This window comes from Pelophylax lessonae (assembly GCF_965119305.1).
Source record: "Pelophylax lessonae genome assembly, chromosome: 1".
NCBI classification, from domain to species: Eukaryota; Metazoa; Chordata; class Amphibia; order Anura; family Ranidae; genus Pelophylax; species Pelophylax lessonae.
In genome coordinates this window covers 579,985,865-580,053,518 of record NC_138768.1, presented here as the reverse complement: position 1 = coordinate 580,053,518, position 67,654 = coordinate 579,985,865, and the positions used below count along the sequence as shown (strand labels likewise).

General features: G+C 44.5%; 1 protein-coding gene across 1 annotated transcript; it reads right to left on the bottom strand.

Moving 5' to 3' along the window:
- Positions 1-17,306: 17,306 nt before the first annotated feature.
- Positions 17,307-39,635, bottom strand: COPS4 (COP9 signalosome subunit 4). The gene is made up of 10 exons (XM_082275417.1): positions 39,479-39,635; positions 33,688-33,767; positions 33,384-33,535; positions 31,519-31,622; positions 31,184-31,337; positions 21,461-21,611; positions 21,103-21,273; positions 20,418-20,533; positions 20,213-20,297; positions 17,307-17,785 (listed from the first exon to the last, which is right to left on the bottom strand). Exons 1-10 carry the CDS (start codon positions 39,550-39,552, stop codon positions 17,652-17,654), a joined length of 1,221 nt encoding a protein of 406 aa, XP_082131543.1. The 5' UTR covers positions 39,553-39,635; the 3' UTR covers positions 17,307-17,651.
- Between the last annotated feature and the right edge of the window lie 28,019 nt (positions 39,636-67,654).

Sequence of the window (67,654 nt, the reverse complement as noted above, 5' to 3'; positions counted from 1 at the left end):
TCCACAGTGTGTACCTAGGTGCACACTTCTGGTCTGAGAGGAAGAGTGAAGCCAAACACTGGGATGTAATTATAAACCCACCCACTGACTTTATTACTACAGAAGCATTCCAATGCAGCAGCCATCGTGTAGAAGTCCAACATCCATATGAATATTTTTACTTTCAACGTAAGCGCCTTTATTTAAAATACATCACCATTCCTCCCTCCTAAACTATTGAACCTTATATATTCATAGTAATCAAGGTAAAATTATTATTATAGAGGGCCTCAAATGTGGTCCCAACATATCAAGAGTGCTAGGCTATAGGTATGGTGGATTACATTGGGTTGGCAGCACATTCAAAACAAAATATCTGCCCTGTGAGGAGGGAGTGGGAGGTGGGGCTGAGCTGCACTGTGGGTGTCTATAGATGCACACAGCCTGGCTCAGAAACGCGGCCGCATGAGTGACCCCAAAACACAGCTAGCCAGTCCTATGCCAGATAAACTACTGTACAATGAAAGAAATCATTCGTCAGGCCTGGCAAAGACAACAGGGAGACAGTTGGGTTCTCCCTAACCTAATTACAAGTTATTATAATCCCTCCTATCCCAAACTCTATATTCGCCTTCATCCCACTCCAACACCCATTCTGCACCCAAGAGCTCTCACAGTACATATCTTGCCCAAACTACAGACTAGTCTCACTCTTCAATGTGTAGCTAAAGCTGTTCACTAAAATCCTTGCAAACAGACTGGTCTCCCATCTCCAGCAAATATTTCAGTTAGGTTTTATGCCCACCTGTGAAGCATGGGATGGAACTATCTGGGTGATAAATATCATCCACTCATACCAGTTGAAAGCAGAACAATCTAATCAGAACATAGTCAAAAAAGCAAATTGGATATTGGGACTTTTAAGGTGCTGATAATTATTAAATAATGGAGAAAAAATTATTTTTTGTAAAAAACAATTAGACATATTTTATTAAGGACAATGGTACAAACATGAACATGAATTATTTTAAAACGTATAAAAGAAAGGAGAAAGCACTTGATTATGTCTGCTCAACATGTTTCACCATCTTGTAATGGCTTCCTTAGGAGACTGACGAACATCTTTCACAAGTAAACATTCTATATTTAATGAGAAATATTATGAGACATATCGAAAACATATATATATATATATATATATATATATATATATAAGTGACAACTGTCAACAAATCCGGTAGTCACAATATTTAAAATCCATAGAATTTTTATATAAGGGCTATGAAAAAAACATACCTCAAATAACTGAACTTAGCCCATATATGGAAGAAGTTGTGAATGGAAAATGCCCTTAGATAGGAGAAGATAGAGTTAACCGCTAAACATGCGTCACACCATAGAGGAGGAACGGGCCAAGCCACAGGGAAAGCTGGTGCTAATAAACAAGAGGATTCTTTAAGTCATATAAGACAATGTCTAAAAAGGGCTCAAATAACACATAACATAAAAATATGTATCTAGTTATATTTACCCTTCAAGTCAAAAATTTGGATTAATAGGACAACATTATATGCCCCAAGAGAGTGCAGCTGGTATAATGTGGAGATTATCCCAATTGGATTCGACTAGATTTCAAATAGACGAAAGAAATAGAAAAAGGGAGCATTCAGCAAACAGTTAATAATGCTGTGATCGAGGCAGAAAAGGGGGGGGGGAGATAAAACCTAATTACCTTGTCCATGGCTAGCTTGACAAACCAAGCACGCACAATTTGGTCAAAATAGGGTCAAACTCTCATGATGGAAATCGTCCAAAGGAGCCAGGTCCCAGGCACAAATCCTGCAGGAGGATATATATTTTCAGTGGAAAATATTGGTTCTGCAAACAGAGAGCAGACCGTGGGGATCACACCTGAGGTGACTCGCATCCCACAGTCGGCTCCACAATCTGCAGCAAGATTCAAATAAAAGATAAAAGCATAAGATACTTGTGTGCGGTCTTCCTCCTAATAGCCAGACAGTCCAAGACTGACTGTCGGCATATTGCTGGCGTTTTATGTGCCTCCTCCACTCCGGCGGCATCTGACGTCACCGCCGGAATGAGATCTAAATAAAGCAGATGCCTCAGCTGGCCCTTACGAGGATAGAGCGACGCCATTGGATAGCAGCGTCACATGATCCGCCCAAACCCGGAAGTAAAGCCGCAGTTGCGCGGTAATCACTGCCGATGCTGCGGATTACATAATAACTGTGGGAAAACGACCACTGTTAAAAGAAAAAGTGACCATAGTGAGCAAACTGAGGCAAAACACCCCTGTAACTTTAACTAGACTGGATCAAATGGTCCCCATTTAGTATAAACTAGGAATATCAATTATTAAAGAATAATTTTATTAAAGTCCAGAGTGGTCACAATATTTATTAATGGGTAGAACATATGTTCAAAAGAACCCAATGTATTTTACCAAAATTCCATTTATTAGTGTGTTATTACAAATATATAGATATATTTTTCAAAATTCAAGAAATTTTTTCAGAGAATTCTATGGATTTTGAATATTGTGACTACCGGATTTGTTGACAGTTGTCACTTAATATATATATATAAATATATATATGTTTTCGATATTTCTCATAATATCTCTCATTAAATATAGAATGTTTACTTGTGAAAGATGTTCGTCAGTCTCCTGAAGAAGCCATTACAAGATGGTGAAACATGTTGAGCAGACATAATCAAGTGCTTTCGCCTTTCTTTTTTAAAAGAATTCATGCTCATGTTTGTACCATTGTCCTTAATAAAATATGTCTAGTTGTTTTTACAAAAAATTATTTTTTTCTCCATTATTAATAATTATCAGCACCTTAAAAGTCCCAATATCCAATTCGCTTTTTTGACTACTATTTAGGGATGTGGTGCTTTTGACAAATTTACTCTCCAGCAATATATAAATTAAAAACCTAATCAGAACATAGTTTTTACAGATGCAAAAGAATGGAATTTTTGACTTACCGTAAAATCCATTTGTGTGATGTTCATTGACGGACACAGCTCCTGATCTTCATATCCATTGGGTTATACTGCCCCCTACAGGAGTAGGACACTAGGCAAAAAAAATAATCTGACTACGCCTATGGGCAGTTCCAGAGCGTTTACTCCTTCCCTGCTATATGTACTCAGTTTTGTTACAAGCATTGTCAGAAGAAGTACAACGCCACAGAGGGGTGGGTGCTGTATCCATCAATGAACAAAATAGAAATGGATTTTACAATAAGACAAACATCCCATTTTCTCTTTCATTCATTGATAGATACAGCTCCTGATCTTCATAACCATTTGGACGTTCCAAAGCAGTGTTAAACATGAGGGGTGGGAACAGCAAAAAAAATTCCTCAGGCTAAACAGTAGCCAACCAGGCAACATGAGCTCAACCAAAACAACTGGAGCCCACCTGAAAAGAACAATACACCCTCAAAGAGGATCAAGTCCTCTAAACAGCAGCCTGCAAAACCTTGCGGTCAAAAGAAGCATCCGCAAATGCCAACACATCCACTTTATAGAGCTTTGTGAAAGTGTGCAACGACGACCAGGTGGTCGCCTTGCAAACCTGTGTCACTGACAAATGATGACAGGAAGCCCAGGAGGCATTAAGTGTCTGAGTAGAGTGTGCCCTGACAGGGAAAGGAGGTAACTGACTCCTGATGGAATAGGCCCGAATCACCATCTGTCTGATCCATATGGAAATAGTTGCAGAGGAAGCAAACAACCCTTTCTGAGGCCCAGCCATGAGCACAAATAGTGAGTCTGACTTCCCAAAAGACTCCGTAGCTGCCAGGTACACCCTAATTGACCGGACCACATGCAAGGCAATTTTCTTTCGGATGTTTTGGCCAAGGACACAGGTAAGGCAACACAATGTCTTCATTCAAATAAAAATCTGTGACAACCTTTGGGAGGAACGACGGACAGGGGCGAAGAACCACCTTATCTCTGTGATTTACCAAGTAAAGTAAACGACAGGATAAAGACGCCAGTTCCGATACCCTGCATGCAGAGGTGATAGCCACCAAAAAGGCCACCTTCTGAGACAGCGTAAGCAAGGAAATGTTCAGAAGATTCTCAAAAGGGAGGCTTCCGGAGGATCGAAAGCAGCAAATTGAGGCCCCAAGGCGGCAACGGAGAACGCAATGGTGGAACCAAATGTCAGACACCCCAAAGATCATGCAATGTAACTCTTCCATGTATGAAGGTAGATCTTCCTAGAAATAGATTTCCTAGCTTTTAACAGCGCTCGAATCACTGACTCTGATAAACCTCTATCCATCAGCACCTGGCGTTGGACAGCAAAGCCGGCAAAGCTAGCGACTGTAAAGCAGGATGGAAGATTGGTCCTTGGGACAGCAGATCCTCCTTGAGAGGAAGCTTCCAAGGAACGTCGGCAACCAGATCGGTGTACCAAGCCTGGCGAGGACTGTCCGGAGCCAATAAGATGACCGGAATCCCTTCTGCCCCGATCATGTGTAGAAGTCTTGGCAGAAGCTTGAGAGGAGGGAAGGCATAAATCAGACAATAACGACCCCACAGGCCCACCAGCGCGTCTGTGGTGTCTGCTAGAGGATCCTGTGACCGAGCAACAAACCTCTGCACCTTTCTGTTGAGCCAAGACGCCAACAGATCCACATCGGGGATGCCGCACCAGAGACACAACTGATGAAACACCTCTGGATTAAAGGACCACTCCCCTTGGTCCAACATCTGCCGACTGAGGTAATCCGTCTGCCAGTTTTCCACCCCAGGAATGTATACAGGGGAGAGGGCTGGAGCGAACCATTCTGCCCACCTTAGAATGCCGGCTACCTCCAGAGCTGTCAGGACACTTTTTGTGCCTCCTTAGTGATTGACATAAGCCACGGTTGTGGCATTGTCCGAATGAATGCGCAATGGACATCCCTGAAGACCATCAGTCCAATCGTCCAGGCACAGTCTGATCTCTTGGAGTTCCAAAACATTGATCGGTAGTCTGGACTCTTGCAGTGTCCAGATCCCCTGAGCAGAATTTTTGCAGAGGATGCCTCCCCATCTGGACAGGCTGGCATCCGTGGTGACCACTGTCTAATACAAGGGAAGGAAGGATTTGTCCAGCCGAAGCGCCAAAGAACAAAGCTACCATATCATGGACTCCTTTGTTGCCCAGCTCAGATGGATCTGATTATCCAGAGACTGCAGAGTCTTGTCCCATTTGGCCAGAATCTCCCTTTGCAGGGACCTCGTATGGAACTGTGCAAATGGAAACCGCCTTGAAGGTAGACACCTTTAGGCCCAGATGAATTGCAGCCTGCAAGTTCTGGTGCCCACAGTCAGACCCAGATAGTCCAGCTTTGTGGGCAGAACCATAGCAGACATCTGAAAATTCAGAGTTCATATGGTGTATTCTAGGTTTTCCACCAGAGCAGTAGAGGACTCCGCTCGCAGAAGGTCGTCCAAGTACCGCGATCCCCTGTTAACATAATGTTAGCACTGGGACTAACACTAACCGAGGAGAAGAGGTGAGACCAAAGGGTAACGCCACAAACTGATAATGTTCCTCTCCCACGGCAAAGCAGAGGAAGCGCTGGTGACTGGCACATATTGGAATGTGAAGGTAAGCATCCTTGATGTTGATAGAGGCAAAATTCCCCCTTATGCAAGGATGCCACCACCGTGCAAATAGATTCTGTCCTGAACTTTTCTGCACCCGCACAAAGCAGTTCACTGCCTTGAGGTCCAGGATTGGACGCACCTTGCCTATCTTTCTGAGAACTGTAAACTGGTTTTAGTAAAAACCCTGAAAACATTCCGAAGTCGGAAACCGGGACAATCACACCTTGAAGCAACAGGTCTTGTACCTCCCCAAAGAGACCCCGTAAGCAGGCCAGGGACAGACGCAAGTTGGAGGAAAGAACCTTGCCGGTGGACAAGAGTGAAACTATCTTGTAGCCGGACCGAATGACTTTGTGGACCCACTTGTCTTGTACCAGGGAAGTCCACGGGACCAGAAACCAACAAAGACTTCTCCCACCCCCCTGAGACAGGTGAAGACGCACCTTTATGCTGAAGGAGCCTTGTCCGCGGGTCTGGAGAAGTCCACTCTCTGCTTGCCAAACCAGGTTCCTTTGGATTCTCCAGAAGAGGCCCTGAAAGGCTTCGAGCCCTTGTCAGTTGACCCTGAGGGATGAAAAAACGTATGAGCCAGAAAAGGAGGCCCCACGTCTATAACGAGGTTCCTTGCCCTTAGTAATCTGCGGAAGAAAAGTACGCTTTCCCCCTGTGAGGCCTTTAATGGCATCATCCAGGGTAGCCCTAAACAGGCGATCACCTTGAAAGGGGAGATCAGTCAGGGCCTTTTTAGAAGTCTGATCCGCAGACCAGCATTTAAGCCAAAAGACACATCTAAGGATCAATGCCGAAACAGAGCTGAGCCACTAGGGGAGCCGCATCCATAGAGGCATCACAGATAAACTGAAGCCCCTGTACCAGCTAGTCCGCCAGCTCAGCAAAGGCAGGGGGAGCTGTTCTCCCTCCAGGTTAGCTTAGCCCACTCGGTCAGTTTGCGACACCAGGGCAATGGTGAATACCGGCCTCAGTGCCGAACCAGCCGTGCTGGTCAATCAGTGCCTTCACCAGCGCCTTTTCGTGCACGGTTGCAAATGTGGAGGAATCATCCTCACTATCTGAGGATTCCAGGAGCCTGGTCACCATTCCAGCAGGGTGACCCACGTCCGCGCCGGCCGAATCAGATTCAGGATCTGATGATATAGAAGAGGCAGGGGGCGCTTTTTGCTAAACCGTCGTCCGAAAGCCACCTGCAGCCGGGACACAAAGGACTCCAGGACCGCTGTCAGTGCATTGATGGATGGTTGGGACCTGGAGGGCCCGCAGCCTCAGAGAGGGGGGTTCAGTGTGCTCCAAAGACTCCATGAGCCCCCAGGGGGATCCCGCGAAGAGTAAAACACTGCAAAGGGACAGCCCCTACTGCACTGGCAGCACCACCTGGTCGCCAGGCACAAAGGACCAAGCGTTCCTCAGCAGAGAGGGAGAGAACCCCACCAGACTCACCACCCAGCAGAAACCAGTACCTGCAGCCACCAGGATAATCTGCACTCCACGTGCAGTGATCAGGAAGTGAAAAGAACAAGGAGTCAGCACCAAAGGAGGAGGAGAGGCTCCCACCACCGAAATCGCCACCCACAGGGCTCCACTGCTATGGCCGCCCCAATTCTAAATGGCAAAACACCACAAAATGGCCACTGGACTACACAAACATGGTCGCCATGCATAGAAACACACAGCTGCAGCAAAATGGCGGCCCCGTGTGGCATTACGAGGCACCCAGGAGGAGAGATCCCTAGGCTTCAAGGACAGGCCTAGGCAGGAAGGAGGGCCCTGACAGGAGCCCCCAACAGGTACAACCCCCCCCATAGCCAATCATCTGGCCACCGACTGCACACCCCCCATTGCCAGCATAGCACCCTGTCCCCACCCCAGAAGGTTGACCAGACCACCCACACAGCCCCAGCATAAGTGGAGAGGGAGAGTAGGATGGGCGACAGATAAAGGGGGGGTGCCTGATGGGAATCGGGAGGTCCGACCGTCACACATCCACCCCAAAACCCTCCAGGGGGAGAGGGGAGACAGCTACCTTCCATACCAGGAAGCAGTTGGGCACTGCTACAGACAGAACCCCTCACCATCAAAATGGGGGGCTATTGGCCAGGTGGAACACTGCGACTCGGGCCGAGACCCGGTCGTATGAGAGCTTGCAAGGCGTTTAACTCGCAGGCCAGCCCCCGTCTAGTGGGGCTAAGTCGCAGCCAAAATAGCACGGCGCTAAGATATGTGCGCACTCACTGGCCAGACTGGGGTGACCACTGGATCTAGATTATCCAGCGCATCGCCCAGGCCAGCAGTTGATTGTAGATCTCACGGGAAAAAAAAAAATGGAAAAAAAAAAGAGAAATAGAAAAAAAAATTCTATCTAGAAGGAAAAAAATTGCCAGGACCAGAAATCCCAGCAAGAAGTCCTTATTCCTGACTAGGCAGAAAAAAAAAAAAAACTATAGCTGGGAGAGGTAGTATACCCCCTGGTACTGCCCATAGGCGTAGCGAGATTATTTTTCCACCTAGTGTCCTACTCCTGTAGAGGGTAGTATAATCCAATGGTTATGAAGATCAGGAGCTGTGTCCGTCAATGAACGAAAGAGAAATGGTCTTTTACAAGGCTGACTGGACCTTCCTCTGCCTCACCCTAGAGCTGTTGCGGAACATGTCCCATGAGGCATTGAAAAACTCATTCACAGACATGACTAGGCATGATGGGAATTGTAATCCCTGAACAACTGGAGGACCATAGTTTGAAGACCCCTACCTTAGAGGCTATTGGATTAACTTTATTTGCCCAATTCAGCACAAGTTAGGGTCAAGGGGGCTCCTTACGTCTCCCTTCCCAATCAGGAACGGAACTGCAGGGGTGCCCACTCTCCGATTTTTATTTTGTCTCTGGAGCCTTTCTTGTGCCACATCTGAGAATCCAAATAGATCCCGGATACAAGTCAGGAAATGCACTCATAAAATTTCCACATATACTTCCCGAGTAACCTCGAGTAACCTGGAGAGAACTCTCCTTAAACCAGCTGCCACAATACGAGTTATCCAATTTTCACATCAGAAATAAGAAGCACTATACCAGGGGTCTTCAAACTATGGCCCTCCAGTTATTCAGGAACTACAATTCCCATCAAGCCTAGTCATGTCTGTGAATGTCAGGGTTTTACAATGCCTCATGGGATGTGTGTAGTTCCGCAACAGCTGGAGGGCCGTAGAGGATCACTGCACTAGACCTTGACTCTCTCACTGGCCACACTACTTAAGCTGAAGATCAACTTGGTCTTCAAATGGGCCTCCTCTCCAATTGGATAATACTGCCCAATCGTTTGAGACTTTTTCCCTTAACCAAGTCCCACTCATCTCCTCATTTCAACCTGGACAGTGAAAAGTTTCTCCTGGACGAAGAGATACAATGTTAATAAATAGAAAATCCTGCCCCACATACTTGACTTCCTTTAATTAATTTTTATTCACATCCCTGTATCCTTCTTCAAATACATCCTATCAGTTTTGAACAAGATCAATAAAACCTCTAAGCTGATATGCCTGAATCACACTATGCTTTAAAGACCAGGTATCCCACCGAACTAGACCCCCCCCCCCCACCTCACGCCTCCCATGGTATCCAACACAACCTATGCCTGAGTTGAATAAGCACCTTATTGTTGCTACCTTGCGGAATCACTCAGAATCCAAGTCCTTTGGTCTTGCCCTGTCTCCTTCCCTTTTCCCCACTGTGGGGAAGCCTAATTCCCCAGTCTCCAAGACAAAGCAATCCTCCCACTTCATTAGGGAAACAAACATTGTGCATGACATTTTTTTCATTCATCCTGGTTGTCATCTACTAAGTTATCACAAGACCCCGAGTTCTCCTCTCTCAGACCTTTACAAATCTTGCAGGTTCTCCACTTTAACAAATGTTTACTAATGGCAACTTTGTTTTCACACACTCTGACCCAATTGTCAGAGAAAAAAAGAGGTAATGCCAGGCAAGTAGAGCATGCACTCTTTTACAACCAGCCTTTACAGAGATTTCACGAACCCCATCTTGTTTCCTGGAACAATGGGAGACCTCCATATTACCCTTTCACCTGCAGACCAAATTTTTTTAAGAACTTACCGTAAAATCCGTTTCTCTGAAGTCAATTGACAGACGCAGCTTCCATAATTCTTATCCATTGGGTTATGCTGCCCCCTGCAGGAGTAGTTCTAGGCAGGAAAAAAGTAATTCTCTACCCCTACAGGCATAATCCCACACCCTCTTCTTCAGCAAACCAGTTTCGTTGCAAGCAGTAAAGAAGATACAAAAACCATCCCCATAACAGAGGGGCGAGTGCTGCGTCTGTCAATGGACTTCAGTGAAACTGATTTTACGGTATGTTCTTACAAAAATCAATTTTTCTCTACCGTCCATTGACAGACGCAGCTTCCATACTTCTTATCCATTGGGATGTCCCAAAGCAGTGTAGGCATGAGGGGTGGGAAGAATGCAACCAGATAGTAATGTAAACTTCAAAGGCTAAACGTAGCCCACTGGGTAACATGAAGCTCGACCAAGAAAAACAGGATCTCACCCAGGAGAAAAAAAAAACCCTAAAGAGAAATAAATGATTCCCTTATTAAACAGCAGCCTGCAAAACCTGGCGCCCAAAAGGAAGCATCCGATGATGCCAACAAATCAACCATGTAGATTTTTGTAAAGGTGTGCACAGACAACTAAGTCGCTGCTTTACAAACTTGCACTACTGAGGCCTGATGGCGAAAAGCCCAGGAGGCACTCAGCACTGTAGTAGAATGAGCCTTCACAGGGAAATGAGGAACCTGACCCTTGAGTGAATAAGCCTTAACAACCGTCTGCCTGATCCATCTGGATATGGTTGCAGCAGATGCAGCCAAACCTTTGAGGTCCTTCAGGTAAGCACAAAGAGTCATATCTCTTAAAAGACTCAGTTACCGTCAGATAAACCCTCATCACCCAAACCACATCCAGAGAATGCAAGGCAATTTCCTCCAAATAAGGCGAACGACAGGACAGCGCCACCAACTATGGAAAACAAGTGAGGGTGCAGCTGCGGAGATTCGCACCATGAAATGTACGATTTCCACGTACGATGATAGATCTTCCTGGACGTCAATTTCCTGGTCTTTAAAAGTGTAGGAATCACTGAATCAGAAAGGCCTCTATCCCTCAACACCTTGCTTTCAACAGCCAAGCCGTTAAAGGCAGCGACCGTAAAGCCGGATGGAAGATCGGTCCCTGAGATAGCAGATCCTCCCGCAGAGGAAGTCATAGAGAACCTACGACTATTTTTATCAGGTCAGCGTACCAAGACCGTCAAGGCCAGTCTGGTGCTACCAGAATGACCGGAATTCCTTCCCCCGCCACCCTGCAAAGAAACCTCGGCAGAAGTACGAGCTGAGGGAATGCATAATCCAGCCAATACTGGCTCCAAGGAGCCACCAAAGCGTCTGTGGCAGGAAGGACTTTCCCTGATACAAAGCTGGCAACTGGATCCACCAGGAGTGAGCCGATCTCGTGGGATGGCTCAAACAAATCTTCCCGTCCAACGACCTAGGGTTCCTGTTCCATTTTGCAAGAAACTCTTTTTGCAGAGGCCTAGAGACTGAGCAAACAGCACCGCCTTGAAGGTCGATACCATCAGAACCAGGGCCCTCATGCAAGTCCATAGGGAAGATTGATTGGTTTCCATCAGCAACCTGACCTTCCTTTGCAACTTCTGAAGTTTTTCCAATGAAAGAAAGACCCTTGCTAGAGCAGAGTCGAGAGTCAGCCCCAGATAAGTGACCCGTACGGATGGCGTTAGAACAGATTTTTTTTAATTGATCATCCACCCGAATTCCTGAAGGGTCTGAACCGTAATTGAGATGTTGCCCAACAGATCCGAATGAGAGTCTGCTTGCATTAGGAGATGGTCCAGATATCCCAAAATCCCAATTTCTCTCTGACGTAACAAGGCCAGCACCGGGGCCAGGACCTTGGTGAAAAGTCTGGGAGCAGAGGCGAGACCAAAGGGTAAACGCCACAAATTGAAAGTGCTCCTCTGCCACCGCAAAGCGAAGGAATCCCTGATGCCCCTCGAAGATGGGGATGTGCAAATACGCACCTTTGAGAACGATGGAGGCCAGAAAATCCCCAATTCAAGGAAGCCACCACTGACCAAATGGACTCCATTTGAAACTTCTGCACCCGCACAAAGCAGTTCAGAGCTTTGAGATCCAGGATAGGACGCACCTTGCCCTCCTTTCTGAGCACCGTGAACAGGTTTGAATAGAAACCTTGAAAGCGTTCCTGCGGAGGACAGGCACAATCACTCCTTGAGCAAGGAGATCCTGCACAGCCTCCCGGAGATCTTTCAAAGGATCCGGAGACAGGAGAAAATTTGACTGAAAAAACCTGTCCACCAGCCGGGACCAAAATTCTATCTTGTACCAGGAACAAATCAGTTCGGGAACCCATTTGTCTTGAATGAAGGAAGTCCAGGGTTCCTGAAAGAAGTGCAGACGTCCCCCCCACCCCAGAAGCGAGTGAGGGCGCCCCTTCATGCTGAAAAGGACTTGTCCGCAGAACTGGCCTGATTGGCCTTGGGCTTGCCCCAGTGCTTTTTAAGTCCCTCCAGAAGCTCTGAACGGCTTACCTTATTCCTGTGCCCCGGAGGCAAGAAAAAAATATCTATGAGCGGTAAAGAAAGGCCCCCCGCTTAGTAAGGGGCGCTTTACCTTTGGAGGATCGAGGAAGAAGAGTACTCTTCCCACCAGTCAGACCCTTGATCAACTCATCCAGAAAATAGCCAAATATTCGATCTCCTAGAAAAGGAAGATGATCTGTCAGGGGTTTCTTGGAAGCGCGGTCAGCCGAGCAGCACTTCAGCCAAACCATGCGTCTTAAGGCAATCCCCACAGCCGACACTCTGGCAACCAAGGGAGCCACATCCAAGATTGCATCACACCAGGGCCTGGGCCATCTGGTTCTTAAGTTCCATCAGCTCCGGGGGAACTATGTCAGGATCCAAGTTCCCCTTCAGAACCTACACCCATTCCGTAACCGTCTGGGATACTAAAACAGACACAAAATCCGGTTTGAGAATAGAACCCGCCAGCACATGAAGATGGCCTATCCACCGGATCCGTAAAAACCGGGGAATCTTCCACAGGCAATATATTGTAGATTAGTTCAACCTGGAAACAGGATGATCCACCTTGGGCGGTACCGACCAAGGGTTGGAAACCGCCTCAGCAAAGGGATAACGGCATTTAAAGCGTTTAGGCATGAAACGCACTGCCGCTGGGGAGGGAGGACACTGCTCTCCTCTCCCTGCACTTTACACTGCCGCTGGGGAATGGAGACTGGGCTCCCAATGCCCTGCAGACCGGTGGAGAGACCTCGGTCCCATCTCTACCGGCCACCTGGGGTTCTTCCCAGTAAAACTTTACCATCTCGTCCCCTCTGAATGGGTCTGGCTCTGGGTCTGTCCTGCTGCTCTCCTGCTGAGCCTTCTCATAGTATTGGAACAGCTGCTGGTAGCCCTGTTCTAGCTCCATCTCCCGGGACACCAGGTGGACCAGGTCTTGCTCAATTTCGTGAGCGTCGTCCCAGTCATACCTGCTCTCCCTCCACTCCAAGAGATCACTGAACCGGGCTTGTGTAGGGCTCCCAAATTCCAGCTCTGAAAAAGACTCCCATAACAAGCCAGGACCATCAAACTCCTCTCCCTCTGGCTTGTCATGCTCGGCTGTCCAGGGCAGGTACTGTGCAACACACCACCACAGCGCCTGGTAGCCATCCTCCAGCCACATCTCCTGCCATACCCGGAGCTCCAATTCTTTTACCCATTCCTCCCGGGGCTGCTCCCCCAGGAAGGGCATCCGCAGGGCTACTCGCTTCTGCAACCGCTGGTCTTCCTTGGGGAGTCTCTCACCCCGCTGGTACTCCACAATGCCCAATGCCTGGTACCAGATGCCTTTACGGACTGCATCTCGGTCATCCATGGCACCCTCATCGAACTCCACTGCTGGTTCCATGCTGGTGCTGTCAGGGTCGCTGTACTGGGACATGCGTTGCCCTCAATTGTAAAATCCAGAGCAATGGTGTCTCCTGTAGCTGTCCTTCTGGCCGTAGGAACGATCCCACCGTTGTCACCAAATGTAACGGACCGTTTCAGCAGACAAGGGGTTAAAATCCGTTTAGGCGATATGCCCCTTTCTGAGAGACAGGCACAGCTACTTGCAGGACATCAAACTCCCGAACTGGATACAAAATAGCACTCCAACCTGGAACCTCACGAATAGCTGCTAGAAGACGAACAGGAATAGCATTCATCAGCTTACACTCCTAGCAATCAGTCTCCAGCAGCATACAGTGAATCCCCCCAAGAACGAGACAAAGCTCAGTGTGGAAGGTCAAGCAGTGGTATATTTATTGAGGGCTACCTGCCCCTGTATTTATGCAGGTCTCCCACCTGGTGGACACTCCCCTAGGGGACCAAATGGAAGACTGTAACACAAACAGACATGTATCACATTACAGACTCCCAGAAGCAGAGCATCCCCCACTCTAGACAAAAGCACTCAGTTTAAATCAGTAGACATTCCTCAGGAGGGGGCTGCTGGAAACAACCCCCCCCCCCCCCCTCTCTCTCTGCAGCTAGAACTAGTTTTCACAGCGAGACTCCATTACACACATGGGGACCCAAATACAGTATTCGGCTTTAAAATATATAAAGTTACTTTTTATACACTAAACATAGACATGTTACATATCCCCAGATAGCTCAGGTCTGAGTGCATATTATTAGGTGAATGGCACTCAGACCCCACGAATACAGTTTAATTGCCAGGGAGTCAAAGTCTTTTAAAGTCTGGTCCATAGTCCAAAGGCAGCAGGCGGGCAACCAGGCTCCTCCAATGCAATGGGGCGAGATTGGTCTCGTCACAAGGCACTACTAGCACGTGATGCGCCGCCATTGGTCATTAACATAAAAATTCTCAGAAGAAAAAACCTTGCTCGATTTTTCGGTGTCTTGTGGGAGCGAAAAGACATCCGTGTCCCTGCCGGCGTGGCCTCATCTGCCATTTTTAAAGTTTCCCTTATAGAAACAATCAGGGCTTCCACCAAAGCACATTCCCGCGCTGCAACTAAAGAAGACACCATCTGACTGCGAGGACAACGACCCCTTATGTAGGGGGGGTGTACGTGGCGACCAGATCAGCCTCTGAATCAGAGGACCCCACCAATGATGAAGGCAGCAGCCACTTGCGGCTAGCAACATTTTCATAACAAAATCGACCTTGGTCGCCAGGCTTTCCAGGGCTGCTGAAGTTGCGGCCAGCGACTGCGATCCGGATGGTCCAGGCATCGCACTAAATGGGTCTGAGGGTGAATTTACTGCCTGAGACTCCATATTTAATGCAACCGAAAAAAGAAAAAGGAGTACTGTCACTTTAAAAATGCCAATCGCGGTTCCCACCGCCAATCGCCGCGGTCTGCGGAGTCCCCCTTAAATATATACCACCAGCAGAGTGTGCAGGGATATGCCCACAAAGACCCCAGTATTGTACCACCTTCAGAGGAAACCTCCTGAATCAGACTGTGCAGCAGGAAGAGGGAGTCACAGGAAATTACATGAACCTGGTATGTGAAAGGTCACGCTGCCTGTGCAGCTCCATAGGGCTACACAAAAATGGCTGCCAATGCAATTCAAAAGGAAGCACAGGGAAAATGGCTGCCCCATACAAGTCAATGGGAAAAATAGTTTACATTGCCCACACTAAAGATGGTGGACCCAACGGCCGTTGGGGGTGGGAAAGGGGGACAGGGCACTAGGCCGGGTAACCCGGACAGGCCATAGGGATATTTCAGAAAGTCCAGGTCCTATTATCCCCAGGGGAGGGGCCACATCCCCCCAAGGGGGGCTACATTTACTCACCATACCATGGACCGGATGGGCTCCGCTCCGGGCAGAACCACCTCCCACCGGAAGTGGGGGTGCTGCCAGCCGAGGGGTACGTTGCGACTCAGGGCGTTCCAGGTCATCGTGTCCCAGCGAGACATCCACTTGCAGGCTCGTCCCCACCAGAAAGGGGCTCCGTTGTGGCAAGGCCTAGTGCGGGACTATAACCTGCTCACACTCGTAGGCCAGGCTGGGGAGATCTTAAGGATCTAGATTATCCAGTGTGAAACCCCAGCTGGCATGGCTTGTAGATCACCAGGAGGATCCCCCTGAACACTAACTAGCAAAGTGAGTAAAGATAAATAAAAACTAAATATTCTGAAAAGAAGAAAAAAATTAGACCGAAGTCCCAGCAGGGTACCTAGGTCCTTATCCTTCTCTAGGCAGAAACATACTGGTTTGCTGGAGCAGAGGGTGTGGGGTTATGCCTGTGGGGACAGCCCCGTGGGCGTGGAGAGTTACTTTTTTCCTGCCTAAAACTACTCCTGCAGGGGGCAGCATAACCCAATAGATAAGAAGTATGGAAGCTGCGTCTGTCAACGGACGATAGTGAAATTTACTTTGTCTTTAAAATCTTCCATAAATCACATATACTGGGAATCAGCCTACAAAACGGTTGCCTGCTGGTGCTGCACCCTAAAAACTCTCAGCACTATCTATCCTACCTTTCCGAGAGATGCTGGAGATGCAGGGAAGGGCCAATTGACAGGTTACATATTTTCTCGTCCTGTGCGGCCTTACAAGAGGCATAGTTGTTGGTTCAGAGAGTCGCTCCAGCATTCTCTTTCAATATAACTCAGATACATATAACAGCTTTGTGAAAATCCTCTTCACCTTCGACTTTATAGCAATGGATCTTGAGAGTAGAGGACATCAAGCTCACAGAAAGCCTGACTAGCTCATTGAAAGACACAATTTTGTCTTGCTTGCGTGACACGGAAACCCCCCTGCCCCTATCCCTGTTCCATTCCCGGTCCCTTTCCCTGTTCTCACCTTCTACTCAGATGTAACCACCCTCCTCTCCCATCCCTGGTTGCCGGCATGATCCTACTCCCCCCTTTTTTATTCCTCTACAACTACCCTATCTGGTTTGTCATTGGACACTAAACTCAGGCACACAAATATAAACCATTGACCACTTGCATCTAAATGTAGTGACCCACTCCAGACCTATTACTTTAAGAAGGCCTTGAGACCTCTCCTCTGCTAGATTGGTGACCTCCAAAAATATCCTGCTCTCGAGTTCTCATATCTCCATCACTTTACCCACACAGTGACAGTTTTTTTTGCTTGAATGGACTACCTACTGCTGCTTCTACTGGCAGTAATGACGAATGTGCTCTATACTGTTCTCTTGAATTTGTTCTCCTTGCTTTTAAATATAATAGAAACAATTAAAAAATAAAAATGCATAAAAAAAAAACAGTGGATTTACATAAAAAAAAAAAAAAAAAGGAAAAAACAGCGTTAAGCTCTATGGCTGACCAATAGTATCAACCCCACGACTCATTATGATGCTTCACCCAGACAATGGTGGAAGACAGACATAACCAGCACACAGTACAGTTAAGAGCTGTTTATTTTTTTCCATTAAGCATACTTATATATGCTATACATGGCTTGAGTTGCATTGGGGGCTCTTAATTCTATTTCTGTACACTTTCAGGGATCCATGTCATTGTTATGAAAAAAAAAAAAAACCATGTAGGCATTTCGTAGTCTCCATGAGCTAAAAAGGCCATTAGAATTAAAAAAAAAAACACAACAGAAACAAAAGAGAAGACGGAACTGCAACCACACATGTGCCGATCTCAAGTATTTTGTGAGCAAAGCAGGATGGAGTGGACTGCAGTTTAGTATGGGAATCATTTATAATAGCACAAAGCTATAAATCCCACTGCAAACTAAGCATGGCTGGAACTAGAAATATATCTTAGTTGTGTTTTGTACAAGCACTACATCATATGTACACAGCAAAGTTCACAGACGTGTGGAGAGTGCAATAAACTGTCCAAAGAAAATTGAAGCATGAAGAAAGATCGTGTAACTGTAGCAGGCATGTTACTGAGCCATCTGAGCCTCCATGGCCTGTGCTGTCCATTCTGGTGCAGTCTGACTGATCTTTTCCAGGAGGTTGTTAACTTGGAAGCACAAAGACTGAATCTGTTTATCCCACGTAGGCAATGCTTCCCGAGCTAAAGAAAACAATTTGAAAATGTCTTTGTTAAAGTGAGACTACTTTGTAAACATAGTATGTCATTTACTCTAAAACATACTGATAAACCTTGTTCAATGATCACTCATTTGTTTTATCAAACACACAGGTACACTTGTCACTGTATATGTCATATACCCCCTTCAGTTGCTAAAGCATCAGTAGTTCATACCTGCATTCTCAACAGAGTACAATCCGGAGTCCAAAAAGCATTCCCGGCCCACCCACCTGCTCATCATTACCTAAATGTTCATTTTTTAAGACTGAAACTGCAATATGTGGACAATTTATTGTAAGTGTCAAATAAAAATAACAACCTGTCATTTAATGCATAATATATTGTATTTGTTCACAAAGCTTCCTTTAAAGTGTTACCAATCCCAGGAGCCTGCAGTCACAATATCTGGTCTCCCACAGTAAACAGAACATGGAAATGCAATTATTTTAGTAAATATAAACTGCTAAATACCTTTTCTCATCAGCAGTATATAGCAGTCTTGTAAACTATCAGTGTCTGGCTGGTCAAAGTTTGTAGGATTGTAGGAGGAGCTTTCATTCTCCTCTGACTGTCCTATGAGGCTGCATGACACCTGACCTTCTGTCTGGACAGTGCTGATTTAACCCTTAACAGCAGCCAGGAGAGCCTAAAAATATGAAAGCCATGGTTGTGCTACACACTGCAGATCGCTGTGCATGTTGGAATGAGAGCAATAATTCTAGGGCCATGATTTATAGTTGACTTTAAACTGACGACATGTAGGGGTTTTTAAAGCACCATCTAGTGCAAATTTTGGATACCAAAGTTGGTCATAGTTTTACAGGTGCGCACAGTTTTAATGCTTAAAATGTTGGGTAATCATTTACTTGGCACAACCTAATCTTTTAGATGTTACCAACAAATTGGGTAATATATTGCATTTGTGTTCATTAAAATTACATTTTTTTACTGAAAACCTGATATCTTGATAAACCGTTGTGCTAATACTGTGTGACAAAAAATAGGAACTTCAACTATTTTATTCTCCAGGATCTCTGCTTTCAGAAAATATTTTTAACTGTTAACCAATCTTCAAGCCTAAAATGTTTTAACGCGTGTAAGAAGTGCAAAAATGGCTCTGGCAGGCAAAGGGTAAAAATTAATCTGTGGCTATAGACAGTTTAAATATTCTTGAGTATTAAATACACAATCTCACTCAAAGTTCTCTGCAGAAGTACTGGAGTCCTTTTAGCGGCCCAGCCCCCTTACCAGAGAACCCACTCCATGTTTACATTAGAAAATCAGCTGCTGGCTCACTACTGGAAAAGACTTCAGTGCTTCTACTGATATATGAAGATGCACTGCTCCATGGTGACTGCAGCTATAGAGGTCAGTGATGTCAAAGAAATTTGTAAAATTACCAGATGAATCAATTTTTGCAAAAATGGCAAGCATAACCCCACAACAACTCCTGGAGTGTCAAGAGTGCTAAAAAACTGATGTGGTATCGGGTGTCTGGATAGGATTTTTTTTTTTTTTATCACCCCTACTGAAGCAACCAACAAGTGCCACAAGTGACCCTACTTGGGGATGAATAAAAATTAGACCAGCAATAGCCTGTAAAATATGTGTTATACTTACCTGTCCAGTGGACAATGGGTTGAAATTCTGCTCACTTACAGAGGTCTGTGTGCCATTACTATATCACACGCTGGTCACTGTTATCCTGCTGCTGACCATCACTACTGCATTTTGCAGTGAGGTATAGGACAATGAGGGGAACCCCACAAGCCAGCAGAGGACATACTATTAGATAAACCAGAGGTGTTCGATATTACTGTTGCTGGGTGACCTTCTTTCGCAGGCTAATGCTGGTCTAATTTTTTTTCCATCCCCTAACATACTCTAAGAGCAGGAAGCCCAAATGCTCAAAGTCTTGTAGCATAGGATCAGACTAGGCTGCTGAAGGTGGAATGTGATATCTATTAACCAATGGCAAATCAGAAATCAGCTGATCTTTTTCATTAGCAAACATATATAAGCCCAAGCACACCAAAGCCATGCCAAAATCTGAAAAACACTGGCAGACACACTTCCCCCTTAAAGGAGAAGTACAGCCAAAGCTTGTTTGGCTGTACTTCTGTGGATCACAGCAGTGCAGTTCGTTCTGCACTTCAGTGACCCATTTTGAGCCAACAGCAGGTTGAAGCCCGCTGTCGGCTGACGTCACAGAGCGGCCTTTGATTGCTCAGTTCTCAGTCTGAGTCGGCAGAGGACTGAGGCGTATACACCTAGGTAAGAAGGATTCGAGAGAAAAAAAAAAACACCTCTTTTAAATACACTTACAGAATAAAGAAATATGCAATCTTCTAAATGTTTTTTTTTTCTAAACCTGTAGTAAGGGACAGCCATCATAAATATTTAACTCACTTTCAAAATGGACAATGCCATCAATCTGGTCGATGAAACCATTCATACGGCCTTCTGTAATCATCTGAGAAGCTATCTTCTCAGCCTGTACATGATAAAAGAGAGAATAGAGAAAGATTTACACATCATATCATGGAATGTTAAATCCAGAAGAAAAAAAAAACCTTGACGCAAAGAAAAAAAGAGTCAAAGGATGAATTGGTACCTTGGCAGCGGGGATTTCTAGCAAAGCTCCGAGTTCCTCAAAAGTGATATTGTTGTAAAGTTTGCTTGCCGACAGTAGGTTGTGTTCTATTACAGCTCTGTCCAAAATACTGGAACCTAAAAGGATATATTGCATTTATTTTAGAATAAAAGGAATCGTATTAGTCCTTAGTTGTGGTGACTCCATTAGTTTCCTTCTTTCAGGCCCCCCCTCCTAACTTTCACCTGGTGATCCTGCCAGTAACCCACGTCCTGTCCTAGGGTAACAAAATTCTTTGATCCTCCTTTGCCCACTAGGTGGTCAGCGTCGTCTATGTTCAGTCAGGGGATAATCCAGGTCAAGAGTTCATGAACACAGCCAAGAACTGCAAAGGCACCAGAATTTATATGACTGTCTCAGTCCATAAGATATATTCTGACCCTGGATGTCTAAACAAAGAAGGTGCTATTCTTATAGAAAGAAAAGTAGATGCAGGCATTGACATAGGGAGCACTGTTGTCTTTTTAGGAAATAATAAATTCCTGTAAACGTACATTCAGTAACATGAAAAATAAATCTGGTGCAAGTAGATAAAGAAGATCGCACCGTAATTGGCTATAAGGAGGTTTTATTAAAAAAAAAAAAAAAAAAAAAAAAGAAACGAAAAGATTGTTTCCCCTTTAATACAACTTTGCTATTGGCCTACCATCTCCAGTAGTTGCTTTCTGATGAGGCATGAGCATAGCAGCAAACTCCTGCAGCTGATTTCCTCTGATAATTCTGTCTAGGTACATCTTTTCCAGAATACCATAGGCTGCAAGCTGCTGGCACCGTTCATCCTTAAATAATGTGGCCAACATACGGGAACGTTGTTGTCCTACATATAACAAATCATAAGTATAGTAAGCTCAGTCTTCAAGTATTTACATCTACAAATACTCATATTGTACATATCTAGTGAACAATAAAAATACTTTAAAATAACAGATTTATGTTAGGAAAACAGATAAGCTCATCTTTTAATATATTTGAATGATATGACATAGGGACCGCATGTAGCATACCTGCAGAAGCCAGGATGGTGCAGTGAAGTGCGTGTTTAAGTGCTTCCATTCTCTCGGTTTCATGTACTATGGTTTTGTAAGAAAGCTCATTGTATCTCTGAGCAGCTTCAATGAACTTCCGTCTGTAGTCTAAAACACGTGCATAGCAGACCTGGAAAGGACAGATTCAATATTCAGATTTAGACTTAAAGAGTAACTCCACTTTTGTGGGTGGGAAAAAAAAAAAAAAAAAAGTATTTGCTCAGCAAATGCAAATTATTTGGAAAAATACACTTATTTTATTGCACAAAAACCCAATATAATGCCCAATTTTTTGATAAATTATAAAAGATGATGTTACGTCGAGTAAAGTGATAACAAGCATGTCATGCCTTAATACTGCATCCGCCCGTGTAATGGCACCAAACTAAAGTGAAAAAAAAAACAGGGACAACAAGCAAAGAAAGTTACCCCAAAAGCACCATGTCTGAGTAACCGGGGTGTGAATAAGCTAAATTTCCAAAAATACAGACAAATTGTGAATAAAAAAAAAAAAACTAACATTTATTTAATAATCGAGAAACAGTAAATAATGAAAAAATGAACCTTCCACCTTATCACCAATTAACACCTTATCACCAATTAACAGACTACGTAGTCATTAAAAACAATACATGCACGCCAACCTCATGCTACTGTGGCACACCACCAGCATATAAATATGAATATATTGTCAGATAATAAATACAAAAATGGTGGAAGGTTCATTTTTTCATATATTCACTGTTTCTTGAATATTAAACAGTTTTTTATTCACAATTTGTTGGTATTTTTGGAAATTTAGCTTATTCACACCCCGGTTACTCAGATATGGCGCTTTTGGGGTAACTTACTTTGTTTGTTGTCCCTGTTTTTTTCCATAAGCCTTCTCAGCCATATGAGTACCACTTATCTGCTAGTACTGCAAACATTTCAGTGAGTGGGTTTTTTTCAATGGATATTCCTTTGATTTAAGCAATTTTGTAGCTTTCTATTTTCCTGTTTTTTGCAGCAAACTAAAGTACCTTTAAAAGACTTTACAGGTTAACAGTTTAGAGTTACACAGGAGGCTTTCACTCCGACGCTCAAGGCTATACCACACGTGTGGTGCGATCACCGTTAACATATATGTGTGCGGGACCGGCGCACACGCTCGCTTTTGTGTGCGAGGACGGGTAGAGGGGGCATTTTTTTTTTTTTATGGTTTTATCATTTAATTTAAAAAAAATCAAAAAAAAAAAATCACACTGTCTCTTTAATAATTTAGTTTTTTTTTAAAGGAACGAACAACGTCCTAGGTGTTCTAGGGGCATAAAATACACATCTAATTTGCTATCCCATTTTTGGAGGCCCTTGGAGAACCAGGGCAGTGGGACACCGGCTCTGATGACACTGGTACTGATATGGTGGTGATCAGGAGGCTGGCATGTGGTATGGCCGTGATCAAGACATTGATATAGCGGTGAGGACGTGGGTATGTTGTATGGTGGTGTACTGGGAGCACTGGGAGAGGTAATGGGGGCTGTATTGTGTTGTTTTTTTCAAATGTATTGTTTATTATTTCTTCACTTGGGTCAGTGATCAGGGACACTGGGGCAGACTGGCAATGCAGTGACAGGCTGCTATACACTCACAGGCTGCAGCAACAGTTCTCCCTGCTGATCTGTGTGAGCAGAGAGAATCGATGATTACATACGATTTGCTATCTATACCATATGATTGGACACATCAATCACATGGTACAAGACTATGTGATCACCTGGACACAGCGGTAATGTGATCCAGGGGACACACTGATCACCGAGCTCCTAGGTGCGCACTCTATGAGCCACGCATTAGCCTTCAGGTCCCTGAAGAAGGAGGCTACGCCTCCGAAACACGTTGTCCGTGGCAACTAACAGAAGCAGTATACCCAAGTGGATTCCTCCACTCCGTAGCCCCATACCGCTTGTAGCTTCGGCTGTGACTCACTCGTGTAGCAGTGTAAGACAGCAGACTGGTGCGCAGGCGCACTAGTACAGACACGTAGTGGAGCCGGAAGCAGGAAGTAAGGGAGAGCGGGGCCACAGCGGCGGCAGCTGCAAGAGACCGGAGTGAAACTACCTGGAGGGACGGGAGGAGCGAGGAGCTTCTGCTACCATGCCGATATGCTTGTTCAACAAGGATGAAAATGTGAGTGCATTTTAATCGTACTGTTTGTTCCCCAAATAAAGCGATATTGCCCAAGGTCTGCGTGCGCTTCCCTCTATTATAGATTGGAACCTGACTTTTATACGCCCCCCCCCCCCCCCCCAGTGGAGTGTGAGAGGAGCTGCAGAGACCAGGACATACCGGCTTAAAAGCATACTACAAGTAGGAAGTGGACACATGATCAGCGCCATAGGCTGGTGAAGTATATCCCCATGTATATGTTGTCATCCAGCACATGCAGGGGTTGTTCTTATTAAGCGTATACCTCGGCTGTCCAAACATCTTTAGTAAAAAATACTATTAAGCAGAAAAGAGCTAGGTAAACAATGATCAAGACTATTTTACCAAATGTCAGGAAACCTGCTTGAGGTTTGAAGTCTGACTCTACTCCAGCACCATAACGCGCACTGTTATGAGTGTTATGACGTTATGTAGATCAGTGGTTCTCAATTCCGGTCCTCGGGACCCACTAACAGGCCAGATTTTAAGTATTACCTTGGGGGATGCAGACTAGAATACTGCAATCACTGAGCAGCAAATGAGATCACCTGTGATGTAATTTAGTTATCTTGCAAACCTGGCCTGTTGGTGGGTCCCGAGGACCGGAGTTGAGAACCACTGATGTAGATCACCAATTCCAAAGACTAGACCTGTGCCCATAACAGAACATTCCTATCGACATGCTACATCATGTTATGTTATATTTCCATATAAATATAATACCATATCATAAGGGTCCAGCGGCAGCAAGTCCCAATACCACCTCTACCAGCCTGCAGTATGTATCAAGTGAATGGCCTGTCTGCCTCTGCATAAACCTAACCTAAAACCCTAGTCCTATCACCATTCATGCAAGAGGTTAATGCCATGGTATGCAACCCAGCCACTTCAAAAGAGAATAATGACCACTTTATACTGTGTACCTACATAAAAAAACTACATAATAGGGATGAGGATCAGAACTAGACCAGAGTTATATACTTAATAGGGCTGGGCGATATGGCTGAAAACTGTATCACGATATCAGTGTTTCATATCGGTCGATATCGATAATTATTGATATTTTTTATTACCCATTTAAAATAAGGACCAGGAGAAAAATGTTACATTTAAACATTTTTATTTTAGGCTGCATTCACATGTCAGCTTATAATCGCGGGCAGAACCGCCGCGGTTCCGCCCGCGATTCGGAGATTTATTGCAAATCGCGGGACGCCTAGCGTTGCCCGTTGATTTGCAATAGCCCCCCAAACGCCGAGCGATGTTGCCGCGATTTACGCCCGCCGAATCGCGGCAACATCGCGCAAACAAAATCGCGGGACGCAATACGCTCCAAAGAAGCTCTTGTACTTTTTTGGAGCGTATTGCGTCCCGCGATTTTGTTTGCGCGATGTTGCCGCGATTCGGCGGGCGTAAATCGCGGCAACATCGCTTGGCGTTTGGGGGGCTATTGCAAATCAACGGGCAACGCTAGGCGTCCCGCGATTTGCAAAAAATCTCCGAATCGCGGGCGGAACCGCGGCGGTTCTGCCCGCGATTATAAGCTGACATGTGAATGCAGCCTAAAACTTAACCTTCCTCTGATCATAATCCCCTCAGTTCTTAAGACAATAAAATGTCAACACAACCATGTAAAACTCAAATAATTAAAATGTAAACATAAGTCTAAAGTCACAATGAACACTTAACAATTATCTTAACATTTAAGGTGCAAAATGAAAGAAAATGTAAGAAATGCTTAATAAAGTGTAATAAACAAGTTTGTGGTATTACCAGTCTTGGCAGGTACGACGGTCTTGCATAACCTGCAGACGACATTGGTCTGACTACGGTCAGACTTATGCCCCGTACACACGTGCAGATTATCTGAAGACTTTTGTCTGCAGACTTACCAAAACCATATAATATGAGGTCAAACCTAAACACTTTCAATTTGTATGCAATCCGGCAGGCCCTTGCACTACATAGAAAAGGTAAATCTGAAGACAAAAGTCTTCAGATAATCTGCACATGTGTACGGGGCATTATAATATCCAAAAAACTGCCATACTGCGAGCTGACTTTTCCTCTTTTATTTACAATTTCCTCACTCGCTGCGGCACTCATTTTCTGCTTATCAATTGCCGGTTACTGAAGAGACAGAGCACGAGACAACGATATGGCGCAACCAAACATGACACTGTTACATGATTGGCTGTTAGCGTGTCACTCCCTATGTTGCTAGGTACCAAAACTGTGAGTGCCTTTGTTAATGCAACCAAACTTTCTTCGCGTCCTCGGTTTGCTTCCGACGAAGAAAAAAAAATATCGAACGTTTTATCGAACAATTTTTTTATTGATATCGATCATGTGTCTATCGCGATACATATCGTTATCGTTTTATCGCCCAGCCCTAATACTTAACTACAAAAAGAGATTTAGAACATTTCAAATGGTAGATGACTGCAACCATGCACAATAACCCTACCAGTTACAGGCCCAAAGAGGTGCAATTAGTATGGCTGAATGTAAAAGATAGGATTGCCTGATGCCTGAAGCTTCAACAGCCAGAACCTATGAGCCATCCATGTGCAAAAACCATGACAAATCACAGGGTAACAGGTTTTGAGTTTCATATATAAAGCCTGAGACACTATATAAAAGATACTCTAATAAAGCCTCACCAACCAGGAAGCTTTATCCCTACCCGATATACTCTCATGTAACTAATGTGCATTTATGCATAAAAGAAAACCATATCACAAAAGGCACAAAGACAGTGTAAAGGTGTATTCATTTAAGAAAAACCTCCCAATGCATGGGACCACCGATACAAAATAATGGGTATGCCACCAAGCATACTATAGGACAGCCGTTTTCAGCAAGGGTGCCTTGAAGATTTTTAATGGCTGCCTTGGTAAAATACCCAAAAGCCAAAATTTGAAGAAGCAGAATATAAAACTTCTTGATCAAAGGAATTTTCAGTGTATGTGGCTTTCGTTTAGAAATGACATTCATTTTAAAACTGAATGTTAAAAGCAAGTAAAGTTTTCAGACGACATTCTTTCATATGTGTATGGCCAGCATAAGGCACGGTTCACACCTATGCAGTTTGCTTTTGATACAATTCTGCAGTGCTTTTTGCGTTTTTGCACAACAAAATTTTGCTGTGATTTGAGTTTTGCTATTTTTTTATGGGTTTTTTTGGCCAATTTGTTTTTTTTTTTTTGCTTCACCTGTAACATTGAGGTAAAAAAAAAAAAAAAAAAAATTAGCCCTTTATAGTACAAAGAGAGCAGATAATTGCTACTATAAAGGGGTTCACTTATACTGTGAAACAGTGAAAGTAATAATATAATATTACTTATATCATACATAATACACCCAGAAGTAGGATATATGGGCATTTTAACTAGGAGTCAGACATGAAGCTATATTATGGGTGGAAGGGAGTTATAAATCTTTTATATTACAATAGTACTAAAAGCTGAGACTTTTTCATGTATATGATCATTTTAAATATAATGCCCAATACTGGTTAAAGTTTTTTCTAAATGTAATTGTAATGCCTTATATTACCTCCAGTCTATCAGCCTCCACCTTCTCTGGGTTCAGATGCTGATCTCCCCTGCACAGATTCAAGTGATTTTTTTTAAACAAATATGTAATACTTATTTGCTCTGTGTAATGGTTTCGCACAGAGCAGCCCTGATTCTCCTCTTCTGGGTTCCCCCACCAACGCTTCTGGCTCCTCCTGCCTTCAGAGTGCCCCAATAGAAAGCTGCAAAGCATAGTATAGAGTGCCCCTATAGCAAGGTAAAAAAAAAATACTTCTGCCTTTAGAACCACTCACTTCTGCCCAGGACTACATGTCCCATGAGGCATTGCTCCTCACATTTACATGTTCTCCGGGAATTACTGAAATGTATGGACGGTGTACTGAGCTGTGTGTGTGCGCTGCACTGCGTCTTCCGACGTGTATGGACTGTGTACAGAGCTATATGTGTGCTGCACTGAATTTCTTAAAATATGTAAATAATGCATTCTGCATGCAGGCCAACTAATCGGATGACCAACTAAATGATTGATTAGTTGTCGATTAATCGATTAGTTGTTTCAGCCCTAAAATGGGGTGCTTCGAAATTGTGCAGAATTTTAAAGGGTGCCTTGACCAACAAAAAGGTTGAAACACTGTTATAGGAAATATCACATGTGCACAGTCCCAGATAGCGAATTTCATAAATGAGACACACAATCACAAAGAAAAAACAACAGAAGCCCTCCATAAAACACTCCAGTGCTGAATCCATGGGTTCTCACTTTCACAGTGCTTCAATGCCTCTCTAGGGTGCAGCCCTCCTCAGACTGGGAAATCTTCAAAAAACACTGCAAAAAACACACACAGGAGGGCACAAACATCTCATACATTACTACTGAAATTTCAGCACGCAAGATAAATGGATACTCACAGGTAGATAAAGACAATGAGCATGATTAACAAAAGCTTCAGCCTAACATGGTGTACCAGTCATGGGACCAAACCCAATAGGATTTCCAACGTGTTTTGGGGGGCAGACCCCCTGAGGAAGGATGTGTTCACATCCTGCCCCCTGCCAGGAGAAGACAATGGCCTAGGAGAAGGGATTCCCTCATCCACACGGTCTGTGTTGATGGGGGAATCCAGCAAATGTCTTTCCTGCAACCCATGGTTGGAAATTTGCTCAGTGTATGGCGGCCCTAAGAAAACATCCCATATATAGAGACAAGATAGTGAATTTCATATATGCAGCATGCTCAGCAGCAAAGATAGCACAATACAACATAAAAATAGGCAATAACACAAGCATAAGCTTAAATGTTGTACATAATATAGACACATACTGCCAAAGCATGACCATGAGCCATACTTGGGGCCAGATTTAGTGTATTCATCCAAAGAATACCCACAAAGTAGAAACTAAGCACAACCACATATCAACCTAGTCTCTGGATATCAATCTATTACAATCTGTAGAAAGTTGTGTACACACTATACAAAAATCTTACGAAAGTTGTTTGGATGAAAATTCTCGCCCGATTTTCTTATAGTGTGTACGAGCCTTAAGATCTTAACAAGACAAGACCTAGAGGTAAATTGAACCTGCTGATACCCAAAGAAGTGGTGTCCAACATAGCCCAGAGTCCAAAACCTGCAGGCAGTAACAAGCCATTTTCAAATACAGCTATCGCAATAAGGTTTACCCCAGGAGCCCATCAATTGCATGTTGCAAGGTTACTAATTCAGCCCAGTTATAGCTACGATTTCATGTCTATATGATATATCTTTATGAAATCTATATGAAATATATAGAGGATCCAAAAATGCCTTGGTCTTAACAACCCATGAGACTACGACAGTGGGAAGGTGCTAACCTGACACATCTACTTGGAACTAGAAAGCCAAAAGCTTGCCAAAAGAAAAAAATAGTATCATCATTCTTTCTACTTGCTGGTAGTTCAACTTGTGAGCATTGTCATTGGAGAATCCACTGCAACATTAGACCACTGACTAATTGGTGGGGGTGGGGGGGGTAGTCTCCCCACATAACATGAGCTCGATTAGTAAAGTTTATTAGCAAACTTCCAGGTCAGGCCTACCTGAATATAGGACAGCCTCTAGTACAGATATGTATAAAATGGAGTACAGAACCTACACAGGGAGGGGCGGGCGGGCGGGCGGGCGGGCGGACACACACACACACACACACACACACACACACACCTCTTCCCTTCTAGGCAGGGGAGCCTGACTTTGTAGTTTTGACTGTGTCCTCAAAAACCCGTTGAGGGAAACAGCATAGGGTAATGGGAATCACCCTGCCCCCAAAGAAAGGGCTAGTGCTGGCTACGCAATACGAGCCACCAAGACCCCTGCAGCAGCCTAGCCTAAGCACATGGTTATCCTTCTCACCAAGCACAATGCCTGGGCCTCCTTATATAGGGCCCTTCACCAGACCCCTTAACCAGTCACAGTCTTACTATGGAGGGGCTGGTTCCTGGCTTTGGAGAAGTTGCCACATCGGTTGGGTTTTCCCATGCTCAAGAGGTAGGCCTGGTCACAGGAAAATCACTGCCACACAACAGGAATTGGCAGGCAGTCCCAGCGATGACGCCACCTGTGCACCACCGAGGAGCAATGGAAGGGACCCCCCAGCAGACATGTGTGCCTCCTCCCGTACCTGGTGTTTACTAAGGAGCCCCTGTGACAGCACCTCACCTGCCCACTGGAGCTCCTCAGAAAGATCTCCTCACCCCTGCACAAGCTCTCGTCATACAGGACGCCCTCAGCAGGAAAGGTAGGAGGTAAGGAGAACAGAAGGTCACAAATCAGGGAGTGAGGATGTAGCCTAAAGCGACTTGCAAATATCCTCCCTTACCCTCTCCCCCACTCTTGGCACAGGACCACCTCGCCTGCTGAAGCCAGGGAGAGAGTCTGGGGAAAGGCATTCCCAGACATCTCCTAGCAATGTAATGGTAAAAACAACAAACAGGAGTTGCTGTGAACACAAGAACTGAAGGGCAAGAGTGGGTGAGGAGCTTTTAACTTCTCTGTGCTTGTGCTTCTTATAGGAGTAGGAGCCTCTCTCTCATGTGACTGTCCTGGAAGATGACTTGGGAAAAAGTAAATAGCACTTTACATTATCCTCTGCCCACCCAGCAAAATGAACACCAACCTGCAAGCCAAAACTGAGCATCTTCGCGTGCAAGTAGCATGAATAGGCCCTAAAAAGTCATACTGTGAATAAAGCTAATCTACCAGATAGGGTAAAAGGACAATTAATCGGTGTGATTAACGCATAATAATCTCTCCTCTCTGAGATGCCCAATTTTACATTACGCATGGCTATAAGCTACGTGGTAATAAACCCAAAACAAAAATATATTACACTGCAGCTTACCAATTCTTACATGTGATTACATGCATGTGTTTTCTTTTTTTCAGCTTCCCTCCCCCCCCCTTTATTTTTACATGTTGACCCTGCCAGCATATTCATTTTTTTCAAATTCTTTTAACAGACCAAGCTGTTCAGCAAAAGTGGCAATTAGAAGGTTGGGACAAACCATTTAAACACTGAGCTTATAAAGGTCAGCTTTTATTCATTTATCTAAAACCTTTATTCCAAAAGAAAAAAAAAAAAAAAGAGCAAAAGGTTGCTCTACCTGCAAAAAGTGTCTTAGCTTGAGTTTAGCTCTAATTAGTCAAATCAATCTAAATCTGCTGCTGTATCTAACACCACACTCTCCCCAAGCTGGCAATGCTGCTGTTCAGAGGTGTCTCCGTTGCATCTCCATTCAGAGTGAAAACACCCTAAGATAGGAAGTGTATTACTGGCCAGATCAACAGGTGAAAATAAAGGGGACAAAAAGAAAACACTAATGCAGATACCAAACTGAAGAATTGGTAAGCTGCAATACATTATATTTTTGTTTTTGGATTAGATATATTTAAAACATTAATAAAAATAAAAAAAAAAGTTATTTGAAAGAAAAGATCACCTTGTAGTGGATTTGTAGCTGCTCATTTGTGGACTCGTTTTGCAATAGCGAGGCTCTGTTTATGTATGCTTCTGCTTGCACAGGATCATCATCTTCCAGGTAGAGCCGAGCAATTTTAAGATAGGTTTCCAGTTTATAGTCTACATTATACTGTCTGTAGGGCAGCAAGAAAACATATACACATTCAATACCTGTTCATGTAACCTGAAAGAAAACTATGGAATAAATTTAGCTGAAATTTGCCAAATTCAGTCATAATTTTAATAGGACGATAAACATGACACGAACACCGCCCCCCCCCCCCCCCCCCACCCCCTTAAATCTTCAACTCTTACTTCTGTCCCGTTTCCAAAGGTATGCCAACCAGCACCTGAGCTGCATTCCTCCAGTCTTCTTCTTTCTCATAGATGGTTGCCAAGTGCTGCCTAATTGATGCAACCTACAGGCACAGATATGATGACCAATGAAAAACCACAATAACATTTTCTATTACAAAATACATTTAGATCCAAGATACCAAAGCAAGTCAGAGATTAAATTAATGGGGCATTTATAGGGAAGCAGAGCCATCACTTGTATCACAAAGTGGAAAACATCATAAACCCTTGACCTATTTAGCAATATACTTCCCATTTCAGTTTTAAAGCATGAATGCAAAGAAGCCTATTTGGTCAAAATAAATACTGAATAAATGTTTTATTTTTTGAAGTATCTCAATCTGTCTTTGCACCAGCCTTGTGTAATCTCCTGCATATTCGTATTCAGGTGAGAAAAGGCCAACACTGTGCACTACCAAGGCTTAATGCAAACTTTGTACCTAAATACCCTATTTAGCATGTATCGCACCATATTGTCCGACCCATGGTGCCTAGGCAACAGCGACATCATCCTCCTTCCAATGAGATTGCAGGGAATGCTGAAAAGCTCAAATCTCACGATGAGGAGATCCTGCACTATGCTGCAGCATCTTCTCCAGAGATTTGGAGTACAAAGTGTTCCCCATGAACCCGTCAGCTCCTACAGAAGCCATGGGAAAGGTAAGTATAATAAATCCCCTCTCCTACAGATGTTTTCTAGAAGACTTACCACTTTGCTGCATTAAATTACAACGTGCTGCTATTTCTTCACTATCCATTAACCACTTCCCGCCCACGCGCCGCCTATTTACTGCGGCAGGGTGGCTTGGGCAGGCAAAACGACGTAGACCTACGTCGCTCGACTGAGAGAAGCTGGGGGGCCAGCGTGCACCGCCGGTGCGCTCCTGCCCCCAATCCTCGACGGGGAAGCGGGCGCGTGTATCAGGCGGCTCCGTAAACACAGCCGACCGTCCTTCTCCCTGGAATGATCCCAGAGCTCATGTGATCCTGCTATATAGGATCACATGTCTCTGTGGTCATCTCAGAAGCCCCCCCCCAGTTAGAATCACGCCCCTAGGGTCACATTTAGGATCACCTATACTGTTAACCCCTTCCCTGCCAGTGTCATTATTACAGTAACAGTGCATATTTTTAGCACTGATTACTGTAGTTATGTCACTGCTCCCCCCAAAAGTGTCTGTCCGCTGCAATTTTGCAGTCCCGCAAAAAAAAAAAAAAATTAAAAATGACAAAACTTTCCCGTAGTTAATAGACACGATAACTTTTGTGCAAACCAATCAAAAGACGCTTATTGCGATTTTTTTTACCAAAAATATGTAGCAAAAAACAAAATTGGCCTAAAAATGTTAAAAAAAATTTGATTTTTAATTTTTTTTTTTTGGGGAATGTTATATAGCAGAAAGTGAAAAAAAAATTGTTTTTTTTTTTCAAAATTGTCGCTCTTTTTTTGTTTAGAACGCAAAAAAAAAAAAAAAAATGTAATCGCACAGGTGATCAATATCAGGTGATAACACCAAAAGAAAGCTCCATTTGTGGGAAAAAAAGTATGTAAATTTTGTTTGGGTACAGCGTTGCACCACCGCGCAATTATCCGTTAAAGTAACGCAGTGCCGAATCGCAAAATAGGGCCTGGTCATTAAGGGCGCAAATCCTTCCAGTCCAGAACTGGTTAATAGTACTAACCATATTGTATTGCTTCTATTAAAATGGAAAAGTAAATAATCAGGACTTTGTGTAGAGAGTGTCTATTGCATCTAGAAAACAGGCTAAACAATTGTGTATATGAGTTAAAAATAGTCCTGTATAAGCAATTGTTTTTGTACCTGTTCTTCAAATGAGATGACACGTGGCTGGATCTTTTCCAGGGTGAAGTGATAGATCTCCTTGGCAATACCATCGGGTAGACTTGGAAGATGTGTACAAAAGTCAGTGAGCAGCTGTCGGGAAATCACTAGGCTGACATTCTCATTCACCACTGGAGATGAAAAAGTATGAACACATGCAAATAAAATAACATAACTGAGGCAATATTTCACGATCTAACAGTATTTAATGACCCAAACCTGCAATAAATAGATCTATGGATAGGAAATCAGCAGATATATAAATAGGCACTAGAAATCTTACTTGCTTCAACAAACGCTTTAAGTGCCTCAAGCTGTTCTTGTCCTGGAAGCTGAAGGGCCTTCTCCAATATCTGGCGGTACCTTAAAAAAAAAAAAAAGTTGAACCTGTTAAACCATGTAAACGGTGTATTTGTGTCGCCTTCACATGGTGAGGGGTTCAGGATTCATGGTCAATAGGGGCCAAACAGAAGACATTAAAGTGGTTGGTATAAAACCCCAAAATGTACATAAGGGCTGCTTATCAATCATTAGATGTGATGGATGTATTCGTTTTCTTTTTCTTAAGACTTTTTTCGCCTCTGTTTTCACCTGGTGATCTGGCAAGTAACAACTCCTGTATTAGACGCCCCCTCCCCCTCAATGAAGGAGCACAAGAGACTCTGGACTACAGCATTGTCAGTCTGGGGGGAAGGGAGTGTTATATGTACTAGCAGATTTACTTACACTAACAAATTGAAGCCAAACTCCAGCTAATACTTTTATAATCAGTCTCATCTCTGTAACTGATACATTCTGCTACAAAGCTTGTTCTTTTAGAAAACAACAGAATTACTGGCTGGATCACGAGGTGAACACAGAAGAATAAAAGCCTGAAAAAGAAAAATAATACAGCCATCATATCTAAGAACTGGTAAGCTGCATTATAATAAAATGTTTGCTTTTGCGTTTAAAACCCCTTAAATAGATTCCCCCTGCTATTTTTATTATGAAGAAGCCGACCTGTGCTTTAGCACATTAAAACTCTGGAGAGTAAATGGACCCTAACAGTAGACTCCTGCCCACTTTGGGAGATTTATTCTAACTTCCTTTTGTGTCAATGGGGCAGGAAGTGAAACACAGCAAAATACTAATAACCTTGCAGGGATTTTTTTTTAACCACCTGCTGGCAGTCCACAGTACTTTCAGTGCGGGTGGCCAGCATACGCAGGCTGGATCATGTACATGTACGCGATCCAGCCTGCTCTGGGTTAGGGGTGCGTAGTGCACCACTCCCGCAATCGCTGTATCCACTGGACACAACAGATTGCAGATCCCAATAACGCTGTCAGTACATCAGGATTGATCAATTTTTAAATATATATATACCATAGATTGTAGACGCTAGACCACTGCCTTGCTAAAGAAGCTGAGGGTAAAGGTGAAAGACTGACCAAGTATGTCAGCTTAGGATAAAGGTGATGGACTGACCAAGCATGTCAGCTTAGGGTAAAGGTGATGGACTGACCAAGCATGTCTCCAGACCTAAATCCCATTGAGCATCTGTGGGGCATCCTCAAACAGAAGGTGGAGGAACGGAAGCTGCAATATAATAAAATGCAATGCAACTTTCACCAGCTCCGTGATGTCATCATGGAGGAGTAGAAGAGGACTCCAGTGGCAACCTGTGAAGCTCTGGGGAACTCCATGCCCAAAAGGGTTAAGGCAGTGCTGGAAAATAATGGTGGCCACACAACATATTGACACTTTGGGCCCAATTTTGACATTTCCATTTAGGGGTGTATTCACTTTTGTTGCCAGCAGTTTAGATATTAATGGCTGTGTGTTGAGTTATTTTGAGGGGACAGCAAATTTACACTGTTATACAAGCTGTACACTCACTATTTTACATTGTAGCAAAGTGTCATTTCTTCAGTGTTGGCACATGAAAAGATATAATAAAATATTTACTAAAATGTGAGGGGTGTACTCACTTTTGTGAGATACTGTATATTTTTTTTTTAAAAAAACGTCAATTTTGGTTTCAGCCAAATGCATCCTGAATTTTTGGTTTCAGTACCAGAATTTATTTCAGAGCAGCACTACCAATTGATATACACTTATTGGGATTATATTTAACAAAGACATGTACCAGTATACCTTTCGACCTAAATGTATTAAGTAATTTGCTCTTATTGGATATTATTATATAGGATTTATATAGCACCAACAGTTTGCACAGTGCTTTACAAGGTTGGGGCAAACAGTACAGTTACAATACAGGAGGAACCAAAGGGATATCTTTTATAACAGAAATAAAAAATAGTGGGAGGTTTTTTAAAATTTTTTGGTCTTTTATCATTTATGTTGCACAGATAAAACACCCAGTGACGATCAAATACCATGAAAGAAAGCTCTGTTTGTGTGGAAAAAAAACCATATGTCATTTGCGTAGTGTTGCATGACCGTGCAATTGTCAGTTAAAGTAGCGCAGTGCTGAATAGCAAAAAAATTCTCTGGTCATGAAGGGGCTAAAACCTTCCTGAGCTGAGGTGGTTAAATAAAAGGTATGAAGGTTTCCCCATACATACACTTTAAAGGCGTTGTAAAGTCAGGAAGGTTTTATTATCTTAATGCGTTCTATGCATTAAGATAAAAAGTCTTCTGTGTGCAGCAGCCTTCCCAGCACCCCATAATACTTACCTGTGCCCCATCTCTCTCCTGATTGGCTCACTGACTTTGACAGCCGCAGGAGTCAATGGCGCAGCAGCTGTATCTTAGCCAATCAGGAGGAGGAGTCCCAGGACGCCAAGGGACTTGTGGACAGCGATGTCCTGGGACGACTCCTCCTGATTGGCTGAGATACAGCTGCTGTGCCATTGAATCCTGCGGCTGTCAAAGTCAGTGAGCCAATCAGGAGATAGAGGAGGCGAGGCCGAACAGCAGCTCCATGTCTGAATGAATACACGGAGCTGCAGCTCGGCTTGGGTGCCCCCATAGCAAGCTGCTTGCTGTGGGTGCACTCGACAAGAGGGAGGGGCCAGGAGCAGGAACGAGGGACCCGGGAAGAGGAGGATCCTGGCTGCCCTGTGCAAAACCAACTGCATAGACGAGGTAAGTATAACATGTTAGTTAGTTAATTCTTTAAACGAGACTTTACAATCACTTTAACCACTTGCCGCCAAATCATGGACCTGTACGTCATTGGCTTCAAGTGGTTGTACCAGAGTGATGCCTGTAGCTGAGCTGCAGGCATCACCCTGGTACTTTTTAGAGCCGACGGTCGGTTTTCTTGTAATAACAACTGATGTGGCTAATCTGCCGCTTGGCTGTTATTCCAGTTTACTCGGCAGCCAATGGCACCAGCCTTAAAAATCCAAAGTATTGAAAAACGCAGATTTTGGCGTTTTAATGCGGAGTTCCACCCAAAAGAGGAGCTTCCGCTCTTTTGTTTCCTCCCCCCCCCCCCTCCGATGCCACATTTGGCACCTTTAACCACTTAAGCCCCGGAAGATTTTACTGACCAGGGCCTATTTTGCGATTCGGCACTGTGTTAATTTAACGGATAATTGCACGGTCGTGCAGCGCTGTACCTAAACTAATTTCTTTTGGTGGTATTTGATCACCTGTGCGATTTTATGATCATGCGCTATAAACAAAAAAAAAGAGCGTAAATTTTGCAAAAATATCAATATTTTTCACATTTTTTTTATATGAAATTACCCCAAAAAAATGTAAAAATCAAAATGTTTTAACATTTTAGGCCAATTTGTTTTCTGCTACATATGTTTTGTAAAAAAAATTGCAATAAGCGTATTTTGATTGGTTTGCGCAAAAGTTATTGCGTTTACTAACAAAGGGAAACATTTTTGTTGTTTTTTTTTTTTTTAAACGAGTAATGGCGGCGATCTGCGATTTTTTTTGCGGGACTGCGACATTGTGGCGGACAGATCGGACCCTTGACTGACATTTTTGACACTTTTGGGGTTACCAGTGACATTACTACAGTAATCAGTGCTATACATATGCACTGTTACTGTAAAAATAACACTGGGAGGGAAGGGGTTAACTTTGAGAGGGAGGGGTTAAGTGTGTCCCTAGGGGCGTGATTCTTACTGTGATTGGATGTGGCTACTGGTGTAAGAACAGAGATCAATGGTCCTACATAGCAGAACCGTATGATCTCTATTCTTACACAGGGAAGAATGACAGGCGGCTTTGTTTACATTAGCCGCCTGCCTTTCTCCCTCTCTAACAGACAATCGCGAGTACCCGGACATCAGGTCCGCCGGGCACATGCGTGGGGGGGTGCGGGAGCGCTCCTCCGGCGGCGCGCGCTCGCACCTTAGAGCCTCACAGGCTAGCGCCGTAGACCTACGTCGCTTTGCCTGTGAGGGGCTGACTGCCGACGTAAATCGTCGTTAGGCAGTCGGCAAGTGGTTAAGGGGGGGAACGGATACCTGTTTTTGACAGGTACCCTTCACCATTTCCAGGATACGGCATCGCCCCTCAAAAGCTTGGCCCCCTCCTCCGCCGCCAAGCCAGTAGGAATGCGCAGCGCGCTTCGCGCATGTGCAGTAGGGACCCGCCTGGGTTCCCTCACCGGCAATGGCGGCGGCAGCACCCGACAGCCGATGGAAACATTGGCTGCTGTGCCGACATCGCTGGACTCCAGGACAGGTAAGTGTCCTAATATTAAAAGTAGGCAGAACTCCGCTTTAAATACTTTCAAGTGCAGAGGAGAGGTTTGGGGTCTTTTAGATCCCAGATCCCTCCATAAAGAGTACCTGTCACTGCCTATTACTGTCAAAAAGGATGTTTACATGCCTTGCGAGAGCAATAAAAGTGTTTAGAATTTTTTTTATTTTTTAAAGGGATGGTGTAAAAATAAAAAAATAAAATAGGAATTTTATTTTTTTTAAAGCCCCCCTATTCCTCCATGCTTACGCCACACAGCAAACGCATACGTAAGTCATGCCCGCAAATGTAAGCAGTGTTCAAATCACACATTTGCAATTGTGATTGCTGCAATTGTTAGAGCTAGAGAAATAATTCTAGCACAAGACCACCTCTGTAACTCTAAACAGGTAACTGTAAAAATTGTTAAAGCGTCGCCTATGGAGATTTTTAAGTACCGTAGTTTGTTGCCATTGCAGGAGTGTGAGCAATTTACGCGTGACATGTTAGGTATCTACTTACTCTGCGTTGCATCATCTTTCACATTAACAAACAATTGGGCCAACTTTACTGTTTAGTTTTTTTCTTAGTTCATTGAAGTGTATTTTTTTCAAATAAATTTTGCTTGAAAGACCTCTGCGCAAATACCGTGTGACATAAAATATTGCAATGACTGCCATTTTATTCTCTAGGGGTCTCTGCTAAAAATGTAAATGGTTTGTGGGTTCTAAGTAATTTTTCTAGCAAAAAATACTGATTTACTAAGGCGGATCCATTTTGACAGACTCTGCTTGCTCAGCAGGGTTCTCTCCGTTGATCCCCGCTGAGCAGGCAGGTGACAGGTCTGTCTCCCCTCACTGTGCAGAGACGGACCTGTCAGAGTCCCACTCTTCTCTATGGGGAAAACAAACAATCTGTCCGTTTTCATACAACCGGACACACTGGATGGATGGCGATCATAACGCCATAGGTCTGTTTTCAGCAGATCTTGTCGGATCGGATGCCAGGCAGGTGTCAGCAGACATCTGAGTCCACATAGCGGCCAATGGGTGGCCCAATTTGGTCTGCCTGAAAAACTGACAGACAAATCCGATCGTGTGAAATGGGCTGTAAGCAACAAATGTCAGGAAATGGCCTGGTCTTCAAGTGGTTAAAATGCTTCCCCCATCGCTTAGAAGCTGGATCTGCACGACCATGTGTAGCTGAGAGCCAGTACATGTGCCAGTGTATGCCAACCTGACCACCTCCCTGGTACTGATCGCCACTAACATTGTATATCTCCCTCCTGGTTCCTATAAAGAACAGCCTATATGTTCGTCGGCTCCATATACAATCATACACATCTACAGTATACTCATCACAGCATAAGACAGCCCGATCACCCATACTGCCCCCCTGGTCACATAGCCAGCACTCACTTCCCAGCCAGATCCTTGTGAGAGCCACTCGAGCTCATCAGTTGGGTGAGATCCTGCCTGACACACGCCGCCATGTTGCCCTGGAGCCACCCCTCTTCCCTCACACATTGAGCGTCATAGGAAGGAGACGCGGCGCCGTCCTCCCTACGTACACAGCATTCCAAGCAGCAAGGGAGACTCCATCTGCGCATGCTCGGGCTTTTGCCTTCGCTTCAGCGGCCCCTGCTGGACAGCGTGTTTAGTGGCAGGCGATGTGTGTGTTTTTTTTTACCTCTGCCTAGCTGACCAGGAACTGACACCTTGGTCAGGACTGTGGGACACGGTATCAGAGAATTCACAAAGAGTGTCCTCCACATTTTTCAGAATTACACGGTTATTTTGAACGCGGGCAACAGATTCATGTATCTAATGTAAACAGCTCTGTGAATTTGGGGCACGCACCCATACCTTCTAACTTTTTGAGATGGGAATGAGGGACACCCGGGTATCGCAACCTGCAAAAACTCATTTCAGGGAGGTGGCACTCCGCACCGCCAGCGCAGGTACTGCTGGTGCGGTTACTGTTGGCAGTTACTGCTGGTGGGTAATGCTGGCAGTTACTGCTGATAAATACTGCTGGCGGTTACTGCTGGTGGGTAATGCTGGCGGTTACTGCTGGCAGGTAATGCTGGTGGTTACTGCTGGCAGGTAGTGCAGGCGGGTGCTGCTGGTAGGTAATGCTGGCGATTACTGCTGGCGGGTAATGCTTGGGGGTACTGCTGGCGGGTAGTGTTGGGTAATGCTGGCGGTTACTGCTGGCGGGTACTTCTGGCGGTTACTGCTGGCTGGTAATGCTGGTGGTTACTGCTGGTGGGCAATGCTGGCGATTACTGCTGGCGGGTAATACTTGCGGGTACTGCTGGCGGGTAGTGTTGTTGGGTAATGCTGGCGGTTACTGCTGGCGGGTACTTCTGGCGGTTACTGCTGGCTGCTAATGCCGGTGGTTACTGCTGGCGGGTAATGCTGGTGGGTAACACTGGTGGGTTAATGCTGGTCATGCGGGTACTGCTGGTCATGCGGGTACTGCTGGAGGAAGCAGCGGCTGCAGTAGGGAGCAGAGCCTCTGCTTCCTGTATGGCTCCTGTCACAGGCAGAATGCATTTCATATCACTCCACCTGTGACAGAGCCAGAACTATACAGAAAGCAGCGGCTCTGTCACTGACTGCAGACATCCTAAGTCTCACTCGGCAGCCGGGAGATCGCACGGCACTTGTGGGTGTCCATGAGCCGATGGCCAAAGGCGGGAGACTCCCACAAATCGCAGGAGACTTGGGATGTCTGGACACCTAAAAGCAAAAGTTTGTAGGCGTATAGGACACCCCCCTGCCATGTGGCGTTAAATGGCAGGGTATACAAAAAAAAAAAGATTAAACCCACAAGTGCTTTTGTTCTTTTGTTTTTTTTTTTTTACACTTTTCCTTTATACTGGCTTTTGAAATTTACATATGCAGGAATTTAGAAATTGCATGAAAGGTTTAGCACTGGGAAACTTGAAAGACAAAAAGTGCATTTTATATACAACTATGTAGATCAGACCAAAATGAGGGACAAATGAGGAGGAAAGAGGAACTTTGTTTCAAATCAGGGACAGTCCCTCCAAATCAGGGACAGTTGGGAGCTATGCGCACCACAGGCAGAGGCCAGAGTGTCTATTTAGGCACTCCGTCCGCAGGGCCCCTTCACGCCAGAACACAGTGCAGGAAAGGAGTGTTCCATGCACATTTCCTTCACTGCACTCAAAACGCACTTTGCAATCTGCTGTGGGTGCAAATTAACTGCTAGGCTGAGTTCACACTGGCATTAAAAGCAGGCATTTGAGAGGCATTAAAAGCGCTCCTCAAATGCTTATACACAAAATGCAATAGACAGCACATTAGTGGCGGCCGGTGTATTGAGGGCGCAGGGGCGCCGCCCCTCCATCCATGCGTCCGGCCCCTAATCTGCTTGCAGGAAGCCGGACACATAGAGCTTAATGATTTATTTTTTTTAAATCACCTGATTAGAGCCAGAGGCCCTAATAGGGTGATGCAAAGGGTGGAGCCGGGGTGCAGAGCAGTACGCCCGAGCCCACCCATTGTGTGACAATAGCGAATGAAAATTCGCTATTGTCACACCGATCCTCCTCCTGGCCAATCAGGAAGCGCGTCCGATACACGCTTCCTGATTGGCCGCAAGGCAAACCCCATGCCATTGGCCGAGGAGGAGGCGGGAGCGGGAGGACTGGAGGAGACGCGCTGCTGGGGGACACAGCGAGGAGAAGCCGCCCCCGGGACTGAAGAGAAGCCGCCGCTGGGACTGAAGAGAAGCCGCGGGTGCTCCAGGGCTCCAGGTCAGTGCACTGGTCTCGGGGGGGGGGGGGGCCCACACTGCATTGAAGGGGGCACACACAGACGCTGGTCTCTGCATTGATGGGGGCATGGCACGCTGGTCACTGCATTGAAGGGGGCACGCACACTGGTCTCTGCATTGATGGGGGCACGGCATGCTGGTCACTGCATTGAAGGGGGCACGGCAAGCTGGTCACTGCATTGAAGGGGCAACGGCAAGCTGGTCACTGCATTGATGGGGGCACGGCAAGCTGGTCACTGCATTGATGGGGGCACGGCAAGCTGGTCACTGCATTGAAGGGGGCACGGCAAGCTGGTCACTGCATTGAAGGGGGCACGGCAAGCTGGTCACTGCATTGATGGGGGCACGGCAAGCTGGTCACTGCATTGAAGGGGGCACGGCACGCTGGTCACTGCATTGATGGGGGCACGGCACGCTGGTCACTGCATTGAAGGGGGCACGGCACGCTGGTCACTGCATTGAATGGGGGCATGCTGTGGTAACACTGCATTGAATGGGGGCACACTGTAGTAACTCTGCACTGAATGGGGGCATGCTGTAGTAACTCTGCATTGAATGGGGGCACACTGTAGTAACTCTGCATTGATGGGGGCACGTTGTAGTAACTCTGCATTGATAGGGGCACGCTGTAGTAACTCTGCATTGATGGTGGCATGACTGCGCAATTGTCCATTAATGTCACGCAGTGCTGAATCGCAAAATAGGCCCTGGTCAGGAAGGGGGTAAAATCTTCCGGGGCTTAAGTGGTTAAGGGGGCTGAATAATTTTGCTCGCCCAATTTTTCAGATTTTTATTTGTTAAAAAAGTTTGAAATATCCAATAAATTTCGTTCCACTTCATGATTGTGTCCCACTTGTTGTTGATTCTTCACAAAAAATTACAGTTTTATATCTTTATGTTTGAAGCCTGAAATGTGGCAAAAGGTCGCAAAGTACAAGGGGGCCGAATACTTTCGCAAGGCACTGTACCTGTCAACCCAGGTTCCTGCACCCACTTCCTGGTAAGATCACCACAATAGTTGTGCGAAGAGCTACAAAATTTCCAGCCCCTCCTTCTTGCCCCCCCCCCCCGCTGCCTTCTGGGAGATATACAGGTCCCAGAAGACAGCGGGACCTGTATGTTTCCGTCAGTAAAAATGCACTTGCACCTGGAGCTGATGAACGAATCGGCTTTGGGTGCCGACATTGTGGGATCCCTGGACAGGTATGTGTCCTTATATTAAAAGTCAGCAGCTGAAAAAAGGTATAAAAAAACGGGATCAAAAATCATCTATTTTGGAAAGGGGATTTGCCCCTGAATGGCAGTTTGGAAATGTGGCCACTCTACTATTAAGGGCACCACAAATGCAGAGCATTTGCAGGCACCAAAACGTATGGGATTTGGTGCAGCACATTTTTAAAAGTGCATGTGCTACTTTCTCTTTGTTGCAGTGCAATGCCAGCCTATTTAAATTAATGGGCTGCAAAATCTCACCACATGAATGCGATACGTGTGAGAACTAGCCCTTAGCGGACACGTGCGCTCTTTCCACTGCAGCACATAGCGCAACAACTGAGGACTTTTGTAGTTAGGTGAGCAGAGCCTGATGGGGAATCACTACCATATTAGTTTCACTCTCTCCCTGTCTTCCACCTCCTCGCTCTCTAATCACTCTTCTCTTCTCTACTCTGCTACTGGACACTTTTATGACAAAACCTCACCCCTGCCCTAACTTAGCCACTTCTGTCTACAACACCTCGCTGTCATCCTCCCTGGACACACTCGCCATAACCCCCCCCCCCCCCCCCACTACAGACAGAATCAGGCCACAACACCTACAACTTTGGCAAACAGATGACACAAGAAGTTTCACAAAATGTAGCCGCGCTCTTGAGAGCCTGTGGCATAATTCCAACTGGTTGATCCAGCTGATCCACTGGGCAAACTTGCAGACTGACTTTCCACCCTGCCTTCTACTGTCTACTGATGCCGAGAAGGCTTTGGATAGAGTAGACTGGGCATATCTCCGAGCCGGGTTGACCAGGCTGGGTCTCGGCCACAACATGCTCAGATGGATAGGGTCCTTATATAGTTCTCCAGAAGCTCAAGTCAGAGTGAATGGAACTCTCTCTGGCCTCTTCCCCATACGGAATGGGCAAGGCAGGGATGTCCCCTGTCTCACTCATTCTTTCCCTGACCCTTGAAACTTTGCAAAATATTATTCGTCTGAATCCTAACATTAGGGATTTAGAGTGGGGAAAACTAAACATAATCTGTCGGCTTATGCGGACGATGTCCTATTTTATGTAGCTGACCCACTAATCTCTCTCCTTAATATCATGGCTAAGCAACAGAGATTCCATTCACTGTCAAATTTTAAAATTAACTATAGTAAGTCAGAGATTCTCCCCCTAATATTCCCTCTGGCCTCCGTATCCATCTGCAAGCCTGCTTTACCTTTACATGGTGTCGCTCCTCCTTAAAATACTTAGGCATTTACCTCCCAGCTCAATTTTCACAATTATACACTAGTAACTATGCCCCTTTGCTCTACACAATTAAGAGCAGATTTTCCGAGATGGAACTGCACCACTTTTTCCTAAATGGGTCGAGCCAGTATAATGAAAATTAATTTGTTGCTAAGAGTTCTTTTTTACCTCCAGATGCTGCCTATTTCGCTACCCAGATCATTCTTCTTGGCCCTCAACAGGCTGTTTTTTAAATTTATCTGTCACGGGCAGAACCCCCGCCTAGCCCTCCACATTTTGCAATAGCCTAAGGGGCTGGGGGGATTAGGGGCACCTTCCCTCCAGGAAATATTATGAGGCGATAGCTCTGCAGCGGAAATTAGACTGGCATCATCACGTTAACACTAAATCATGGGTTCCCTTGGAGAAATTTTTGGCTGGTCGTAATTTGTCTTACGCACCTTGGCTCTCCTGGGAATATCAGGGTTTTTCAGATCTTGTATCCCCTGCCACTACCCATGCACTGAAACTGTGGGATGCTCTGAATGCACAAGGGGTTGCTGTCTCCTCCAGTGTCTCCACTCGCACCCCTGGGGGGCTCCTTCTGGTTCACTCCTGGGGAACACCTTTCCTACTTCTGCTCATGGGCAAGGAATGGGGAGGTACAATGTGGAAGGTTTATACATGATCAGGGCCTAGTCTCCCTGGACTGGCTACATGATCAATTTTGTTGTTTCCCGATGGATGAATGGTGTTATAGACAGTTGCACAATTTTTTTACAGTCTACGTCAAGCCATCAGACCCCCATCCTCTTTGACTCTGTTTGAGAAACTTTGTATGTCTGCTGCTCCTGTCCCTCACTCTCTGTCCTTTATGAGATGCTGCAGTCAGCTGAGTCCAGGGGTAAGCCAGTCTACATACAGGAGTGGGAGAGAGACTTGCAGAATGTGTTCACAGAGGTCCAACTGGACCACCTATATAGCCTTACCCATAAGAGTTCTGTGGATACAAAGATTCAAGTTGCTGACCCAGTGGTACAGAGTTCTTGCCACCCTGGTCAGGCAAGATATTAGAGCCCAGATTAAGTTAATGCTGGATAATGAAATGAGTGACTCTCCCTTACCTGCTTCATGTGCCATCCATCCCTCTCAGCCACTACCGTAAGTTGGTCATGCCTCACCTCTTAAATGCAGCTAGGCGTCTGATCCCCATCCATTGGAAAGCGGCTCATGTTCCTGGACGAGCTGATTGGATCCACCTGGTCAATACCATTCTGGCAGTGGAGAAATGGGTGGCAATGTGTAAGGACAGACATGAGAAGTTCTATGGTATTTGGGCCACTTGGATACATTATACTTATAGTGTCTTGCAGGCACCCCAGCCTACAGCCTCTAGGCCCTTGTCTCCATTACTGGGGAACTGAACTGGATTGAACTGAATTTAATTTGTATAGAGCTGTCACAGATTGAGGCGGGCTTGCTAAAGACTTATGGAATAGGGACGGCCTTGTTGTTCGCCCGGCGGTCGGTTCACGGCGAACTTTGCTTGTTCGCAGCCCACCGATTTTGCGAACACATGGCATTGTTCGCGGCGGCCATATTAGTTTACATTGGGGAGAACTTTGACCCATGACACAGCCATCAGGTGGAAAGGGACAGCCAATTGAAACATTTCAGCACATGGACATACCCCTACCTTATAAATAGACCTGACCTGGCGGCCATTTCACATCCTGCTTTTTGTCAATGTAGGGAGAGGTTGGCTGTCTGCACCAGGGACAGATTGTCAGTGACACAAATCGCTCTGTTAAGGTCCACAAAAGTCCTTTTAAGGGCTGGTATTTGGTATAGGTGTACTGTCTCTTTTTTCAGTGTAGGGAGAGGTTTGCTGTTTGCACCAGGGACAGATCATCAGTGACACAAATCGCTCTGTTAAGGTCCACAAAAGTCCCTTTAAGGACTGGTATTTGGTATAGGTGTACTATTCTTTGGAGTGCAGTGCACTATATAGGGGTGTAATACACTTATAATATACTTTCAAATATAGAAAGCATATTATAGTGGATTTGTATTGTGCACTGTGCAGCATTGTGACTGGTTTGGTGAGCCCTTCTGCAGCAATACTACAAACAGTGACAAAAGCACTTTTAAAAAAGTATTATAACTGGTGTGATAGACCAGTGCCCCCCCCCCCCCTCCAATGCCACATTTTGAAGTGGGGTGTTATCTGAGTATACTTTTATACGTGTATTTGTGTCCTGCAACAATATTGCCTCTTTTGCTGGGTTAACTATGTTACACACAGTGCCAAACTTACTGGCCAATTTTTTGAACAACTGGTGTGATAGACCAGTGGCCCCCCAATACCACATATTGAAGTGGGGTGTTATTTAACAGTATACCTTTATAACAGTGCATTTTAGTCCTGCAAAAATTTGGCCTCTTTTGCTGCGTTAACTGTGCTACACACAGTGACAACAGTTACTGGCCATTTTTTTGTAGAACTGGTGTGATAGACCAATGGCCCCCCAATACCACATATCGAAGTGCGGTGTTATCTGAGTATACTTTTATAAGTGTATTTGTGTCCTGCAAAAATATTGCCTCTTTTGCTGCGTTAACTCTGCTACACACAGTGCCAAACTTACTGGCCAATTTTATGTACAACTGGTGTGATAAACCAATGGCCCCCCAATACAACATATTGAAGTGGGGTGTTATCTTAGTATACTTTTATAAGTGTATTTGTGTCCTGAAACAATATTGCCTCTTTTGCTGCGTTAACTCTGCTACACACAGTGCCAAACTAACTGGCCAATTTTTTGTACAACTGGTGTGATAGACCAGTGGCCCCCCCAATACCACATATTGAAGTGGGGTTTTATCTGAGTATACTTTTATAAGTGTATTTGTGTCCTGCAACAATATTGCCTCTTTCGCTGTGTTAACTATGCAACACACAGTGCCAAACTCACTGGCCAATTTTTTGTACAACTGGTGTGATAGACCAGTGGCCCCCCAATACCACATATTGAAGTGGGGTGTTATCTGAGTATACTTTTATAAGTGTATTTGTGTCCTGCAACAATATTGCCTCTTTTGCTGCATTAACTCTGCTACACACAGTGTCAAACTCACTGGCCAATTTTTTGTACAACTGGTGTGATAGACCAGTGGCCCCCCAATACCACATATTGAAGTGGGGTGTTATCTGAGTATACTTTTATAAGTGTATTTGTGTCCTGCAACAATATTGCCTCTTTTGCTTCATTAACTCTGCTACACACAGTGCCAAACTCACTGGCCAATTTTTCGTACAACTGGTGTGATAGACCAGTGGCCCCCCAATACCACATATTGAATTGGGGTGTTATTTAACAGTATACTTTTATAACAGTGTATTTTAGTCCTGCAAAAATGTGGCCTCTTTTGCTGCGTTAACTGTGCTACACACAGTGACAACAGCTACTGGCCATTTTTTTGTAGAACTGGTGTGATAGACCAGTGGTCCCCCAATACCACATATTGAAGTGGGGTGTTATCTGAGTATACTTTTATAAGTGTATTTGTGTCCTGCAACAATATTGCCTCTTTTGCTGCGTTAACTCTGCTACACACAGTGCCAAACTCACTGGCCAATTTTTTGTAGAACTGGTGTGATAGACCAGTGGCCCCCCAATACCACATATTGAAGTGGGGTGTTATCTGAGTATAATTTTATAAGTGTATTTGTGTCCTGCAACAATATTGCCTCTTTTGCTGCGTTAACTCTGCTACACACAGTGCCAAACTTACTGGCCAATTTTATGTACAACTGGTGTGATAAACCAATGGCCCCCCAATACAACATATTGAAGTGGGGTGTTATCTGAGTATACTTTTATAAGTGTATTTGTGTCCTGAAACAATATTGCCTCTTTTGCTGCGTTAACTCTGCTACACACAGTGCCAAACTAACTGGCCAATTTTTTGTACAACTGGTGTGATAGACCAGTGCCCCCCCCCCCCAATACCACATATTGAAGTGGGGTTTTATCTGAGTATACTTTTATAAGTGTATTTGTGTCCTGCAACAATATTGCCTCTTTCGCTGTGTTAACTATGCTACACACAGTGCCAAACTCACTGGCCAATTTTTTGTACAACTGGTGTGATAGACCAGTGGCCCCCCAATACCACATATTGAAGTGGGGTGTTATCTGAGTATACTTTTATAAGTGTATTTGTGTCCTGCAACAATATTGCCTCTTTTGCTGCATTAACTCTGCTACACACAGTGTCAAACTCACTGGCCAATTTTTTGTACAACTGGTGTGACAGACCAGTGGCCCCCCAATACCACATATTGAAGTGGGGTGTTATCTGAGTATACTTTTATAAGTGTATTTGTGTCCTGCAACAATATTGCCTCTTTTGCTTCATTAACTCTGCTACACACAGTGCCAAACTCACTGGCCAATTTTTCGTACAACTGGTGTGATAGACCAGTGGCCCCCCAATACCACATATTGAATTGGGGTGTTATTTAACAGTATACTTTTATAACAGTGTATTTTAGTCCTGCAAAAATGTGGCCTCTTTTGCTGCGTTAACTGTGCTACACACAGTGACAACAGCTACTGGCCATTTTTTTGTAGAACTGGTGTGATAGACCAGTGGTCCCCCAATACCACATATTGAAGTGGGGTGTTATCTGAGTATACTTTTATAAGTGTATTTGTGTCCTGCAACAATATTGCCTCTTTCGCTGCGTTAACTCTGCTACACACAGTGCCAAACTCTCAGGCCAATTTTTTGTACAACTGGTGTGATAGACCAGTGGCCCCCCAATACCACATATTGAAGTGGGGTGTTATCTGAGTATACTTTTATAAGTGTATTTGTGTCCTGAAACAATATTGCCTCTTTTGCTGCGTTAACTCTGCTACACACAGTGCCAAACTCACTGGCCAATTTTTTGTAGAACTGGTGTGATAGACCAGTGGCCCCCCAATACCACATATTGAAGTGGGGTGTTATCTGAGTATAATTTTATAAGTGTATTTGTGTCCTGCAACAATATTGCCTCTTTTGCTGCGTTAACTCTGCTACACACAGTGCCAAACTCACTGGCCAATTTTTTGTACAACTGGTGTGATAGACCAGTGCCCCCCCATACCACATATTAAAGTGGGGGGTTATTTAACAGTATACTTTTATAACAGTGTATTTTAGTCCTGCAAAAATTTGGCCTCTTTTGCTGCGTTAACTGTGCTACACACAGTGACAACCGTTACTGGACAATTTTTTGTAGAACTGGCGTGATAAACCAGTGGCCCCCCAATACCACAGATTGAAGCGAGGTGTTATATACCTTGTTCCACATATACTGCGCTTCTCTAGGGCTTCTGTCACAGGGTAATTTAAAAAATGACAGGCAGAGGAAGAGGCAGACCCTTACGCAGGGGTGGTAGGGGTAGGGCAGGAGCAGTAGGCCGGAGCCAAAGTGTGAAGTTTCAGAAGGTGCGTTCGATTACGTCAAAGGACGCACCAGACTTGGTTAAGTGGCTCACTCAGCCTTCCTTATTCTGCACCCTCCTCATCCTCTCTATCTGCACCCTCTTCACTCTCTGCTGTGTGCACCCCCAAAGACACCAACACCACTATCATATACCCTTCGCTTGAGTCACTGGAATTATTTTCCGATCCATCACAAGACATGTGCGATGCGCAGCCATTGTTGGCATGGGATCAGAAAGAGGAGGTAGCAACAGCCGCCACTCAGCAGTCTGACGACAGTACCCAGATCAGCCCAAGGAGATTGGTCCCCGCTGTTGCTGCCTACTCTGAGATCTCAAATGTTAGTGGTGGGGAAGGTGACATGGATGATGTCGTGTCTATGGACGTCACATGGGTGGCCACAAGAGAGGAAGAGGAGGGGAGTTCAGAGGGAGAGACGGACCAGCAGATAGGGAGGAGAAGCAGGCAGAATTGTCATTGCACAGGAGGGAAAAAGCAGACTGCAAATATACCAGGAGCGAGCCATCAACCATGTACAGTCACATCTGGCGCTCCCACGACGCCGGCACATGGCTCCGCAGTGTGGGCTTTTTTTAATGTGTCCGCTGCTGACAACAGTTTTGCCATCTGCAGCCTTTGCAGTCAATGCATAAGTCACGGTAAGCCCAACACTCACCTAGGGATGACCTGAACTCCCATCACCAAGCCCAGTGGGAGCAAGGCCATCAACCCCCAAAGCCACACTCCAGGCTCTCACCGTCCAGCCTATTCTCCTTCTCCTCTCTCCTTACAATTGTACTCCACTCCACTTTCCATCTTCCATAGTTCAAGTAGAACGGACTCTGCTTGGTTGTACTGTGGGTTGCGTTATTGTAGGCAAATTCTGCCAGAGGGAGAAGATCCACCCAATCATCCTGTTGGTAAGAAGTGTAACAACGTAAATACTGCTCGATGCATTGGTTGACTCTTTCAGTCTGTCCGTTGGTCTGCGGATGGTAAGGAGAAGTGAGCTTCGATCCGTAGTATGTGACGGGGGGCCGGATTTAAAGAAACTGCAGCTTCAAACATCTATGACGTGTTTCAGTTTCGCCGCGTTCAAATCAATTAACTGGCGCTGCGGCGAATTGGCGAGTAAAACAGCAATAATGAATTCCGCCGTCAGCGGGATTCACTTACGATCGCGGCTTCGCCAATTCGCAAACTTATGTCTTCCTGCTTATAGCAGTTTCACATAGCGATGTGGGCTAGTGGATTAGTGCACACATCACATGTCTGTAATTCATCTCCCTCTGCTGTAGGTTCGAGGCTTACCATCTCCACCTACTTTTTTTATTTTCTTTTTTTGTTTATATTGCTAAAATGGAACGGATTACATCATATATATTGCTAAATAATGTTACACTCAGAAGCGCTTGCAAGCTTACACCATTTTAAGTGTTTTTTTGATCTTGTCTGTGTGTCGAATCGATCTTATGAAGGAAAGTACCAAAGGCAAGTGACCAAACCCCTACCCTACTTCAGGGCAAGATGAAACCTCACAATTTTACCATGGTCTTCTTCCCACATTCCATACAATGTTTAGTTCTTTAGCTATATGTGCTTTTTAGCCTTAACACACTCCATTTTTTCCACCATACAGCTTTATTCTGCACAATAGCTAAGTGCTTTGCAACTTCACTGCAGTTCACAACGTCATGGGTTCAAATCACATCACTACACTTGGGATCTCTTTTCACTCTCATTTTTTTAAACAGTTTTTTTAAACTATCTTGAATTTGGGGGGGGAGGGGGGTGTCCTACCCAAATTTCAAGCACATCAATGGAAACAACACAATTTTGATTTTATGAGTGTGGTCCTAGTTTTATCGAGATGCAATTCTTTACATATTTACCATGGTTCTTACAATTTCTTGACCAATAAACATAGGTGTCTGATATTGGACTCTCTCCATATTTCAACAACACAGGCCCTCATAGTCCAACACTACATTTGCCTCACACCTCAACACAACACTGTCACATCCCTACTCTACATTACAACCCCTCACATCACCAGTACAAGCAGCATGCAAAGTGCAAAACTCCGGCCTTGGCAGCTTAATGGGCCATACACTAACAATTTGTCTAGACTTTTTCCTGTAGACTTAACCAAACCATATAATAGAAGCTCAAACCTCAACACTTTCAATTTGGATGCAATCAGGCAGGCCCTTGCACTACATAGAAAATGTCAATCGGAAGGATAAAGTCTTCTCTAAATCTTACAGTGTGGATGGCCCTTTTGTCTGTAGGCACCCACACAAAACAAAAAAACACATGTTCAATTCTAATGTATTTATTTATTTGAGAATGACAGCAGAAGGAGGGATGCAGCAAAAGAATATTGTCACTCTCCAGTCCGTGTGCCTTTACAGCGCCAGACCACGATCTTTGCTCCATGGCTACGGGATTCTGATGTCTTCCACAACTTCCGGCAGAGTTCAGAATCCATTCTGCACCTCTACCAGCTCATAGGGGACAGGCATGGCAAGGTTGCTGGGCAGCTTCCAAGCCACTTTCGAAGTTCCAGGGTGTTCATGTTGGTCATTGGCCATGTGCCTTACCAAATATCCACTGACCACAAAAGAAAATGAGTGGAGTCCATCAAGGTGGGTTTCTACCACCTACACCCGCAAGCAGTACCACTCCTGGAAAAATAAAACAAAGGATAAGACATTTCATTATGAAAATCACATCTTAATGCCTGTTTGCTTCATTCTGAACTTCATTTAATTTCGACATCACGAGTGAAATAACACATTTTATGCCAACTTACACAAACCAGAAATCATTAATGTAAACATTTGAATACACACCTGTGACGCCAGACAGCCCATCACCACAGGCTTCCCATGGTACGTGCCATGATTCCAAGATGTTGATGTTCTGGAAAATTACAACACCATAAGATACCAAGCAGCCGTTCATGTTATCAATAACTACACAGGTGGCATAGACACAAATAAACACCTGCCAGCTCTTCTCAGCCCTTTACACTATTCACAATACCAACATGTTTATGGTTAGAGGTGCATGTTTTTGCTCAAGTAACACAATTTTACCAATGTTGACTACACTTTATCTACAATGGCAAGTGTCATTGGCAGATGATAATCACCCTCTGTCTCCCTGTGAGTGGCACCTCTGCTAACTAGCTAATTAATACACATGCCCTATCTTGACCGGTTACAGTACTTACATGTAAAGTGGCTAGCAACCAGGGTATTCCGGGTGGCCATACCGGCAGCGGTGCTCCGCCGCCTGGGGGCCGCCGGCTGACGGACCTCTGGCTCCCTCTCCTCCGTCAGCTCCCAAGAATCATCCCGGGCAACGCACATGTTGTGCAACACGCAGCACGCCAGGATGATCTTGGAAGCCTTTGTAGGAGAGTACAGGAGTTCACCCCCAGGCCGGGCCAAGCAGAGAAACCGGGACTTGAGAAGACCTATGGTCAACTCAATGATACTCCGGCTTCTCCGCAAGGCCCTGTTGTAATTCCTCTCTGCTGGGCCCTGGGGGTACCTGATTGGAGCCATCAGCCACGTCAGCTGCGGGTAACCAGCATCCCCTGAAAAATAAGAAAAATATACATTAGTTATTCATATCATGTGACTTTAGATGACTCCTCAAAATGGGAGACAATTAGGCATTTTACTAAACAACCTGCTCGTCTGTTTGCAAAAAATCATATGAAACATCTCAACTCTGTCTAACTGCCTAAATCACTAATACAAATGGGAAAAAGGACACACAAAGTGGTGGGTTTCTCTTGCAAGTTACAACTTGGCCCCTATTCTGTTCCTATTACATTAGCCTAGGTCTTACTTCTGGAATATATCTGCAACTAGAGTGAGGAAACCAATATTGACTCACTTATGCAAAGTACTTTGGGGATATGGCAATACCATTGGAATCATTTGTAGGTTTTCTTTGGGTGGCTAGAGGACACCATTTACACATTGGTTAACCACCTTCATTGGACTCAAAGACAACTTTGCAAATCTTTCTTTTGTGAGCTGCTAAGCTGCTGATCTGGTTGTGTGTGAACAGCCTGACAACTAATAACACATCCATTTTAGGTAGGCTTTGCTTAAATCAGGGTGTACACCGATGTAGCTTATTCCTATGTCTATGTAATCTTACAGTTTATGTTGTTAAGACAAAATACTTTACCAATAAGCCACCCTTCGGGCATTTGTCCACTTTCAAACACCTCGTACAGAGTACTTGTTCTTAACATACTGGAATCATGGCACGACCCTGGGTGACCAGTGTTGACACTCATGATGCGCTGTTTGGCGTCACACACTAATTGGACGTTCACAGAGTGGTACTGCTTGCGGTTCCGGTATTCACTTTCGTGGCTCCTTGGGGGCCTAATGGCTATGTGGGTGCCATCGATTGCCCCTAGGATTTGCGGCATGTGTGCCCGCCGGTAGAAACCCAACTTGACTTCATTCCACTCATTTTCATTCTGTGGCCAGTGGATAAAATTGGGCACTATATCCACTATGGCATTAATGACCAACATGAACACCCTTGAAACTGTGGGCTGGCTAATGCCCATGATACTTCCCGAAGTGGCTTGGAAGCTGCCACGCCCTAAAATATACAAAGTGGCCAGCAATCTGGCCATGCCGGGCACCGCATGGCCGCGCTGTGTGTCCGGGTCAATTTTCTCTGCTATGAGCTGGTAGAGGTGTAGAATAGTTCCTCGCTCGAGCCGGAACTTCCTCCTGACATCAGAATCCCGCAGCTTGTCCAAATAGATCCTTGGAGCAAAAATGCGTGGCTGGCGAGGTAAGGGCACACGGACTGGAGGTGCTGCTGCTGAAGGTGCTGCTGCTGCTGCTGCTGCAGCTTCCCCACCTTCTGCTGCCTCCTGTGCCAGGGCCTCCTCAAACAAGGCACCAATAAATGCCAGCATTGCACCATCTAATGCGTCTGGGATATCGTCCTCCATTTTGAACGCGCAAATTCGCGAATGCGCAGATATATATAGAAACGGCCGCTAATTATCACACCTGTGAGCCAGCTATAAAAGGAGCACATGGCCAATATGGCTGCTGGATGTTATAGATCGATGTTTCTTATGTGCTAGCAAGACCCTGTGACCCACAACCTACATTATCTGGAGGTAAGACAATTGTATCTCTCTCTCCCAAAAAAAAGGAAGGAGACAATTTGTACTTATCTTGGGTGTGCTTAAGTTGTCTATGGTGAATCCCCTCCAACCCACAATAGCTTGGGAACCCCTCAAGTGTCTTTTAATCATTGGCAGTTGGCCCCATGTGCATGTGGTTTGGACATGTGTTTTCTCATGTTTGTTAAAGGTGTGCAGTCTAGATTTGGCATCTAAACCTGCCCCCTTACCTTCCCAGCTTCCAAAGACACCATTTTTGCTTTCCTGATAACTGTAATTTATTATGTGCACGTATGTAGGTCATGCGATTTCTCATGTATGTTTAATGTTTGCAGCCTCCTTTTGCCTATAAAGGATTACACCACCACCACCACCACCACCACTGTGTTTGTGACATTAGGTAAGTGTTTGGAGGGCCTCGTGTGATTTGTACCCCTATGCGTTTTCTTATGTGTTTTTTTTTTACATTTCTTTGCAGCCTCTTCTGCTCTTTAACACCACCACCACCACCACCACCACCACTGTGTTTGTGCCATTAGGTAAGTGTTTGGAGGGCCTCGTGTGATTTGTACCCCTATGAGTTTTCTTATGTGTATTTTTTGTACATTTCTTTGCAGCCTCTTCTGCTCTTTGCCACCACCACCACCACCACCACCACCACCACTGTGTTTGTGCCATTAGGTAAGTGTTTGGAGGGCCTCGTGTGATTTGTACCCCTATGCGTTTTCTTATGTGTTTTTTTTTTACATTTCTTTGCAGCCTCTTCTGCTCTTTGCCACCACCACCACCACCACCACCACTGTGTTTGTGCCATTAGGTAAGTGTTTGGAGGGCCTCGTGTGATTTGTACCCCTATGAGTTTTCTTATGTGTTTTTTTTTTACATTTCTTTGCAGCCTCTTCTGCTCTTTGCCACCACCACCACCACCACCACCACCACCACTGTGTTTGTGCCATTAGGTAAGTGTTTGGAGGGCCTCGTGTGATTTGTACCCCTATGCGTTTTCTTATGTGTTTTTTTTTTACATTTCTTTGCAGCCTCTTCTGCTCTTTGCCACCACCACCACCACCACCACCACTGTGTTTGTGCCATTAGGTAAGTGTTTGGAGGGCCTCGTGTGATTTGTACCCCTATGAGTTTTCTTATGTGTTTTTTTTTTACATTTCTTTGCAGCCTCTTCTGCTCTTTGCCACCACCACCACCACCACCACCACCACCACCACCACCACCACCACCACCACTGTGTTTGTGCCATTAGGTAAGTGTTTGGAGGGCCTCGTGTGATTTGTACCCCTATGCGTTTTCTTATGTGTTTTTTTTTTACATTTCTTTGCAGCCTCTTCTGCTCTTTGCCACCACCACCACCACCACCACCACTGTGTTTGTGCCATTAGGTAAGTGTTTGGAGGGCCTCGTGTGATTTGTACCCCTATGAGTTTTCTTATGTGTTTTTTTTTTTACATTTCTTTGCAGCCTCTTCTGCTCTTTGCCACCACCACCACCACCACCAGCACTGTGTTTGTGCCATTAGGTAAGTGTTTGGAGGGCCTCGTGTGATTTGTACCCCTATGCGTTTTCTTATGTGTTTTTTTTTTACATTTCTTTGCAGCCTCTTCTGCTCTTTGCCACCACCACCACCACCACCACCACTGTGTTTGTGCCATTAGGTAAGTGTTTGGAGGGCCTCGTGTGATTTGTACCCCTATGCGTTTTCTTATGTGTTTTTTTTGTACATTTCTTTGCAACCTCTTCTGCTTTTTTTGCCACCACCACCACCACCGTGTTTGTGCCATTAGGTAAGTGTTTGGAGGGCCTCGTGTGATTTGTACCCATATGCGTTTTCTTATGTGTTTTTTTTTTTTCCTTTTCTTTGCAGCCTCTTCTGCTCTTTGCCCACTACTACCACCACCACCACGACCAAGTCTGTTTGTGCCATTAGGTAAGTGTGTTCTGTAACTGTTCACTAATTATACTGTATATGAAGAGCAATCTGCAAATCCTGTTTTTTCTGTTTTCTCTTTTGTCATTTCAGATTTAGGAGTTTGGGGCTCTTTGCTGCTGCTGGACAGCCAGATTCTCTGCCCACCTCGTGCTCCCATGGCCCCACCCACTGGAAGGATGAGAAGGGCCAGGGGGGCCAGGGGGGCCAGGGGGGCCAGGGGGGCCAGGGGGGGCAGGGGGGGCAGGGTGGGCAGATCGTCTGGCTCTGGTGTGAGGGAGGCTCCAGCTGTATCCATGAGGGAGTCCACCATCCCCATCCCGGAGGAGGAAGCCGGGGGAGGTGTTAACACACCAAGTGGACAAGCTGGCTCTTCTGACAGTAGTCCTGGAGCGGGTCCGTCCACCAGAGTCAGCTTGTCCACATTAACCCGGCTTCCCCGTTTCACCCACAATCAGTGCTGTGCCCTGGTCCACGCCTATATGGCCAGATATCAGGCGATACATGGGACCAGGGCCGCGTCTTACTCAGTAACAGAGAAGAACAGATTGTGGGATGAAATCCGGGATGCTGTAAATGCACTGGGTGAAGCACCTCGCCACCGTGACAGTGTGCGGAAGAAGGTCAACGACATCTGTGGGTCCGTTCGGAAGAAGCTAATTGCATGGGCTGCGGAGGGTCTTTATGACCGTCAAGGTCGGCTGGATGAACGTGCACGAAGTTCTCTCTGGGATTATCAATTACCTTTCTTGAACATCATAGGACCCGATACCATCTTTCCCAGAGAGGACTTAGATTCGGATGCTTTGCACCGAGGTAGGATATTATCTTGGATGTCAATTGTGTGAGTTGTTTGGAAAAGATTAACTACTATCCTATGTGTGACATTAAGAGAATGTGATACTTGCCCTTCCAATTGTCCTTTTTTTGTTTTCCCCAACCTGCAATTTGTTCATCTGTAGCACGGATCTCAGCCCCTCCACAGCCCATGCAGCTTGGCGAACCAGACGGACTCACAGGTGTTGACATCAGTGCTGACCCTCCTCCTGGTAGGTCCAATATCATACTGTGCCAAACAATGTAGATGTTTTTTTTTGGCCAAGATAGCTCATATTGCTATGTCCTTTACAGAAGATCCGCAGCAGGGAACACACCCAGTGCAGCTAGGCCTGGAGGAAGGTGTTGGTATGTCTAGTCAAATAATGTTTTTTTGAATCTTATTAACCCCATTAACACACATGTTTTTTCTTAGGAAAGAGTGTTGCCTTTTAGATGTTTACCCTGCAAAACACAGTTGACAGCATTAATGGGTGCCGTCATTAGTAGGCAGACCAAGCCTTCTTAACCTTTGGGAGGGTTTAGCAAGTGTCCTATGAGCCCAGGAAAGCACTTTTGAATGTTTGGCCTCAATGCTTCATTCATGAAGCTAGGAGGGCAATCTGGCCATAATCATTACTGACTAAGGTTATGTACTAAACATGTTTTTTTTTTTTTTTTTTAAAAGAACATCAGGCCCCTCTTGACGTTGCAGCTGGAGTTGGATCAGGAGCTGGCGACGATTCTGCATCCAGTGCTGTGGTATGTGATATAAGGGAACAAGGTGCACATGTAACATTTCAATGGTAGCATTGATTTTGGACTAGATGTGGCTTACATTGTGTGTGTTAAATTAGTGCTATGACATTCTGACGATGCACCAGCACAACAAGAGTTCTATCTTGAACATCAGGGAATTATGTTATAATTTGGTGTGCCACTAATGTTCCAAAAACATCCAGGATCTTTAAAGTCCGGCCCGTCTTTGATTTTCCAGGTCCAAATTCATGGGTATCGTTTGGTTGGGTTGTCCTCTAGCCGATTGATGGCAAGATTTTAGACAACATACGTAGATGTATAAAGTCATTGGTGTAGTAACAGATTTACCAAAAGCATAAACAACCTACCACACCAGGGTTAATTGGGAACACCTTCATGTTGAATCTTTTTTGCCTTTGTCATATTAGTCCTACCAATATAATATGTACCCATTATCAGAAGTGTTGCTAGCTTGGATAATCTTACAATGAACAAGTACTCATTAGAAGCACATCAAACTTTTCAACGTTCTGCTTGGGGTGTTAAGTTGTCAAACTAATCTGAAATATTTAGTCATGATGTTTGATAATGATTTGGTCTATTTCTTCTGCTTTCAGGTAGCCTTAGATGCAGAGGGATTGTCACCTACCCAACTTCGTCCATCTATGCTGGATGTAGCCGAGAGGCTGCTTGATGAGTATCAGGTCCAAAATGAGTTAAGGAGGCGTACTCAGCAATCTACTGAGGCAGTACGTCTGCTCGGGCTCATACAGGAATCTGTAGCAACAATGGTACAGGTTCACCAGGATATGTTACAGGTTCAACAGGATATGCGTAACAGCTTGGTAAGTTTAGCAGACCAGCATCAACGGGATCGGCAAAGTGTTGACACTCAGGTGCTGGCCACACGCCAATGCCTGTTTGGATCTGAAGATGCCCCATTGGCAGAGCCCTCCCAAACATCTCACTCACCTGCCACTGCAGGTTGTGGTAGTGGGAGGGTAATGCCAGTGTTGGCCACTTGTCAGGCAGCTGGGGATGGGACAATTCCTCCTGTAGCCACTCCTAGCACTTCACACTCCGTTCGGACTCCCACACCCCTCAATGAGCAATCCTCCTGCACAACCTCAATGCGCACTGGTTCCACAGTACCCCTTCCACCTGACTACATTCCCTCCACACCTTTATCACTTCACTCCTCCCCAGGCCGTTCTTCTTTTTTGTCACCAATGCGACATGTCGTTTGCCCCCGCACCGTGGACCACAACAACCAATCAACCACCACTCCCCACACATCTTCACAACCCTTGCACCACCAGCAGCATCAAATAGCCTTGGAGCAGCAACGATCCCATCTCATGGTAATGGCACACGTTACCCAAATTCTTAGGCTGAGCACAGAGCAGATGGGACTATTGGCACAAGATCTTCAGTCTGGGACATTTCCAGGGTTCAACACCCTGCATCAGCAGCAGCCTCAGACACAAGATCTGATTCTAATGGGCCACTTTACCAGAACTCTAAGGCTAACCCCAGAGCAGATGGGACTATTGGCCCACCATTTGATGGCAGGAACCTTTCCATTGCTCACCACACTGCTTCAGTCACCACCACCACCACCAACTTAATTTCTTTTTTTTTTTTTTTTTTTTGGTTTTGTTAATGATTGTTACATTGGCCAATTTGTGGGGCCATTTTTTTTTTAAATTTGAGGGTGGCACAATATGATTTCTTATAGTGCTTTTTTTGGGGATGAAATAAAATTTTATGCAAAATGATTAGTTTGTGTTTGCTCTTTGGTTTTTTAGGAGTGTTGGTGGCCAAGTAATGGCCCTGGTTAATGTAGGCATTTATACACACGTGCTTCTCGATCTCCAAACATATGATTTCATGTAAATTTAGATAACTCAATGTTCACATAACGACCCAAGAAAAGGTCTCCCTTCAAATGTAGCTTCAAAACAAGTCTCAAGGCTAACATAAACCAAAGCCAACATACTAACAATTACAGACCACACCACTCAAGTAAACAAATACAACACAAAAGACATTCGATGTGTACACCAAAAAGAAAACTTGGGTAATAAAATAAATGTTTTAATAACACATGTGGGTGTCTACCAACTGTAGCGTACAAAAAATATATTACAATATATAATAGAATGAACTAAATTGCCAATGTAACATTTGTGTTGCAAAGAGCAACATACTTAAATTTAATTTAGATAAACATTTTAAACATTTTTTATGTTTTGACATCATTTTTTGGAAGGTTTTCACAAAAACAATTCATTTTTGTAAACATTTTTGGTTTTGTCCGTTGCCATAAAAACAACAAGGCTTTTTTGTAAACATTTTTGGTTTTGTCCGTTGCCATAAAAACAACAAGGCTTATTTGTAAACATTTGTGGTTTTGTCCGTTGCCATAAAAACAACAAGGCTTTTTTGTAAACATTTTTGGTTTAGTTTGTTACCAAAAACAACAAGGCTTTTTTGTAAACATTTTTGGTTTTGTCGGTTGCCATAAAAACAACAAGGCTTTTTTGTAAACATTTTTGGTTTAGTTTGTTACCAAAAACAACAAGGCTTTTTTGTAAACATTTTTGGTTTTGTCCGTTGCCATAAAAACAACAAGGCTTTTTTGTAAACATTTTTGGTTTTGTCGGTTGCCATAAAAACAACAAGGCTTTTTTGTAAACATTTGTGGTTTTGTCCGTTGCCATAAAAACAACAAGGCTTTTTTGTAAACATTTTTGGTTTTGTCCGTTGCCATAAAAACAACAAGGCTTTTTTGTAAACATTTTTGGTTTTGTCGGTTGCCATAAAAACAACAAGGCTTTTTTGTAAACATTTTTGGTTTTGTCGGTTGCCATAAAAACAACAAGGCTTTTTTGTAAACATTTTTGGTTTAGTTTGTTACCAAAAACAACAAGGCTTTTTTGTAAACATTTTTGGTTTTGTCCGTTGCCATAAAAACAACAAGGCTTTTTTGTAAACATTTTTGGTTTTGTCCGTTGCCATAAAAACAACAAGGCTTATTTGTAAACATTTGTGGTTTTGTCCGTTGCCATAAAAACAACAAGGCTTTTTTGTAAACATTTTTGGTTTAGTTTGTTACCAAAAACAACAAGGCTTTTTTGTAAACATTTTTGGTTTTGTCCGTTGCCATAAAAACAACAAGGCTTTTTTGTAAACATTTTTGGTTTAGTTTGTTACCAAAAACAACAAGGCTTTTTTGTAAACATTTTTGGTTTTGTCCGTTGCCATAAAAACAACAAGGCTTTTTTGTAAACATTTTTGGTTTTGTCCGTTGCCATAAAAACAACAAGGCTTATTTGTAAACATTTATGGTTTTGTCCGTTGCCATAAAAACAACAAGGCTTTTTTGTAAACATTTTTGGTTTAGTTTGTTACCAAAAACAACAAGGCTTTTTTGTAAACATTTTTGGTTTTGTCCGTTGCCATAAAAACAACAAGGCTTTTTTGTAAACATTTTTGGTTTTGTCGGTTGCCATAAAAACAACAAGGCTTTTTTGTAAACATTTTTGGTTTAGTTTGTTACCAAAAACAACAAGGCTTTTTTGTAAACATTTTTGGTTTTGTCCGTTGCCATAAAAACAACAAGGCTTTTTTGTAAACATTTTTGGTTTTGTCCGTTGCCATAAAAACAACAAGGCTTTTTTGTAAACATTTTTGGTTTTGTCGGTTGCCATAAAAACAACAAGGCTTTTTTGTAAACATTTTTGGTTTAGTTTGTTACCAAAAACAACAAGGCTTTTTTGTAAACATTTTTGGTTTTGTCCGTTGCCATAAAAACAACAAGGCTTTTTTGTAAACATTTTTGGTTTTGTCCGTTGCCATAAAAACAACAAGGCTTATTTGTAAACATTTGTGGTTTTGTCCGTTGCCATAAAAACAACAAGGCTTATTTGTAAACATTTGTGGTTTTGTCCGTTGCCATAAAAACAACAAGGCTTTTTTGTAAACATTTTTGGTTTAGTTTGTTACCAAAAACAACAAGGCTTTTTTGTAAACATTTTTGGTTTTGTCCGTTGCCATAAAAACAACAAGGCTTTTTTGTAAACATTTTTTTTTTGGTTGCCAAAAACAAGGCTTTTTTTTTTTTTTTTTGGTTTTTTTGGTTCCCAAAAAAAGGGTTTTTTATAAATTTTTATATTTTTTTTGGTTGCCAAAAACAAGGCTTTTTTTGTTTTTTTTTTTTTTTGGGTCCCCAAAAAAAGGGTTTTTTATAAATTTTTATATTTTTTTTGGTTGCCAAAAACAAGGCTTTTTTTTTTTTTTTTTTTTTGGGTCCCAAAAAAAGGGTTTTTTTTTAAACTGTTTTTGATTTTTTTGTTAGATTTTTGTTTATAATGGGCAACAATTACAAATGTGACATTTCTTTGTGTTGCAACGTGCAACATAAGTAAACAAACCACAAAAAAAAAATACTAGGATCTTTTTAAAGGTGTGACATTCCTAACGAATGGCTCCTTAGGGTCTGGATCCACGCCACAAAGGTGTTCCAAATATAGAATTCGGTCTCCGCACCACCTCATATAATCCAGGAGGACCTCGTAGGTGAGGTGGGTGTGCCCTGGGTAGAAAAAAACATGACAATTAGTTTTAGGCAAAATGATCCAAACAAGGATTGTAATTAATGTGCCTCAACAAATATGCTTAGGAGTCTATTGGTTGGCTTTTATCAACACTCTGAAGCAAATATGCTAAATTGCTGTTGTAAACCTTAAACTCAAACTTTCACAGCAAATTGTTCAAAAGGTTACATAAGATGGCTTGGAATGTTAGTAGCAGTTCCACCAAAGCTAAGTAAAATGCTTTTCTGCATGTAAACACAAGCAATCATTTTGAAGAATGTAAGGTGTTTTGGGTTCAATTGGTCAACACGATACATGTGCACACATTTATCTCTATCACCATTGGAATCTGTGGAGCGTTCTCTCTCCCTCTTACTGTCTATAGATTGAACCTGACACATAGTAGAGACTCACCCTTAGGAATTTTGAGGGCCAGTTCTGGACGGAGCAGATGTGTCTGCTCCCCTGATCTCCTTTCCGCCATCCCAGCTGTGTTAAGAGAGAAGAAAAAGTTTATCAACAAATGGACTCACGCTAACTGTAGGTTACGCAGTCATGAAAACGCTCTAACACCCACTCATTACCCCTCCACATTTCCCTGAAAGTTTTATTTAGACATTGATATGGTGGTGATGCAGATTTGTACAGTGCAAGCGTCATTCTTCTGGGTGAAGCTTGTAGCGTTAAGGATACGTACTCCCTGCTTTTGTGCTGATTGTGTTTTTCTGATGTTTTTGGTGCCTCAGCCCTGCCTGTTCTAAGTGTTGGAAACATATCATTTTGGGAGGGCTGCGGAAAACTAATCAGGTTAGACTTACACTCTCTAGGTTTTTGGGGACAAGAGAAATAACAATCCTCCTTTTTACATGGCCCCTGTACACACCTCTAGGCACCTCCCTCCTGTTGTTTGACCCCACAGCAGGCAGCTTGCTATGGAGGCACATGAGATGAAGCCAAGCACCCTGTGCCTGTTCAGGCACTAGGCTGTGAGCCAGCCTTGCCCCCCTCCCTTCCAATGGTCTCAATGATTAGGAGTGACAGCATCAGGAGGCAATATTGGCATGCTGTCACCTCAGTTAAGGAGGAGGGGGAGTCTGTTCCAGACAAGTATTAGTGCAAAAATTTGGACCGTAAAAAATGGTCCCAGTAAGTCTTAGGGGGAATATGCACACCTATCACTTGGAATACTAATGCATAGAATGCATCCACATAAAGAACCCGCTGCCTTTAGAACAACTTGAAGCCTGAGCGGGGACATACACAGTTAGCATTTCTCCACTTACTAAGTAGACACATTACTGGAAAAGCACACAACTTACCATCATCAGGTTTTTTTGGGGCCCCTGAAGTGGATGGCGTGGCTGGCTCTGGAGAAACTGCACAAAAAGAACACAAATTGTGAACTGGAATGTGGTACATTACCGAGGAAGAGTATTTATGAAAGATTGACAAACACACATTTTCAGTGTTGACTAAATCAGGACATGATTAAATTACAATGTCCCCTAAAAATTTACAAGTACAAAGCACACCATTTCCAATGTAGAGAAACTAACACCAATTTAGAATAGGGTGGCTTGAGATAACTTACAAAAGATAACATGTCCTGTAAAGCTCCCCAAAACCACCTTTCAAACATGAAGGTTAAGCAAGAGTGTTTCATGACCAACCTTCCTGTCACATATAGCAAAACTACACTTGCTTTGACTCCAACTTAGATTATCCTAGATACACATCATCCTAGCACACACAATTCATGTGAGAATCTAATTTTAGGTACTTACAGACTAGTTCAGGGGAGCCTGGAGTGGGGGAGGATGGGGGAGACCCTACATGGGGGGATGGTGTCCCTTCATGGGGGGATGGCGTTGTATCTCCTAGAAACACAAAGACACAAATACAATCCTTGAACAAAAGCTATTTGATAAAGGCACACAGAAAGTAGTCTGGAAACATTGAAGGTAGTAGTTACAGTGGACTGGGTAAGCAGTGGCCCCTCTTCCCCAGTCCTCCACAACAAACATCCTCAATGTCAGCTGCTACAAAACCCCAATGTCAAAATATATATATTACAGCCCTTATATTTACCAGGACACATTGAACACACAAACACATGTAGAATACTTACTTCCCCTTTGAGGAGAGCCCAGGTCCTCATCCGAGTCGGACCAATTGGCCTCTTCTTGGCCAACAGTTTGTTCCTGGCCCGGATCCAGGCGACTCGGCCCTGCCTGAGGCTCCTCTCTTGCTGAAGTTACATCAACCACAAAAGAAAACAAAACAAACAATCATTCCTCCAAGTTCGACCTAATACACAACACACCAGCACATCCACATTACTTACAGGGGGCCTGAGAAGGCTGAGCCGCAACATCCTGATCACTGGTTTCTAAAATAAAAGAAAAACATTATATATTATTTATGGACACAAATAGGCAGTAACCTCTCATCATGCTAGCACCATACTCAATGCCCCTACAATTCAGAACATAGAAGTGCACTTACACCAATGAGATGCATTGACCATGTTTTAAAACAGGAGGGCACCATGCAAATTAAGCGGGCGCCTAAGGCCTCGCACCTACAGGGGCCTTGCGGCCAGTGGCGGAGCACCAACATTTCGAAGGGCGCAGTCAGGGAAATCTCCCAAGTAAAAGATTGCTTTCAATCCTCGGATCAAAAAGTTGCAGCAGTGTGCTGCAGTCCCTTCACTGCGTCTGCCAGGTGTCTGTTGTCCGCTGACACTTACTCCTCCTTCTCTGCCTGGGGATTGGCCGTCTGATCATGTTATCCTAAGATGTGGAGGAATCGGTAGGTGTGTACCTGCACCAGTAGGAAGTGACTGGCCGGTCAACTCACTCTGCTATCATCAGTTGTTGCTCTGGGAGGAGAGCTCCGCCCTGGACCCGGAACATACAGGTAACCAGGCCCAGACTTGATATTTTGCAGGCTGGTCATAGATTTGTTGTGTCCACTATGCAAAGTGGTTGAGTAGCCCCAGGGAAGTTGGAAGAGTCTGAAAATGGTTGGTGGAGGAGGAGGAGAAGAAGGCCCTGGGTGGCTGGGGGACAAGGAGAGGGCCCCTGGGGGTTTTCTAGAGGAGGAAAGATCCACAATGACGCCAGAGTCAATTGCCAAGGAAGAGAGTGGAGCTGAGCAAGTCCTGCCTATCTGACATGAAAGCCAAACATGGTGTAGATGGAGCCCTTTGCCCTACACAATGACAGCACCAGAGGTGGAAGGTGAGTGGTAGCGGGTCTTTGACATTATAGAGCATATGGACTCTGTCCATTATTGGTAGTTTTGTTTGGAGTTGTCCTTTAGATGTTTAACTGTGTTGTTTTTGACCCGAGCTGTGAGGGACTGAGGTATGACAGCCCACTATGCTGAGACTTATAGTGCCCTAGAATGTTGAGGACTGAGGAATCCTTAGTCCCTAACAGAGGGCACTACAAGTCTTAGCATAGCAGGCAGTATTTCCTCATTCCCCTACAGAGAGGATTACAAGTCCAAGCAGGTAGCCTTCTGCAGTGGGACTTGTTGTGCCCTTGACTGTGGTGGACTGAGGAAGGGAAGTGTAAGAGGGTCTCTGTAAGCTCAGATGTATGGGGGAGCTTTGGGGAACACAGAGTTCCCTTTTACACCAGAGTCCCCAGCTTCCCCCCTCAAATAATGGTTCCCAAACTCTCCTTATATCAGAGTCTTCACACTTCCCTCTTACAGTGTAGTAAGTCTGGAGACTCCGATGTAAAGGGGGCTCTGTAAAATGTGATTAGAGATTAGAAATTTCTAACATTTTTATTTTCTACTTACGATCCACAATTTTCAGCTGCTCAAATGGCTCGCTGCCTCTGACTGCATATTGGAGTGTGGCCGTCCTCCTCCTCCCCTTCTTCACCAAAAGCACAAGAGGGTGCCGTCCGTCCGCTTTGGCTAGAAGCAGAAGAAAAAAAAAAACATAAAAAATACGAATGTACATAGTAGTATTAAAGGTTGTGAAGAGACACTTGATGGAGGTAGGAAAGGTAGGAGCGAGAGGGAGGGGGGGGGGGGGGTGTTGGTATTAGTGTTGTTGCATAGCTAAACACATGTCCACCTACCCAAAAAATTGTAACCTATCTGGTCACATGTAATGTATATTTTTACTTACCGGAGATTTGCTCCACAGCCTTTAGCAGGAGCCTGGGTGAGCGCCTTTTGGCATCACTCCAGGCCCGCTGCAGATCCACTATCTCAGGCAGAAACTGAAATCTCCGCTGCAGCCTCATCCGGAGACGACACATCATCTTGTGCTTTTGGTGAAGATGCGTATAAACTTTATCATACCCCCAGAGGAGGAGGAGCTGTGGAAAGAGCAGTGTATGTTTGAGTCCAAGTATGTCCAAAATAGTACAGTCTTCAAATAACATGCTAGGTCGTCTTTGAGATATTGTAGAACAAAGAATTCCATTTCTGGTGATACATATACATCGATGTCCAAATCTACCTCCATGACATAGGTTGCCCCACACTGGTGATTTCCTCTACATGATATAGCCATTTTCTCA

Excerpts from the sequence above, each read along its gene's own strand:
- COPS4 (XM_082275417.1), bottom strand. The coding sequence starts at position 39,552 with ATGGCGGCGTGTGTCAGGCAGGATCTCACCCAACTGATGAGCTCGAGT. Across the intron at positions 21,274-21,460 it reads CACCATCCTGGCTTCTGCAG|GACAACAACGTTCCCGTATG; the intron begins GTATGCTACATG and ends TGTTATATGTAG. Across the intron at positions 20,298-20,417 it reads TAGAAATCCCCGCTGCCAAG|GCTGAGAAGATAGCTTCTCA; the intron begins GTACCAATTCAT and ends TATCATGTACAG.